Source organism: Argopecten irradians, chromosome 8 (assembly GCF_041381155.1).
Source record: "Argopecten irradians isolate NY chromosome 8, Ai_NY, whole genome shotgun sequence".
Lineage (NCBI taxonomy): Eukaryota > Metazoa > Mollusca > Bivalvia > Pectinida > Pectinidae > Argopecten > Argopecten irradians.
This window is the reverse complement of record NC_091141.1, coordinates 17,722,461-17,794,549: the sequence shown is the minus strand read 5'-3', so window position 1 is coordinate 17,794,549 and position 72,089 is coordinate 17,722,461. Positions and strand designations below refer to the sequence as shown.

The following is a 72,089-nucleotide window of genomic DNA, read 5'->3' as shown; positions in this document are numbered from 1 at the left end:
CGACTCTTCTTTTAATTATGTTATATCATATCACGCTTCTTTGGTTTCTATGGCATTATACATTATTTATTTGTTATTTAACTTAAGTTAATAAAAATGATTGATCAAAATACTGTATTATCTATCTTTGATACCTGACATGACAGTCAAACTTGTCTATATTGATATTAAGTAAATTAAGTATTTGATGCCAAATGGTCTTTATACACAGGTTTGATTGTCACAGGGGGCATTGACATTGTCACTAGGAGTCTGGGGTACATTGACATTGTCACTAGGAGTCTGGGGTACATTGACATTGTCACTAGGAGTCTGGGGTACATTGACATTGTCACTAGGAGTCTGGGGTACATTGACATTGTCACTAGGAGTCTGGGGTACATTGACATTGTCACTAGGAGTCTGGGGTACATTGACATTGTCACTAGGAGTCTGGGGTACATTGACATTGTCACTAGGATTCTGGGGTACATTGACATTGTCACTAGGAGTCTGGGGTACATTGACATTGTCACTAGGAGTCTGGGGTACATTGACATTGTCACTAGGAGTCTGGGGTACATTGACATTGTCACTAGGAATCTGGAGTACATTGACCTTGTAACTAGGAGTCAGGGGTACATTGACCTTGTCACTAGGAGTCTGGGGTACATTGACATTGTCACTAGGAATCTGGGGTACATTGACATTGTCACTAGGAGTCTGGGGTACATTGACATTGTAACTAGGAGTCTGGGGTACATTGACCTTGTAACTAGGAGTCAGGGGTACATTGACCTTGTCACTAGGAGTCTGGGGTACATTGACATTGTCACTAGGAGTCAGGGGTACATTGACATTGTCACTAGGAGTCTGGGGTACATTGATATGGTCACTAGGAATCTGGGGTACATTGACCTTGTAACTAGGAGTCTGGGGTACATTGACCTTGTCATTGGGAGTCAGTTGTATATTGACCTTGTCATTGGGAGACAGGGGTACATTGACCTTGTAACTGGGAGTCAGTGGTACTTTGAACTTGTAACTGGGAGTCATTGGTATATTGACCTTGTCATTGGGAGTCAGGGGTACATTAACATTGTCACTAGGAGTTTGAGGTACATTGACCTTGTCACTGGGAGTCAGTGGTACATTGACCTTGTCACTGAGAGTCAGTGGTACATTGACCTTGTCACTGAGAGTCAGCGGTACATTGACCTTGTCACTGGTAGTCAGGGGTACATTGACCTTGTCACTGGTAGTCAGGGGTACATTGACCTTGTCACTGGGAGTTAAGGGTACATTGACTTTGTCACTGGGAGTCAGGGGTACATTGACCTTGTCACTGAGAGTCAGTGGTACATTGACCTTGTCACTGGGAGTCAGGGGTACTTTGACCTTGTAACTGGGAGTCAGTGGTACATTGACCTAGTCACTGGGAGTTAAGGGTACATTGACCTTGTCACTGAGAGTCAGTGGTACATTGACCTTGTCACTGGGAGTCAGTGGTACATTGACTTTGTCACTGGGAGTTAGGGGTACATTGACCTTGTCACTGGAAGTCAGGGGTACATTGACTTTGTCACTGGGAGTCAGTGGTACATTGACTTTGTCACTGAGAGTCAGTGGTACATTGACTTTGTCACTGGGAGTCAGGGGTACATTGACTTTGTCACTGAGAGTCAGTGGTACATTGACTTTGTCACTGGGAGTCAGTGGTACATTGACCTTGTAACAAGGAGTCAGGGGTACATTGACCTTGTAACTAGCAGTCTGGGGTACATTGACCTTGTCACTGAGAGTCAGTGGTACATTGACTTTGTCACTGGGAGTCAGGGGTACATTGACCTTGTAACAAGGAGTCAGGGGTACATTGACCTTGTAACTAGGAGTCTGGGGTACATTGACCTTGTCACTGAGAGTCAGTGGTACATTGACCTTGTAACTAGGAGTAAGGGGTACATTGACCTTGTCACTGAGAGTCAGTGGTACATTGACCTTGTTACTGGGAGTTAAGGGTACATTGACCTTGTCACTGGGAGTTAAGGGTACATTGACTTTGTCACTGGGAGTCAGGGGTACATTGACTTTTTCACTAGGAGTCAGTAGTACATTGACCTTGTCATTGAGAGTCAGTGGTACATTGACCTTGTCACTGGGAGTCAAGGGTACATTGACTTTGTCACTGGGAGTCAGGGGTACATTGACTTTGTCACTGGGAGTCAGGGGTACATTGACCTTGTCACTGGGAGTCAGGGGTACATTGACCTTGTCACTGGGAGTCAGGGGTACATTGACCTTGTAACTGAGAGTCAGGGGTACATTGACCTTGTAACAAGGAGTCAGGGGTACATTGACCTTGTAACTAGGAGTCAGGGGTACATTGACCTTGTCACTGAGAGTCAGTGGTACATTGACTTTGTCACTGGGAGTCAGGGGTACATTGATCTTGTCACTGGGAATCAGGGGTACATTGACCTTGTCACTGGTAGTAAGGGGTACATTGACCTTGTCACTGGGAATCAGGGGTACATTGACCTTGTCACTGGTAGTCAGGGGTACATTTACCTTGTCACTGGGAATCAGGGCGACATTGACCTTGTAACTGGTAGTCAGGGGGACATTGGCCTTGTCACTGGGAGTCAGTGGTACATTGACTTTGTAACTTGGAGTTAAGGGTACATTGACCTTGTCACTGAGATTCAGTGGTACATTGACCTTGTAACTAGGAGTAAGGGGTACATTGACCTTGTCACTGAGAGTCAGTGGTACATTGACCTTGTTACTGGGAGTTAAGGGTACATTGACCTTGTCACTGGGAGTTAAGGGTACATTGACTTTGTCACTGGGAGTCAGGGGTACATTGACCTTGTCACTGGGAGTCAGGGGTACATTGACCTTGTCACTGAGAGTCAGTGGTACATTGACCTTGTCACTGGGAGTCAAGGGTACATTGACCTTGTCACTGGGAGTCAGGGGTACATTGACCTTGTCACTGGGAGTCAGGGGTACATTGACCTTGTCACTGGGAGTCAGGGGTACATTGACCTTGTCACTGGGAGTCAGGGGTACATTGACCTTGTAACTGAGAGTCAGGGGTACATTGACCTTGTAACAGGGAGTCAGGGGTACATTGACCTTGTAACTAGGAGTCAGGGGTACATTGACTTTGTCACTGAGAGTCAGTGGTACATTGACCTTGTCACTGGGAGTCAGGGGTACATTGACCTTGTCACTGGGAGTCAGGGGTACATTGACCTTGTCACTGGGAGTCAGGGGTACATTGACCTTGTCACTGGGAATCAGGGGTACATTGACCTTGTCACTGGTAGTCAGGGGTACATTGACCTTGTCACTGGGAATCAGGGCGACATTGACCTTGTAACTGGTAGTCAGGGGGACATTGGCCTTGTCACTGGGAGTCAGTGGTACATTGACTTTGTAACTTGGAGTTAAGGGTACATTGACCTTGTCACTGAGATTCAGTGGTACTTTGACCTTGTCAATAAGAGCTAGGAGTACATTGACCTTGTCACTGGGAGTCAGGGGTACATTGACCTTGTCAATAAGAGTCAGTGGTACATTGACTTTGTCACTGGGAGTCAGAGGTACATTGACCTTGTCACTGGGAGTGAGGGTTATTTTGACCTTGTAACTGGGAGTCAAGGGTACATTGACCTTGTCACTGAGAGTCTGGGGTACATTGACCTTGTCACTGGGAGTCAGTGGTATATTGGCATTGTAACTGGGAGTCAATGGTACATTGACTTTGTCAATGGGAGTCAGTGGTACATTGACCTTGTCACTGGGAGTTAAGGGTACATTGACTTTGTCACTAGGAGTCAGTAGTACATTGGCCTTGTCACCGGGAGTCAGTGGTACATTAACCTTGTCACTGGGAGTCAGTGGTACATTGACTTTGTCACTGGGAGTTAGAGTTATATTGACCTTGTAACTGGGAGTGAGGGTTATATTGACCTTGTAACTGGGAGTCAGTGGTACATTGACTTTGTCAATGGGAGTCAATGGTACATTGACCTTGTCACTGGGAGTTAAGGGTACATTGACTTTGTCACTATGAGTCAGTAGTACATTGGCCTTGTCACTGGGAGTCAGTGGTACATTAACCTTGTCACTGGGAGTCAGTGGTACTTTGACTTTGTCACTGGGAGTTAGAGTTATATTGACCTTGTAACTGGGAGTGAGGGTTATATTGACCTTATAACTGGGAGTTAGAGTTATATTGACCTTGTCACTGGGAGTCAGTAGTACGTTGACCTTGTTACTGGGAGTCAGTGGTACATTGACTTTGTCAATGGAAGTTAAGGGTACATTGACCTTGTCACTGAGAGTCAGTGGTACATTAACCTTGTCACTGGGAGTTAAGGGTACATTGACTTTGTCACTGGGAGTCAGGGGTACATTGACCTTGTCACTTGGAGTCAGGGGTACATTGACTTTGTCACTGGGAGTTAGAGTTATATTGACCTTGTAACTGGGAGTGAGGATTATATTGACCTTGTAACTGGGAGTTAGAGTTATATTGACCTTGTAACTGGGAGTCAGTGGTACATTGACTTTGTCAATGGAAGTTAAGGGTACATTGACCTTGTCACTGAGAGTCAGTGGTACATTAACCTTGTCACTGGGAGTTAAGGGTACATTGACTTTGTCACTGGGAGTCAGGGGTACATTGACCTTGTCACTTGGAGTCAGGGGTACAGTGAAACTATGAATGGTCATATAGTAGGTATAGTATTGTATATTGTATAACTTGGTCATGCATAATAAATGGTCATGTAAAATGGCCATGTATGTTGACACTAGCTGTTCGAATGTATAAATCTACTGGTACATGTTGACACATTCATTTATTTATTTAGACTTATTTAGATCGTTGCCTAACTTTTCCATCGCCACTGAAAGTATTTGTATTGCACGTATCAGAAAAAAAATCAACCAAAATATAAAGCAAGATGCAGTCTGAAAAATATACTGTAGCTTTGGGATATCAACATTAGCATACAATGTATAAAAATCATATTATATGATGCCGGCAAATTATTGATAAACTTTACATCATTCGGTTCAATATGGTACAGTAGCTGGTAAAGTTCTAACATAAAAAACTGGTATTTTTTTTATATTTTTTCATAATTTAATAGAAAAAAAATAACAATAACGTTGAAAATTTTAAGACTCTGAGTTTTGAAAAAAAAAATTATCTCTGGAAATATTTTGATATTTTATAACTAATCACAGTACCGTACTGTTACCAGCATCCGGATCGGTCTGAAATTCCGGAGTTTTATTCCGTTTATTCGATCCGTATACTATACACGCCACTGTTGACATCATGGCTGACACGTTGGGTGACCGACGGAACCAGGTTCGTATCGTACAGTAGTAACTTTCCCCTAACTATTGAAACCTCTCTGGCATTTCATATTTGTATTTACTTCTTAAAAATAAATTAGAAATGAAGAGACGTAAGCATATCCCAGTTAGAAAACAAAACTGCCCAGTAAATAAGTGCGACGTGTTGTCAACTCTGTCAGAGTCAGGTCACAGAAATCACACATTAAAATCTTGTCTGAAATAAACTTGTTCAGATCTGTGTGGCCTAGTGCAACAACCAAACGGTTTGACAGAGGGATTCTACAAGAAACGTCAAGGTCTAGTATATTTCAACGATCCAGGAAACATTAAAAATTCAAAATAGAAAAAAAAACTTTTTTTACAGTAGGCCTACTCAGTGCACGAGTTAAAGTGTACACGGAACGGAAAATGATATTTAGATATGTTATTCTCGTTGATCTCCTGACAAGAATGTTGAAAACCGCATCAAAATCGGCCGCTTTAGTACCAAGATACCGCCCTCCGAAGTTCTCGATTTTTGGAACGGAGTGGAGGCAGGGTATGATTATTCGTTCTATATCGACTGCTAATCAGGGAATCGGCCGCTCACGCTGATTTGGGGAATAACAGGATGTGACGTCACGGGGACAACGGCAGTGAGGTGTTTGGTAGTGGGGTTATAGCACAAAGGTGGACATATATGTATTCCTGAAATGGGGTTGCGAGAATTTTACAAATATATATACAGTATACAGTTGACGTTTTAATTATATATGAAATAGGAAATATTGCAACTGAAATCAGGCTAAATACATAAGTAGATTAGCAGAAACATGTGTAAGTTATAGGCCTATATATTTCTGGTATAGAGATTTACGCAGTACGACATTGGCAATTCAGAAGTATTTTGATTTTGATACTAGATATTCGGATTAGACATAGACATCTTCAGTCTCATTTTTTTCGTCTGCATGACCTGTGCATGATTTATTTTTCAATTAAAGACACTAATGACTGAACTTGAGCAAAATATCAACAAGTCGTCGGATGTGCTGTATTATATGAAAGCTGAATGTATTTCGTCAAAAAACAAATGGATCGATTTCAGTTATAACACAGTTAAAAGATGCATTTACATATATGCAAAAAATCTGTTTGAATCATACCTTAATTTGTATTGACAGGCCTAGGTTATATGAAAAAGTCAGAAATTTATAAAGCGAGTTTGACCAGTAGACATTCAATGACACGAGACGGGTTTTGGATAACATAATCAAGAATCCTTGGTATAATAATGATGTATATGTGGTTTCTACAACGTACATGGATTATTATGTACATTTTATTGTGTATAATTATGCATTAATCGCGCAGAGATGTTCATTTATCTACGAGAGGTACATCAATATATGCATGGTATAAATCCCTATTTTCAAGCGTATTCCAAACTCATATCTGTGATTGAGGATAATATTAATTAGGTATCGGACATGTACACTGGTATTTGTGTCTTTAAAATCAATATTTACCAACAGATAGTTTTTATTAGATGGCAGACACCGAAAATCGCCACTCTATCTTATGCGAGTAGAGTAGGGCTCATTGTCCTGGTGACATCACAGGTCAGGGGTCCCGAATCGGGGTCAATGGCTTGGGGCTTCAGGTGTGTTCTAGAGAATAGTCGTATTATCTCCAATACCTCTATGAAGCTGACACTTTTTCCATTCTAAATTTGATCCAATAACGTATTTATCAAGCCCTATATACCAAACCATTCCGTGTACACTTTAAGAATCAAAATCATCGCTGTCACTGATAACAGACTGGGGTATAAGGCCTACATTAATATAACCTCTATTTCAAGGGATATTTTAGAGGACAAGTACAGGCTATTAGAAAAACTACCAAATATCCAAAGTAACTTAAAATCAGTGCATTTAAAAATGAGAAAGCTATGCATGCTCTTATAATTTTCAACCTTTCCAACTTAAATGGCAAAAGAAGATACCAGTAATAAAGAAACTTTTGATTTGGCAGGGGGCTGCCTCTCAGTCAGCTGTGATAGATCTGGATGATGTGGAGGAGATGCATGACAAGGATGACTCCTCAGACTACGACAGCTTTTCAGGTATAAAATCATGTGGTATGACAGCTTTTCAGGTATAATGTCATGTGATACAATAACTTTACATGTATAATGTCATGTGATATGACAGCTTTTCAGGTAATAAGTCTTGTGGTATGACAGCTTTTCAAGTATAATGTCATGTGGTATGACAGTATTTCATGTATGATGTCATGTGACACGACAGCTTTACAGGTATAATGTCATGATATACAACAGCTTTTCAGGTATAATGTCATGTGATATGACAGCTTTTCAGGTATAATGTCATGTGATACAAGAGCTTTTCATATATAAAGTCATGTGACACGACAGCTTTTCATGTAGAAATTCATGTGATACGACAGCTTTCATGAATAAAGTCATGTGATAGGACTGCGTTTCAGGTGTAATGTTATGTGGCACGACGGCTTTCCAGGTATGATGTAATAAAGAATCAGAGGGATTCTAAGTTTATGTCATGCTCCTACTTCCATCTGTTTGTGCCCCTGGCCTTACGTCCTTCTGCCCATGCCTGTCTCTTCCCCATATATATTATAAGACACTTGGCTTTCCTACTTTACTTGCTATAAATAAAGGGTTCACTTAAGTTAGGTGTTCACAGTGTGTTACATACCAAAACAAGGACCTTAGATCTGCTCTGGAAAAAAACCTTGTTTGTACTCTTCTATCAAACAAAACTAAAGTGTCTAGATCTTTGGTTTTAATAGTTTAACTTCCCACCACCAGCCAAAGTTTTCATTTATGGACGTACCAGGAGAAAAACCACCAATCAGCGGCTAGTACATGGCAACTGCCCCACATGGGATTTGTACTCATGACCCAGAGGAGGAGGGCTTGTGGTTATATGAGGGGACATCTTAACCACTCGGCCTGCCCGACCCCTGTGTGTATTTAGAACACTATCATGAACATATCCATTCTTTGTTCTATTATCAGTAATAAGGTTAGCAATGTAAATTCATTGCACCTGCAGAAGAATTGCAGGACAGGTCGTCAGTCTTCTAATTTTTCCTATTTATATAATTAACGTGAGACAGCCTTATAGGTGTAATTATTAGTCTTTTGTTTACCAATCAGTCATTACAAAACATTATCATCCATATATATAGAGGGTTTGTTTGCCAAAGCATAGTGTTTTCTACGATCTGTTATAATTATAATTGTATTCTTGTTCGGATGTCAACATGAAATCATCGTATATTGGCCAAGATAAAGTCTAGATTACAAAAACAAATATTTTATAAAACGAAATACTTGCACACCAAATAGATAATTTACTCTTTCAAAATTCAAATTTTTTCCAATTTGTCATTAATTAAGTGCTTGATTTAGAAAAAATAAATCGGAAGGAGTTACTAGTCCATATTTATAGTTTAATTTTATGGTAAATTTTGAAAAATATTACGTGTGGAGGAATTTTTCGCGATTGAGCAAACTTGTGTAATTAGCATAAATTTCTCTTTTGCATAAATTTTCATGTTTACAGTAAAGTACATACATTTGTATCTATGTATCATTTAATTTTGTAGACATTTGTATCTATGTATCATTTAATTTTGTAGACATTTGTATCTATGTATCATTTAATTTTGTAGACATTTGTACTTATGTATCATTTAATTTTGTAGACATTTGTATCTATGTATCATTTAATTTTGTAGACATTTGTATCTATGTATCATTTAATTTTGTAGACATTTGTATCTATGTATCATTTAATTTTGTAGACATTTGTATCTATGTATCATTTAATTTTGTAGACATTTGTATCTATGTATCATTTAATTTTGTAGACATTTGTATCTATGTATCATTTAATTTTGTAGACATTTGTATCTATGTATCATTTAATTTTGTAGACATTTGTATCTATGTATCATTTAATTTTGTAGACATTTGTATCTATGTATCATTTAATTTTGTAGACATTTGTATCTATGTATCATTTAATTTTGTAGACATTTGTATCTATGTATCATTTAATTTTGTAGACATTTGTATCTATGTATCATTCAATTTTGTAGACATTTGTATCTATGTATCATTCAATTTTGTAGACATTTGTATCTATGTATCATTTAATTTTGTAGACATTTGTATCTATGTATCATTTAATTTTGTAGACACCGATAGAGGAAACAGACAGAAAGGGATGGGAGACGACATCCGACAGAGACTGGGTGAAAATGTTGCTGCAATGGTAAAGTCTTAGTAGTAACCTAATCTTATCATGGTTTTCTCTAGAAAAAGGAAGTGATTTTCTGTTTGCTTTCTACATATAATATGATATTTATTTCTTAATCCGACATACCAAGAATATGGGATGAATATATATATTTTTGGTGAGGAATAATTCCATGATTGAACAATATATATATCAGAGACTTATTTTTTTGGTACTCAACAAATTTGATAACAAAACAAAGCTAATTACTGTTACAGAAGTAAAAGAGTCATACAAAGGAACCTAACACCAATCCACTGAGAATGCCATTGGATCTAAACCTCATATCTTACAATAAGTTGATACAACTTATTTAGTGTGTGATTAAATTGCATGTATTTTGCATGACATAAGAATTCCAAAAATAGATTGCCATGAAAATGTTTCCATTGAGCAAAGTAAATTCTCATAAAAAGTTATTAGTAATGAAAACACAAAATTAGGTCACTGTAAAAATCAGTGGTTTACAAAAAATACAAAACAAATCTTAGAATATGTTTGAATGCAAAAAAATTAAAATAAAAAATCTGTAGCAAAACAGAAGAATCCATGCAGATTCACACAGTTTTAGGGGAGTACAAAAAGATGAAGAATATTTTATGTTTGGAAACCATCTGTGGTTGTAAAAGTACATTCATGAAATGTTTCGCTTCAGTTTTGACCACATGTTTACTGCTAGTAGAATTCTGAACAGCAATAAAAGGCTAAACTGCTGATTTACAACTAAAATTTCAATGTAAAGATATATTTTTATCAGGAAATTTCCACTAGCCCACTGGCTAGTAATGATCGTGAAGCCACTAGCCCTGACCTGAAATTCACTAGCCCCAGAGATCGGGCTAGTGGAATTGTACACCCCTGCAGTGAGTCTGCAAACAAAATTTCTTTCATACCCAAATGAAGTTAAACAAATATTGCCATCAATGCTTAAATGTACATTTTTTTAGTAGTATTTACCGTATACACATATTTAAATACAAAGTTTTATTTTGACAGATGTGGCAGTCAGGTAAACAGCAAGCCAGCAAGGCCTGGAATCTGTACGGTAATATAGACATACTCCGACCCTACTTCAATGTGGAACCTCACGAGGTCAGATCAAGGTACTCTTCATTTAAACCAGTCATATTTATGTTACAGTGGCTACAGTTACTTCATTCATGTGTTTTCTGATTTTCAATGTAAAAAGATTGTATGCCATTTTTAGTTTATATTTAAAAGTGCAGCACATGTCTGCTCAAATAATATGACAAAAAGTGGATGATTATTTGTTCCATTTAACCTTAAAATTATATACCAAAACAGATTGTTTTTAGCCTTTTAAGTTGTGATGGCATTATATGTACTCTCCAAAGCTTAAAAAGAAATACATATGATTGATAATGCTGTCACCAGCCTGTTCCTACCATATTTAATTTACTACAGATTGATGTGGTCGTTTATCCCGCAGAAACCTACAGCCCAAAAACAGGTAAATAACTAATGATAGTGACAAAATTCTGATGTTGGTTATTACTGTATTACATTATATTGATTAGCAGTTTAAATCAGCAGTTTAAATCTTTTCTGGTGTTTGTTACTTATTAAAAAACACTCATTTCATGTTTCAAGCATGCTTTGAAGTGATTCATGGACATTTTAGTAAATGAAAATACTTCTTCAATCCAAATGATTACTGTTTGTATATACAGCTCAGACTTTTATATCTTAAGGATGTACTCCTCTGAGAAGTCAAAATTTTCTTGTATTAAACTTTTTTTCTCATATAGATTTTTGGAAAGAAGAGTTCGTACCGTGAAAGAAAATGAAAGAAAAAACATATGTCCGTGTGCTCATTTTTGAGCTACTGTCACTCAAAGATACCTAGTTGACAAAATATTTTCAGAAAAACAGGCAGAAAAATGGGGGGTCCATGTGCTTACTTTTTTGCCCCACTTGAATATTTGTTATTTTTCAGTATTTTAGAGTAAAAAATGAAAGTGCTCAAATTACCATTAAATGTAAAAATAAAGTGAAAAAAGTGAATCATTTCATACATTAATGCTCAATATTTTAATTATCACGAGCCAAGTAAAAATTTACAGCAAAAATTAGCTCGATACAGCTAAAAATGCTGGTGTAGTGATGATTTAAGTAAAAACAATTTCAGTAAAAAATGGTAAAACTCTGGCTCTACTCAAAGCGAAAAAAGACACAATTTCAAAATGGCCCCAAAATGGGCCATTTCTTAAAATCCCTGTATAAAAAAAATCTGCTGAAGTTAGAAATGTTATTTTTTGACAAAATTTGTAACGGGCAACTTGCTACAGATATTGATAAATTGTATTTGAAAATCTCATAACTTCTTTGATCTTTGTCGAAACGAGACTTCAACGGGACTGAAACCTCAGAAGAATACATCCTTAAGTGTTTACTGAGATCTGATTTTATAGACCTGGCTTTGTATACACTATGTTAACTCATGTTAATTTTATATTATTCCCAGAAAGTGTCTCTGGAGCTATCTGAATACACAATGTAACTCAGAATTATATTTTATTTCCAGAGAGTGTCTCGGGAGCTGTATGGACCTCTGATGGTTATATTTACAATGATTGCCTTATTATTGTTTCAAATGAAGACAGCAGACCATAGAGTGGTAGGTATACTGATGGAGTACTGATCTCGGTATAAAGATGTAAAATTGTTATCATAACTTACAAGTAGAATAAGATACCTTCATTTATATGCATGCATACATCAAATAAGAAAATTTGCGTCGATGACCATATAAACTTAGAGTCTTTGTCTACCAAGTAACATTTTTTCACTTCTTAAGTGAATTTTTGTCTTATAGAACATCTTTATAATGTGGCCTTGGAAGGTTACATACACTGTGTTTGAACATAAATACTTAGATACAGCACTGTCAGTGATAGTTCATATAGGGCTGACATATAACTACTAAAGTATTGAATGAACTAATGGAAATAATAGGACTCAGTTCATTTAGCGCTCACATATAACTACTACAGACTTTAATTAAGAACCTGAAGTGTTCCTGTAGTGACATCTGCTGTTTTGTTTTCCAGGAAGAGGGCACTCTGATGGGGACGGCATTTGGAGTTTGTTTTACCTACTGGATTGGGGCGTCAGGATTTATCTGGTTCCTGTCCTTTGTCTGTAATACTCGTCTTAGTATGTTACAAATCATGTCCATGTTGGTAAGCATCCTCATTATCCTCCCTCTACAATCAATATTATACAGATTGTTGTAGCATAAAACATATGTCCTCTGTATACTACACTCCAAATACATACTGCAGTAGGCCATCCATGACTAGATTTTAAATTGCCCACTCATAGCATGGATGATATAAAAACACATTTAGAGAAACATCTACCTTAAGTGTTTAATCATATTTTATCATATGTGTTGATAACAATCAATATGATATTTTTAACTTCCTTTATTTACGACATATTTGATATTTAACCTTGAACTTCAACGTGTGATCTTGACCTTTTTGTAACTTTTACTCAACATGTTATATTCTAACTAAGATGTTTATTTGACCTTGATATTTGACCTCACTTGTTTTGTTATGTTAACCAGGTAGTTTGATGTCTTGACCTTTACTTAGATATTTGACCTGGATCGGTGATGCACATGAGACTTTTACCCTTCATATACCTTAATCTTAAATTTGGAAATATGACCTTTGACATGATTTTGACCTTTACAGGGCTATGGACTATTTGGTCACTGTATTGTCATTTTCTTGGGTACCATCATCCACACATCACATGACCATGTCTTTTTCTACCTTTTATGGGCAATATTTGGAGGAGCGACAACACTTAAAATGGTAGGTGATATCACAGGATTATAGGCTGTAAATGGCTGTTACTTTATAGGCATAAGTATGTTTATCAACCAGGTAAGTCACAGGACTATAGGTAGTAAATGTCTGGTACTTTATAGACATATGTATGTTTATGGACCAGGTAAGTCACAGGACTATAGGTAGTAAATGTCTGGTACTTTATAGACATATGTATGTTTATGGACCAGGTAAGTCACAGGACTATAGGTAGTAAATGTCTGGTACTTTATAGACATAAGTATGTTTATGGACCAGGTAAGTCACAGGACTATAGGTAGTAAATGTCTGGTACTTTATAGACATAAGTATGTTTATCAACCAGGTAAGTCACAGGACTATAGGTAGTAAATGTCTGGTACATTATAGACATATGTATGTTTATCAACCAGGTAAGTCACAGGACTATAGGTAGTAAATGTCTGGTACATTATAGGCATAAGTATGTTTATGAACCAGGTAAGTCACAGGACTATAGGTAGTAAATGCCTGGTACTTTATAGACATATGTATGTTTATGGACCAGGTAAGTCACAGGACTATAGGTAGTAAATGTCTGGTACTTTATAGACATAAGTATGTTTATGAACCAGGTAAGTCACAGGACTATAGGTAGTAAATGTCTGGTACATTATAGACATAAGTATGTTTATGAACCAGGTAAGTCACAGGACTATACGTAGTAAATGTCTGGTACTTTATAGGCATATGTATGTTTATGGACCAGGTAAGTCACAGGACTATAGGTAGTAAATGTCTGGTATATTATAGACATAAGTATGTTTATGAACCAGGTAAGTCACAGGACTATACGTAGTAAATGTCTGGTACTTTATAGGCATATGTATGTTTATGGACCAGGTAAGTCACAGGACTATAGGTAGTTTATAGGCATATGTATGTTTATGGACCAGGTAAGTCACAGGACTATAGGTAGTAAATGTCTGGTACGTTTATTACTTGATATAATAGGTTCAATGTCTTGTTGGCCTACTTCTACCTTTAGGTTTTCTTCATTATGATTTGTATGTCCGACATACTCTTGGTAGTTCCTCTATCGCTGCTTGAGTGAGATCGGGTATATCCTTCAAGAGATTTACGACTGAACTTGCCGTTGCTTCTGCAAAACTTTCAATTTCTTCTGAGTCCATATTAAGTAAAAGTTCTTCATCGCTAGCAGTTAGGTCTGCTAAGAGATCTGCTGATAAATTGATGTGAAAATTGCCCACGGGTAGCTGATTTTCCTTCTCGAACTCCGAGTCACTTGAAGACATGTCCATTTTGAGCAGACGACAAATTCCACTTACAAATTTATTAATAATATTTAGCTTATCATTTTATTTTGAAGATTTCATAAATATATTTAAGGTTTTAATAATTGTTTTTAAAAAAATATTTTGGAATTTTTAGAGGCCGTTTTTACTTGTTGTCAAGGTCTCTCACAGCCAAGGAGAAGTCTGCAGGACTACGGCGGCCATATTGTTTGTTTACATTTTGTATACAATGTAACATTTAGTCTGTACAATGTATTACTACGCCAAATCTGGACTGCATTCTATGCGTTGATAGATGCAGCCAAGATTAACATGGGGGTAATGGGAAACTGCAGTGCCAAATGTAAATATTACTTGATATAATAAACATATGTATATTATGTTATGAAGATAAACTTCATGTCTGTTCAATGAATAAAATGATTAAAAGCAATCATACCATATTAGACCTAACAAGCTTCCAGTGCACTTAAAAAATGAAAATTGAAGTCTGAAGCTGCGTAATAGACCCAAATTTGGACTAGTCTTTTATAGATTATTGCACAAAGTAAGTCGTATATCAACTTAAAAAGAAATAAAATAATTTTTTTTTAAAAACCTACATGTTTTTCATAGTTTCAGTCTGCATTTAATTCAAGGTCCGTACTGTTCTGTCTCAAGAAATGGGAGGGTGGTGCTTTTTGGGTCTATTAAGTTTATCTACAAGATGTTGCGTTTTCCAATTTTATAAATTAACAATTCTAAGTAGCTTTGTTGATGATGTAATTGATGTTGTACTTGTAGGTTGGTATAGTAGTAACGAGAACAAGTGGACAGACACAAAGAATCATTGTGTGTGCTGCTGTGGCAGCCCTCCACCTACTCTTTCTTCTGTATCTACACTTCGCTTATCATCAAATCGTGGAAGGTAAGTTATAGTTATCATATACAGGTGAGAGTTTCATAGGAAGTAATCCATCATCAACTTCATATACAATAGATAAGCATCACAATGAAATATTGGCTATATGTAGTGCCACTTCTTCAGTTTTATTTGCAGAAAGTCTGGCTCTGAGATATAACAAAAATAACCCTACATTAGGCAATAAGACCCCTTCCCTTAATATCCCATTATTTATTTCTTTGGTAGTGGGGCTTATTGCTGTTAGAATACAGTAATGTACAGTCAAACCTTCTTAATATGAAGTCAGTTTGACCATTGGAACACTTTGAGTCATCCAATCATTCAAGCTTAGTTTATTTACTTATAAAAATGGTAAAAAGCGTTGTAGGGGGATCAACAGATCACTTAACTCATTCACCCCTGAAAATTCATAATGAACTGTTCCTGTCTTAGAATTAGAAGAGTCCAAATGTGTCTACAGGGGTGGATGAGTTAAACATAGTATTCAAGTTATATGTTATTGAGTGTTTGGAGTTAATGAGGTTCAGCTGTATACATTTTATTGACACATCACAAAAAAGGGTAAGCATAGTTTTAGACAGGGCCTATGTCTGGGTAATAACAAAATGGTCATTGTAGTGCTGTCTGGACCAGTATGGAAAAGTTGTTACAGTCAAGAAAGCAGACCAGTCCATTTATCAGTGTGAAGTGAAATAACTATAAACTTATGTAGTGTTGTAACAATTTTAAATAACTGAGGATATTCCAGTCTGTGTCTAAGATTTAACGTCAGTTAAACTATTGTGAAAGTGATCATTAGACATTTATTTTTATTCACAGATTTATCATATTGTGTAAGGGATCATCTGATATTAATTTTTATTCACAGATTTATCACAGGCGTTTGGTAGTGGTGGAGTACAGGCCGCCATGAAGGAGGTACCAACTGTTATAAAGCCAGGAATGCACGCTGCAGACAAAGTTGTGAAAGGTAAACATCAATTATTAAGATCATTTTTGGCTTGATGGCTAGAGTTTTACCTGCATGTATGATTGTGTCTTAATTATTAATCGTTTATTTTATTTTCATTGCATATTAACATGTGTATTTTTTAACCTATAATGCATTGTGAATATATCACCAATTTGTTTGACAAAATTAAAAACAATTGCAGTGAAAGGCAAAGCTTCAGACATTAGCATACATAATATGTATTATTTATATAGATTAATATTTTTGCTCATCTATGACTGTCTTTCTACAAAGCTTCCTTAATTTTTTCCTCAATTATCAGAGACATGGATTGACTTTATTTTCCTTGAAAATTATTCCATTAAAGTGACATTGATTGTTTGGGAAACAATATTTAACAAAGTAACCATTCATCAATTTTTAATTGTCACAGATATCTGGTATTAAGGTCAGGAACTCTGCCTTTCACCTTTACTTTGCATTAAATTAAACAGCTTAATATTTCTATATATGTGTGAAGATTTACTGCTAGATCTGCATTGAAATTTCTACAACTTTGGTCTTTTTTGTCTCTATGTAACTTCAGCAAGAGATGCTAAAATTAATTACCCTTTCTTCTGCATTAAGATCTGTTCAGCATTTTCTGTTTTTTAGCCCACCATCATCAGATGGTGGGCTATTCAAATCACCTTTCATCCATGGTCCGTCGTCCGTCCATCCGTTAACCATTCTTGTTACCGCTATTTCTCAGAAAGTTCTAAAGGGATCTTTTTCAAATTTCATATGTAGGTTGCACTAGGGCCCTAGTTATGTATATAGCATTTTGGGATCAATCAGTCAACAAGATGGCCACCAGGCAGCCATCTTGGATTTTGATAGTTAACGTTTATTACCGCTATTTATCAGAAAGTACTGAAGGGATCAATCTCAAATGTTATATGAAGGTTCCCCTATGATCCTAGTTGTGCATATTGCATTTTGTGACCGATCGGTCAACAAGATGGCTGCCAGGCAGCCATCTTGGATTTTGATAGTTAAAGTTTGTTATCGCTATTTCTCAAAAAGTTCTGAGTGGATCTGTCTCAAATTTTATATGTAGGTTCCCCTAGGGCCCTAGTTGTGCATAATGCCTTTTGGGATTGATCTGTCAACGATATGGCCAACCTGCCACTATCTTGGATTTCATTGTTGAAGTTTGTTACAGCTATTTCTTAGAAAGTACTTAAGCGATCTGTCTGAAATTTTATATGTAGTTTGAAAAAGTTTTAAAAGCAGGGAAAAGATCCCTCGTTCCATTGTCAAACATAGATTATTCTTTGGTGGGCACCATGATCCTTCTGGGATCTCTTGCTAAATGTACTATACACTGTCCCAAGTTATTATTAGGCCCCAGGATGAATGTACTTATATCTATACTTCAAAATAAACAGTTATGAACAATAATCTTATTTAACTTATTTAAACTTTAAAATCATGTCTGTAAAAGTTTAAAAGTCTAATAAATAATGTTTGTATTACCCGGGTACTTGAGCAAAGTGTCAAGGTAGAATATATACATATGTATACAGTTCTATAGATAGTATCACTGTCACATGTTAAAATCAAACCACAGTGGAAAAACAACTCTACTTAAGTATCAGTTATCATATTTTTGACATGGATTGACTTGCTATGGCAATGTAAAGTTATGTAAATAATGTGAATGTTTGGTGTTGTTGAAGTCCTTACCTGGTGTCTTACTAACCATTCAAGCATGATGACAATGTAACATTGTAAAAATAGATATGATCATGTCAGTACACACAATTATAAAAATACATGCATACTAAATAGAAAGTTTCCTCTGGCAATTCAAGAAACGTTTTTCTTGCTCAATGTTTTTGTTCAAAATTGATTAGTATAATTTGTTTTTGTTTCTTTTTTAAATGGTATATAAATATAAAAAGACAAATAATAAATGATAAACATGGGTTATTATTTCAATATATGCACATATGCACATGCAACACACCTGGATGAATGAATTACACCCATATTTTAGTGGGTAGGAAGTTGTTTCAGCATGACAAAACTATAACTGGGTATCACATTGCAGATGTCACAAGGGCAGGTTTGGGCATGCCCAGTGTGACTAAACAACTGATCAAAGCAGCTGGTCAAGTGGTTGGTCAGCCACCCAACTTAATAAAACACGCCGCCAATCTTACTGGAAAAGCAATCAAAGGTTTGAGCTTATCACTGCTTTTATGTGTGGGGTCATCAATGGAATTTAACCTTGAATTGTTTATCATCTGAAACCTACTTTATGGGAACTTTGAAGGTTGCTTTATGTACTATATATTACAATGGATGCATTTGGAGTCATAGAAAGTTTGGAATCTGGAGTTGAAGTCGATATATACTTACTATTGTATTGTTTCACTTTCACTTTGATTTCAAATACAAAATATAGTTGGGCTGGTACTACCAGTGGTAGTAACTTTGAGATTGATTTACAGATGTTTATCGTGCATGAATCCTCAGAAGCTTTCATTACAATTCTTTATTTTTTACATTTAAAGACAGAGCACCTTGTTTGTGATCCCTTATTTTACAATGTATACTGCATTCATTATTGTCCCATCATCCCACCTTCCGGTATTAATCTTTCCTGAGAAGTTTGAATTCTATGCCAGGGGTCATGCTGAGGTGGTGCTGGGGGTTGTTAAATCTTGTATTGGAGTGTAACTTAGAGCATCAGTAAGGGAGAGGAATTGCAGGGCTAATTTTAATTTGATTGAATATAGCAATTACTTTTACTGAACAACCATGCTGAAGGTCGGGGAATACTACAAAGTAGTATGTTAATGCCTAAGGAATAAAATCACAGGGTTAGCTATGCAGGCCCATTGGGCTCTTCTTTATCTGTCCCTCATGTGTCTTTAGAGATTTAGTTGTCTGTACCCTTGGTTAGGCCCCGGAGACTATACAGCCAGGGTATTGTGTTTACTGTTCTTTAGATAAACAATATACTTCTGTAAAGAATGTTGTACATGAGATAACAGCATTTCTAATGCTTTTGCTGTGAAATAGGGAAGAAGGTTAAAGTACTATTACCCAAGTGTGTCCCATCCTCTTGTCTCCATCCAGATGAGAAGGAACATTTTGTCTTACAGACATACCAGTGGTGTACATCTAAAAAGTTTAGATCTAGTAATTGATGTGTTTTCTCTTAAAACTGCACTAAAGATATAATATTTTTTTGTTCATCTGAATGCTAAGTTTTGCGATTGCATGTATCTTGTAGTAGATATTGTTGACCTGTACCCTTCTCATTGGCTTTATAGCTAGATCTAGTCATTGCATTAGATAATACTGATAGGTTTATTTATGATCATGCTTTTGTCTTGTTCAATGTTAGATAAACATATTTGTTTACAGAGGAATATAATGAGGAGAGAACTTACATAGGCATTGCCTGTTGTCCAATCATACTTATACAATTTCAGTTTCTTTTGAAATGAAATTTTGTCGAAATTGAAATAAAGTGAGGTCGTTTTGCAGCTGCATATACCCTTTAGTCCTAGATTAGCTATCATTAACACTAGTACATGACTTATATGGGCATGCTTCCTTTCCTTCCTTCCCTTATCATTCTACTATACTAACCCTTTGTATGATACATGTATAGGTACAATGAATTTGATCACTTATTATTTAGTAAGTTGTTCCTTGCCTTTGATAACACATATTTTCTGTAGAATTTAAGCTTTGAAACTTTTTGACTGTACATATGTAATTTATACGAGTGGTAAAACAGCTCTAGTTTTATATTGATTTATCAAAATGATATTTTCCCCTTAATTTCAATCAAATATTTTTTGAAATTGTAACTTATTTAATAGATTACTTTACAAAAAAACACAAGCTGCAAATGTTGAAAACAATAATATAAAAAAAATGATATATCTTAAGTCTCAAGTACCATTTACTTTTGTTTCAGCCTCCATTTAAAGACAAGTGGTTCACCGTTACTGTGATTGTTGATGTATCTCCAAATCTACAAAAGCTCACCATAGATACTGGAACCAGGAGGTCAAAACTTTGTTCATAAAGGATTTAGGCCAACAAGTCCGAAACTCCAAACTCAACACTGGTCTCAAACTTAATCATAAGTGCTCAGCTTTGTCACAAGAACTCTAAAGGGTTCCAGACTGTCATCATGTTTTACTTGTGGACCATGTTATGTGGGTATCTATGCAATTAGCTAATATTCAAATGATCCTGCTCGTTTGAAGTTCAGACTTTTAGGTAATGACATGGTGAAACAAACGTTGGTTTGTAATTAATGCTGTTTACAATGTATGATGTCTGTCAAACCTTTCTTACGACTGTACATATATTTATTTGATATGATAATCAAATCAATTACTGTGCTTAGATGACTTATATGCTTACTAAAGATTGCGCCGTTATCAATGGCATGCTTATGAAAACAGATTTTCTTTAGTTGCCATGATATAATTATGAAGATAAAGATTAGTACTGTATTTGCCATAATTAGCGCCACGGACACTTAACAAGTTACAGTATAAGAAAAGAGACGCTTATTAGGAACATTGTTAAAAAGATAGGGGAACTTATTTTAACTTCAACTCCTTCTCCAGAAGAAGAGATGGGCGCTCATTACAGCAAATATGTTATTATAATATTCAAGTTACTATATTACTCTAATATATATATTAAATGTGATATTAGGTATTGATTGTCAGTCGTTTACAGATCTCAAGGTCATTATGATATGGTTAACTTCATAGGACATATTAAGACATCCCAAACCTTTATAGGTTTGAAAAAAAAAAAGATAATTAGAATCTACCAGAAAAAAATACATTGTAGTGTATTAGTAAGTGAAAGAAATCAAATCACAAAGGAGTTTTATGTTGTATTTTAAAAACATTTTACTTATTAGTTATGGTAGTTTTCAATTCAAATCTTCATAAAAATCTTAATTGCTATATTTCTTTATTTGCAAAATGAAGATTTATATATATTATATTTATTTATTTCCATGAATAATTTCTGATACTAATGTAACTTCACAAAACAGGTTACTTTTAGGACATTCATGTATATTGTTTTATCATTACTTTGTGTAACTTTCTGGTCTTTGTTGATGATGAAATTACCAAATAGTTGCAATAATTTTTCATATAAAACTCCATTACATCCATCTAATTATTTCTCATCCATTGTAAGGCCATTTCTGCAGCACATGAAATGTTGCTGTTACTGAGGGAATTGTATATAAGGTGATTGTAAAAAAATGAATCATATATATATAATTATATCGAAAAGTGTAATGAATTAAACATACATGTAAATAAAAACATGTGAGTCTATTGACTAATTCATTGTTCTTTAAAGATCCTCCACCGCCGACAGAGCATAAATAATACCCATCATTTGAACAATAATTGGTGTTTAATCGTGTATATATATATGTCTAATTAACACAAAAAGTAATTTAAAATAATTTATTTTGCTTTCGGTACATGCGCAATCAGTACTGCATTCCATATAGGATATAGTGCCACAGAATTTTTTCGGGATGCAATTCATTATTTTTGATATTTTTGTCTTGAAGTAAAATAGGAAGCTCGAACTTTTCAGTGGTGGTAATGGTGTAAAATAAGTACTCAAGAAAAATACTGAATCGTGTGCTCCAGTTTCTGATAGAGAAAAATAACCATTTGTCAGCGGTGGAGCATCTTTAATAAAATTCAAGAGTTTGACGGAAACTTGAAGCGTTGCCTGCAACACCAAGTTTGATTTTAGTGACTTAACGTTGACTTTGGACGTCCATTCTGCTGTGGACACCAACACATAGTGAAATTTCAGGCAACACAAAAATGTATTCATTAGTGCATTGTACCACCTGCGTTTGGAACAATATTGGCTCATTAAGGCGTGACAAACTTCACATCTATCAGAAGTGTCATTCTATTCGAAAGGGGGATTACTAAACAAAAACCTTCCCCTTTAAACTAAAGTGTGTCGTATCTCAAATTCGACACAGGTATTGCTAGACACGTGAAGCAGTCCTATTTAAGGCATATATATGCGCATAGAGCTATTGGATCTAAAGCATTCTGAGTATGAAGTGAATGCTCTTCACCGCTATTATATCAAGGTAAAAACAACATATCATTAAACAAGATATCCAGCTCCCGATTTTAGCCCCTAAGACATTCTGGAAGGAATGACTACACAATTTAAATAATTTTTAAATCACGTGAAAGTTCAAATGAATAGCATTGGCTTTCATTCATGATCTCCAGTATTGTCAAGCTATACTTCTATCTTTACCTGCTATATCTCACCAGATCTGGCGACTTGATATTTGACCTGTAGCGTCACATCTGAGAACCAGTTGTTCTCAATGAGTTTGATTTCCATGATTGTCATTTTCTGTCTTCCTCGTCAGGTGTGATAAAATCTTTAAATGCATATTTTACGAAGAAGCCCAGAGACCTGATATCAGATGTAAAGCACATTCCTTTCAATTTGGACATATTACTAACATCCACATATTGGCAGTCTGAGTCAGCAGCGGACTGGAAGGTCATTTTTTAAAGATTTATATGATCTTCAGTGTCCATGAGTTAATGCTTGCAGATATGTTAAGAAAACTTTCCAAACAAACAAACAATAAGAGACTTCAATCACCGTTCAAGATTTGTCGACGAATTGCGTATTGTAGCAGGAAGTTAGTCAAGATATGGCACAGACAAACACATGAAGTCAGGTTCAAGTAAGCAAAATAAGCCTTTCGTGGATGAAAATCGATTACTATCTCCAGCGAATTAATGGCACGTGACACCATTATTACCTTGTGGCTCCGATCTCTGTGGATAGTCACTCAATTTCTTGGCGTTTTCCTCGGAAGATGCTTCATATCAATTCGACTGAGTGTCACGTATCAACCTCTTGAAAAGGCAGAAGCTATGCAGAAAGTGGATACATTCACACACACACAGTGGCAAATTAGTCAGCGGCAAAGCCTATAGAGGGAAATTTAATTAGTACAAGACTTGAATGAAATCCACAAGGCAAGAAAGTTACACAAAAGGTCGTCTAGGAGAAACAAACAGGTGCAACTATAGACTCTTTCAACTTGAATTGGAAACAGCCAGGATTCAAGGTATGGCAAGAAAAGAGACGAAAAGACGATCAAGTGACTCGTATTCAACTAGGATTAAAGAAGATAAGTTGAGTATTTCAAAACATATTCTTCATGTTGGTTTTGTTTGTTTGTTTGATTAATTAACTTCCTATTAACAGCTATGGTAATGCAAGAACGGCCTCCCATGTATGCAGTGTGCTGCGTGTAAGTGCGTGTTTTGGGAGACATGTATAGACGTTGGTCTATAGATTACAATGGTCTCTATCAGACATTGATAATCATGCGAAAGATCATAAAGATTTTCCTACAATTTTGATCTAAAAGGACAAAGAGTGCGTGTCGTTTGACACGGTTTTGCTTTTTATATATGCATCTATTAGTAAAGCACTGCAGATCACGTGGATACTTCGATAACATCTCACAATCTGACTTCAGAACATCAACCTCCAGTAATGGAATACCGTAAAACCCCAGTAATAATGACCTAAATCTCATCTTCCATGCTATCTTCGGTACTGGCACTGGCAGTGTATTATCTTCTTCTGATGTAAACTTGTCCATAGAGCATTTAGAGGAGAAGTCACACATAGCCACTGTTGACTCAGTAAAATCAAAGTGTATTGTACTGAAGATATAAGCAGATGACAGCTTCAAAGTATTAAAGAATGTATTCCAAAAGTATCTTAACAGACTATGCATGTGCATTACCACTACAAACAGTATCAAATTTACGTGCGTGCGAGGAGGAAAAATATGTGTTAGTATGCTCTTCCTTGTCGTTTTTGATATATGGATGTAATCAGAGTTGAGGTTGAACGTAAGAAAACACAAAACCAGATCAACTTCTTTCCCCGCCATGCATCCTTTAAATTGGAATCTCGGTGTTGTATGTACATGTAGTGCATTTTAAACAGAAATGATTCTGTCCGAATGACCAGCAAAGAAAGTTGCAAAATAAAGCATACACTTCTCTGTGGACCAAGTGGATATCCCGACCGGGTACTTGATATGATAAACAACTGAAAGATAAGACGGGATTTGTATATAAAGTAGTATAGTGCGTCATGGAATTACCAAAGACATGGAAACTAAAGAAAGTTCTGGCCCCAAGATCATGAAACGGTCTTAAGCCTAAAACAACCTTAAGTTTAGACGTGACCAGCCAAGTTAAAAACATACATTTGAAATTTAAAAAAAATATTTAACGATATATTTTTTTCAAAAATTGTTTCTGAGACATCCCCTAGTTATGACAGTGTGGTATCTAAGGAAGTGGCAGCCATTTTTCTTTTGCTCTGCTTAGTAACCTTCACTGGCCAACCCCCTATATAAAAGCACGGGACACTTGACACAAGTGTGTCATTCTAAACATGTCTTGTCTCTATGGTGGCTGATTACGGCCATCTCGTGTTGTTGTGTTGTCGCCTTGTCGTGTTGTCGCCTTGTCGAGTTGTCGCGGTCTCAAACTGCGACAACCCGAGATTTAACAGTTAAAATGTCGACTTGTCGCGTTTTTGAACCGCGACAAGTCGACAACACGACAACACGACAAGTCGACAACACGACAAGTCGACATTTCAAACACGCTAATTAGCGCGTACAGAATCTCGTGTTGTCGCGGTAAAATGTCGACTTGTCGTGTTGTCGAGTTGTCGACTTGTCGTGTTGTCGCCTTGTCGTGTTGTCGACTTGTCGTGTTGTCGAGTTGTCGACTTGTCGCCTTCCTGTTACACATGCGCAAATCATATGAAATAGCCACTATCTTTGAATATAGAAAACTGAAGTCAATGCTTGTGTATGGTGGCATATGTCTGCCATCGATTTGCCGACTTACGACTAAATAATGTCGACATCGTTATAAGGCATTAAGTCGACATCATATCGGAAGATGTCGACATAAACAGAAGAATATGTCGACTTACCACATGTACATGCCCACATAATGATTCCAAGATATTTATGTAGACAGTCGGTAACTCGGCGATTAATGTGTTTATGCTCGGGTGTGACACCGACTTGTCAGTTATTGATGTCGACATCTAAACTAAAAGATGTCGACATCTGGTCTTGAAAGTGGAAATCAAAGGCCACCCTTTCATAGAGCACTGTGTATATGCAGCAAAAGCTATACAACAGAGATCGACGTTGATTTTGTTAATTAAAGTTTTTATTTATTTGATTTCAAAATAAAAAAAATTGTGATCCTGCACATCCCGGCCATGAAACTGTAGCCTGCGTGTACGTAGCTGTTAGCCCGAGCTAAGGAAGTGTACAACGAATTATTAATATATATAACCGTGGGTTGAAAATTCGTTTCAAAGCTGTGTGTGTTTTGTTGATTGGCATTCGTACCAAGTCCATGTAGTACATACCGTACTATACTATATTAAAAGAATGAATGAAAAAAAAAATAAAAAAAAAAAGATTTTTTTTTATGTTGTATTTTCTTGTGAATCCCGAAAAATACCAGTTACCTAATTTAAAAGCCATAAAGGTCACAGTATAGGTACACAATACACATTGGGAAACCAGCTTTACTTGTTAGCTTGGCCTGTCCATATATATATACATAAATATTTACATCCCTCGATACACTTATATAAAGGAATTTTTGTTACGGTCTTAATGGTCAGATTCAACCTTTGGGCTAAAAATCCTCCAGGAAGGCGGTTTTAAACTCCCAACTCGCGATACATCTGCATCTATTTTTCGTAGTAAAAACATGCGTTCTTTGTAGTCAAACGTAGTAAAAAAAAAAGTCACGTGCTTATACCTCATTCATGCCATTGGCCGGAATATACAATTGTGTTATGGGTAACTAGTGATCACGTGATTTTGTGTTTACTTCCGAATATGGTGATAGTTTGCTTGCCATTTCTTCGGAGAAATTGATTTATTTGAAAATATTTAGACTCCAAAATGTTATTAATATTGCATGCATATCATTTTGACTTGCACATATGCACTGTTTTACTATAAATAATGAACTGAAATGAGTTGTAAAACTGCCATTTTCACGTTTTGTAAATAAATGATATAATACGAATTGACCAATTCAATAGGTCTAACCGTCTAATCTAAAATCAGCGAAGATCGGCTACTCCCGGCTAAATTCGTAGAATTCTAAATTTATATTTATATATATTATTACCTGCTTTAGGGTTCGGAACATATACATATATATCACAGAGAAAATAAGGCCAAATTATGTGTAAATACCAGGTCAGAGAAATCACTCTATTTGGAAGTAAACACACACTCATGTGATCACTAGTTACCCACTAATACAATTCCATATTTATTTCGGCCAATGGCATGAATGAGGTATAATCACGTGACTTGTTTTACTACGTTTTACTACAAAGAACGCGTGCTTTGTACCATTATAGGGGAAATCCTCCGCGGATCGTGGTTTCATTTCCACCATTTGAAATTGTTAGCAATACTATCATATCATAGTTTATTTTCCATATTATTTCCAAACAAATAGTTATAAGTTTCCGCATAGCCCACTTAGCTTTTTGGGAATCTAATACATACATGTACATGTATGTACACATATACTAAGAAACACGGGCTTATGTGCTTACATGGCTGCTTCCCGCCTGGTAAATTGGGACCTAGGACCTAACTCATTATGCTTCGGTAGGTTCCGTACGAAAATGTATCATTTTGTTTCTCCATAGATTGAAAGGTCTCAAGGCCCTCTACCAATATTGTGAATTTCATGGCCCTGGGGTCTCGGGAATTTTCCCCAGGAGATAGGGTCTTTACCATAGTTTAAATAGGGAAACACATTTATGAGCATTATTTGCTCAATTTTCAAAGGAAACATATGTAATGGAATCAAATACTCTTCATATATTAAAAGGTTAAATGGATATCGTCACTGGCTGATTTCATGGGCCTGATAGGCCAATATATGGTGCTTATATACAGTGTATGTATTTGTTTCATTCTGTATCCGAACTCGGGTGACCAATCAGAAAAAACCATGCATGGTTGACAGGTGGCTATGTGTTTTGTAATTCCTGCTATATAGACTTCATTTTTAGTTTTCCCATGTTATAAAACATTTCCAAGAGGAAAGAAAAAGGTAAACAAAAATACAGAAATAGAGAAAAGATCCATCTTTTATTGGCATGATTTACATCAGTCAGTAGTGGGTACCAAGTTCATCAAACTTTTTAAATGTGCAACTGCAGGGGCGTAGGAAGAAAAGGGTCCTCCTGCACATTTTTCGTACTTCATTTCAGAAAATTTTGCCGCTTTGCGGCGCATTTCCTAAAAGTTCAAGCACGTAATGTCCAAACCTTTAATAATAAAAATTCAATACACGTGAACTAAACTAAAAATGTCCATCAAGGGATTCTACTATTTCAAAATGCTTCTTAAAATATTAAATTGTTTATATGTCTAAGCAACACATTTAAATCAATTCATTATTTTTTTAGTTAAACAACAATGTGCTGATGGTGTGAAGACGTATGTTCAGATCGAGCAGGGTTGCATAATGGTATGACGACATTCACAATTATAATTTCTAAATGCAGGTAAATGTAAATCGAAAAATTACCACGTTAAGAACGCATTAAAATCCTCAAAATACACCGTAAAACTCATCTTGGCCATTCCAAATCGTAATATTTTTCGCGGGGGAGACCCCCGGACCCCCAGAACACCAAAGTCTCGCGCATTCGGCGCTCGCAACATCATCAAAATCATATTTTTTTCCGGGGGAGATCCCCGGACCCCCAAAACACCAAAATCTCGACCCTTCAACGCTCGCACGCCATTTTGCATATTCATTAATTTCCTGTTAGCGTCGCCATTGATGTGGATGTGTACAAGGATTATATGTAATGATTTATGAGAAAAAGTATATAAAGTATATATGATTGTGTGTTGAATTAAACTCCTCCTGTGTGACCTATTGCAATTGTCTTTTGGCTGGCATCATCCAGTGTCTGTTGTAAACAATTTACAATCTTCTTAATAACCAAGAACCTCATACATGGACATGTTATTTGGCCATAGCATGCTGGGATGAAGGGATACAGAGTTTGTTCAAATCAATGATCTTGACCTATGTGCCAAGTCACAGGGCTGAGACATATTTATTTGTTTGTTTAAAAGCAAAACATTATTTATAACTGTGCATATCGGAATTCAGGTGACTGTTAGACATAAATGTATATATCCTTATTGCCTTCTGCTCATTCTCAAATCTCATCCATTTGTAAACAATTCAAATTTTAACAAACTTCTTCTCCACAACACGGTTTTTCTCATTTTACAGCAAGTACAAAAACAACAACAATCAAATAACGATCATGAATATTTTGTATTGATATTATTTTTTTGCAAATTTCCAGCAAAACAAACATGTTTCAAATTAAATTAATACACATATTTGATTAATATTTGAAAAGGATTTTTTTTTATATCATAGCAAAGGTACATGGGTTGTCATTTTAATCAAGGGAGATAAATCCGTTTTGAAGGATTTTCCACAAAGTGGAAAAGTTAAGATTAATTCACCTCCCATGCATTATTCAACCAAATTTAGCCTGGTGCATTTCCTGGTCAACATCAATTATAATTTCAACACAAATTAATTAGATGATGTTTCAAGTAATTGTCGAGTATGTATACATGAACTTTGACATCTGCCATGGCACAACATGTAATCTTCAATTTATCAATGTTTCACAATCAACGTCTACTCTAAGCCTTCTGTTTCAAATGGTGGAAATGAAATCACGATCCGTGGGGGATTTTCCCAATAATGGTACAAAACACGCGTTCTATGTAGTCAAACGTAGTAAAACAAGTCACGTGATTTTACCTCATTCATGCCATTGGCCGAAATAAATATGGAATTGTATTATGGGTAACTAGTGATCACATGAGTGTGTGTTTACTTCCAAATAGAGTGATTTCTCTGACCTGGTATTTATACAAAATTAGGCCTTTTGAAGAAGATCTTACTTTCTCTGTGTTATATGTATATGTTCTGAACCCTAAAGCAGGTAATGATATATATAAATATAAATTTCGAATTCTCGGATTTAGCCGGGAGTAGCCGATCTTCGCTGATCTTAGATTAGACGGTTAGACCTATTGAAATGGTCAATTCGTATTATATCATTTATTTACAAAACGTGGAAATGACAGTTTTACAACTCAGTTCAGTTCATTATTTATAGTAAAATATTACATATGTGCAAGTCAAAATGATATGCATGCAATATTAATAACAGTTTTGAAGTCTAAATATTTTTCAAATAAATCAATTTCTCCGAAGAAATGGCAAGCAAACTATCACCATATTTGGAAGTAAACACACAATCACGTGATCACTAGTTACCCATAATGCAATTGTATATTCCGGCCAATGGCATGAATGAGGTATAAGCACGTGATTTTTTTACTACGTTTTTACTACAAAAAATAGATGCAGATATATCCCGAGTTTGGAGCTAAAACCGCGTCCCGCGGGAGGATTTTTAGCCCAAAGGTTGAATCTGGCCATTAAGACCGTAACAAAAAAATCGTTGTGCCTTTATTTAAGTGTATCGAGGGATGTAAATATTTATGTATATATATGGACAGGGCAAACTAACAAGTAAAGCTGGTTTCCAAATGGGTATTTTGTATCTGTACTGTGACGTTTATGGCTTTTAAATTACGTAACTGGTATTTTTCGTGATTCGCAAAAAATGAAATCTTGAAAAAATCATTGTAATATAGTATAGTACGGTATGTACCACATGGACTTGGTACGAATGCTAATCCACAAAGCACACACACAGCTTTTAAACGATTTTTCAACCCACGGTTATATATATTAATAAATGATTATGGCCAAGAGGATGGAAATTCGTTGTACAAAGCAGAGTCCTTTTGCACTCTAACTTCCTCAGCTCGGACTAACAGCAACAATGTGTACGTACACGCAGGCTACATCTGCATGGCCGGGATGTGCAGGATCACAATTTTTAATTTTGAAATCAAATAAATAAAAACTTTTTCTGAATAAACAAAATCAACGTCGAACTCTGCTGTATGGTGCCTTGCTGCATATACACAGTGCCCTATGAAAGGGTGGCCTTTGAATTCCACTTTCAAGACCATGGCCAGATGTCGACATCTTTTAGTTTAGATGTCGACATCGATAACTGACAAGTCGGTGTCACACCCGAGCATAAACACGATTAATCGCCGAGTTACCGACTTTCTACATAATTATCTTGGAATCATTATGTGGGCAGGGTCATGTGGTAAGTCGACATATTCTTCTGTTTATGTCGACATCTTCCGATATGATGTCGGCAACTCGATGGCAGAAAACTGCCACCATACTTGTGAATATTTGGTGTGTTTGTAATATATTCGATGTACAAAATTGTTTAAAAATCATATTTTCCCCATTGTTAACTCTTTTGAAAAGTATTATACTTAACGGAAATTATAATATTAAATTAAATAAATATTAACAAAACAAAGGATGTTGTCAGAACACAGAACAAAAATGTTTGTATAATGAACAGTGACAGAGACGACAAATGTATATCAACTTAATATTGTAAAATATCCTTTTAAAATATTGTGTTATCAATCGGTTAAGACTTATTATTCAATTTGAAGAATTGAAGAGAACACGGCTGATAAGACGAAATATTATCTATTATTACTAATTACTGTACTAGGTTATGTGTGTAGTACATCAAACAATAACCTTGATTTAAAGGGTTTGTGACACAAAAAGTGATAAGTTGTCTATAGATTGGCTAATAAAGAATTTGATGTAAAACGATTAGAAAAAAAAATCATAAAAACTTTCATTTAGTCCAAAGCGTTATAGAACAGATAAGGTGTTGTGCCCCATCTTTCTGGTAATTAGTTCATGTATTTTGATCATCAGCATGCATTACAATGTACATAATGTAAGTATTTTTTATAGAATTTATATATTGTACAGTTAAACAGTAAGATTTACCCTGGAAAGTTTGAATGTGTAACTCGACTGCAGTAATTCATACAATAGTATACAATTGCTGGAGCATAGATACTTCCAGGGGATATCAATTTAATGGAACTCTGCATGCAAAAGAAAAATACACAATTAGTATTTCTGGGTCTAGAAATTCCTAATACACAAAACATGTGTTCATTTTACGAAGTGAATATCATAATTATATAATAATCTTTCTCAAAGCGATCAATTTGTGGTTAAGAGAGGCTTGGCTAATTATGATACATTCAAGTGTAATTGACCTGTGTTAATATGGTCCGAATATGCTAAGTCAATAACAGCAACTCAAGTTACATTACGCAAACATTGCGTTCTTCAGGGCGGTGTCCTATGGTCATAGGGATAACATGGCTGCATGAATGGATGAGATATATCACCCATTCTAACCTCCATACATGTATGAAATATGTATTTAGCGACTTATTTTTGTGTTTCCTTCTTCTCCCTTTTACTTGTTTATTCTCCCCTTTTTCAATGATGAAAATGGTTCGCATAATGGTAATTTCTGGGAAACTAATAGCCAGGATTGCAGTGTACATATACACTCTTTCATATCGGATACGTTTACATACATGTATTGCAAGATTATGTTTTTTTTCACAATTGTTAAAATTAGTCACATTTCGCTTTTTGTCGATGACCCTACGCTACATTTGTGATAAATGTAGCGTAGAGTAGTGCCATCATCCGTGGGTCACTGAAGATGGTGTCAATCTAGAGTTACACATATCTTAGCAAGTTTATTACTGAGTCCTGTACATTTATATCGGTTATCGGACTATCAGACGTTCGGACTAATGGGCCTTAGGACTAACGGTCGTTCGGACTAACGGTCGTTCGGACTAACGGACGTTCAGATTAACGGGCCTTCGGACTATTAAGCCTTAAGGACAAGGTGGTCACCCAGGCAGGTGACCTATCGACATCATTTTCATTTGTCTTCTATCACCATAAACATAACAATTCCATAATCTTCTCAACTGGTCCGAATTCAACTAAACCTGTTAGGAAACATGTTTAGGATAAGGTAAAGTGTAAAAATCAAGCGGCTGATCTCAACAGGGTAGCAGATCTACATATATATGTAGATATTTGAAAAATCTTATAATGTTGCCACGCCTAGGAATCAAAGTTCAATATACGCTATTCGGATAATATATACATGTACCTATATCATAGATGTTGTATGGCGGCTGGGAACATTTTGTTTTTATTAATTACCCGATTTTATTTATTGATTGGTTAAGCTATATGTGCCGTAACTGGGCATGTATTTTTTTTTTACAGGAAACTATTGAAAACCATCAGGTTGTTTTAAGGTGTGATAATCATTCAAATGGTCAGAAAAACCATGTACGATGCATTGTAAAACATTATTTACAAGTCAGAATTTATGCCTTATGTATGTTAATATGAATGCATACCTGCAGTAATCATTTTTTTATTTTCTTATTATTTTATAAAAATTTTAAATGAAATTGTCGACCACATCTTGGCTTCATAGCCTGACCGCATACGTAATGTCAAAATCATTTTCATTTTCAAAAGGTTGATGGTGAATAAAATATCAAAAAGCTCTTGATTCGTGAGTATGAAAATTACGGCACATACATGTATATAATGCTTTAAAGACCCACTACATGTACCTTTCCGAAACGAAAAATTCAATTAGCATTTGCTTCTTAATTGTTTTCATTTTCATAATATGAATTAACAAAATAGTAGCACATCTAAAATTAAAACAAAATCATTTTTTTCTTATACTGATTATCCAATGTAGACACAGGATTAATTGTCTACATGTAGATGGCGATTCAATAATTTGGACCCATCGGAGTGTCATGTATAGACCATTTTAGACGTTTTATGAGTTTAAATACAAAAATCGGTATAATCGTAATCTACGTGAGAAGGAATGGATAGATCCCGAGACAAACGGAAATTAGTCCATCTACATGTAGTTTTAACGGTTAAAATCATATTCCTAGTAAGTCTTCACAAAAAAGGTTACTACCGTTGGTAAGAGCAATAATTTTCTTTTCAAAATCCTACACAACTATACAAAGTGCTGTCACTAAGACGAAAGCAGCCGAAAAAATTATGCATATATTATAAGCCGGCTTTGATCTTCATCATATAAATGTTTGCACATTATATAAAGAAGGTTGCACATCATATAAAGAAGTGTGTCCAAAATTAAAAGAAATTGTACCGAATATAAAGTTTAATTTTAGCTACATATTATAAAGGAAAATGCATCGAATATCTCGATATAATGACGGAGAATAATGGTAAATGTATCGAAAATAACAACGGAATTTCTGAATATAAAGATAAAAGCAATGCAGATAATAAGATATACATGTACAGTGTATAAGGCTGTATATATGTTATTATCCCGCCCTGGTAGAATAAATAATAACCCAGGCCGTACGTAGCCCGAGGTCATTATTTTAAATTATACCAGGGCGGTATAACACCATATGAACCGAAACTGAGGTCCTTATTTTTTGTACTAGATATGTATCTATGTGCATGTTAGTTACAAGAAAAAGCATTGACCATAGGACACCACCCTGAAGAACGCAATGTTTGCGTAATGTAACTTGAGTTGCTGTTATTGACTTAGCATATTCGGACCATATTAACACAGGTCAATTACACTTGAATGTATCATAATTAGCCAAGCCTCTCTTAACCACAAATTGATCGCTTTGAGAAAGATTATTATATAATTATGATATTCACTTCGTAAAATGAACACATGTTTTGTGTATTAGGAATTTCTAGACCCAGAAATACTAATTGTGTATTTTTCTTTTGCATGCAGATTTCCATTAAATTGATATCCCCTGGAAGTATCTATGCTCCAGCATTTGTATACTATTGTATGAATTACTGCAGTCGAGTTACACATTCAAACTTTCCAGGGTAAATCTTACTGTTTAACTGTACAATATATAAATTCTATAAAAAATACTTACATTATGTACATTGTAATGCATGCTGATGATCAAAATACATGAACTAATTACAAGAAAGATGGGGCACAACACCTTATCTGTTCTATAACGCTTTGGACTAAATGAAAGTTTTTATGATTTTTTTTCTAATCGTTTTACATCAAATTCTTTATTAGATCTTAATCAAGGTTATTGTTTGATGTACTACACACATAACCTATTACAGTAATTAGTAATAATAGATAATATTTCGTCTTATCAGCCGTGTTCTCTTCAATTCTTCAAATTGAATAATAAGTCTTAACCGATTGATAACACAATATTTTAAAAGGATATTTTACAATATTAAGTTGATATACATTTGTCGTCTCTGTCACTGTTCATTATACAAACATTTTTGTTCTGTGTTCTGACAACATCCTTTGTTTTGTTAATATTTATTTAATTTAATATTATAATTTCCGTTAAGTATAATACTTTTCAAAAGAGTTAACAATGGGGAAAATATGATTTTTAAACAATTTTGTACATCGAATATATTACAAACACACCAAATATTCACAAGCACTGACTTCAGTTTTCTATATTCAAAGATAGTGGCTATTTCATATGATTTGCGCATGTGTAACAGGAAGGCGACAAGTCGACAACTCGACAACACGACAAGTCGACAACTCGACAACACGACAAGTCGACATTTTACCGCGACAACACGAGATTCTGTACGCGCTAATTAGCGTGTTTGAAATGTCGACTTGTCGTGTTGTCGTGTTGTCGTGTTGTCGACTTGTCGCGGTTCAAAAACGCGACAAGTCGACATTTTAACTGTTAAATCTCGGGTTGTCGCAGTTTGAGACCGCGACAACTCGACAAGGCGACAACACGACAAGGCGACAACACAACAACACGAGATGGCCGTAATCAGCCACCATATGTCTCAGATACATATGCCCCGATATAGGAAATAACAATGTCAAATTGAAAATAAACATTGCACTCACCTGGCAATAGTTCATTGAAGTAATAGATGAATGTGTTGTCAGCTATATCCCAACATATGTCCAACACGAACTAATAAAACACTTCAATATACACTAAGTTTTACACGTACATGTTCATCGACACGTGTGTGTCCTTGATAGTTGTCGCTCGTTCGGGTCAGGTACGTAGTCACGTGTATACGGTCAGTTGAGTGCATCGAGTACGATGATATACGTGGAGATATGTGGACGGATTATTGTTTGGATTTCTATTCACTTGCGTTAAAATGTTATTTTGAGAAACATCTAAATGACAACTTAGAGGAGTTGACATGTTTTCTTGCTAAAAAATGTCCCATATAGTTTTACAGGTAGGGTTTTGTTTACCTATTTGTAAGTGATATATATATACTGTGGACAGCTAGGTGTATAGGTACATGAATGAGCGCACGTGTGTCGATTCACGCGCTTTATATAGGGGTCGGTGAGTCGTCGGAATGCAAAACAAAAATGGATGTCCTCAACCGGGGAATGTCTCATAAACGATTCTTGAACAACGAGTATACTTATTTCTAAAAAAAAATCATTTTAATAATTTTAACTTGCATTGTCAGCTTTAACCTTAAGTTTAGACGTGACCAGCCTTAAGTTTAGACTTAGCCAGTCTTAAGTTTAGACTTAGCCAGCCTTACGTTTAGACTTGGCCAGCCTAAAGTTTAGACTTGGCCAGCCTTAAGTTTAGACTTGGCCAGCGTTAAGGTATAGGCTTGACCAGCCTTAAGTTTAGAATTGGCCAGCCTTAAGTTTCGACTTAGCCAGCCTTAAGTTTAGACTTAGCCAGCCTTAAGTTTAGACTTAGCCAGCCTTAAATTTATACTTAGCCAGCATTAAATTTAGACTTAGCCAGCCTTAAATTTAGACTTAGCCAGCTATAAGTTTTGACTTGGCCAGCCTTAAGTTTAGAGTTGGCGAGCCTTAAGTTTAGACATAGCCAGCCTTAGGTTTAGACTTAGCCAGCCTGAAGTTTAGACTTGGCCAGCCTTAAGTTTAGACTTAGCCAGCCTGAAGTTTTGAATTGGACTGATCATATTCATAGATCCTAAGCGATGGCTTGTCTTTCCAGTGCTTCATTTTACGCTGTATTTTCACGCATTTTAAACAATTTTTCATCGACTTCTTTTTGGTACATTTTTCAATAATAAAATATATAGTATCGCAGTACTGATACCAGTTGCTTTTTCAACAACATCTTCACTACTGTTCGTCTTTTGTCATTGGAAAAATAATACATTACCTTATACTAAACGGGAAAGTGACAGTGCTATTGTTTGGAAAGAAGAATATTACGTCTTAAAATGTATATATAACAGAATATAAATCATCAACGAGGGAAATGCACAAATTATCATTAGAAGATTTGCTTTTTCATCAAAATTGACGATAAAGCAAAGAAAAGTTGTTGAAATGTTTAGCTAAAAGCATATGACACATTTAGCAAAACGAAGAGACCGCTGGAAATCGTTGACCCGTAAATCTGCAAAATGTAAATCGATTCATATTATGTTGTATCTAACGGAGAAACGGACAAACTTTTATAAAAAAAAATGTGTCTGTTTGCTATCACAACATGACTGTCCTTCCATTTTTTTCATTAAAAGAATCTCGATTTCATGATCCTATTAAATTTCATGAAGCTTGTCTCCTTTGATTTAATATTTTGCTTTAACGTTTTACACTAATGAAAATATCTTGGACTCTTTTTTCATAAAGTCTTATACGACTGCCTTGAAAATGACCTCGTTTAATCTTCCTGGTATCACGGATCTGTACAGATTGAGTTCTCTCCCCTACTGACATTGTCCTTACACCAAGTATTGAATCATGAGTAGGAGAAATAAGCGCTGAAAACGTAAGTAAACCGTTTAAAATTATGACGAGACTTTAGAACAGTAATAAGGATTTTAAGGTTATTTTCAATAACAACGGGGAACTTCTTGGGTGTAATTTGTTTTGCTTTCTTTGGAACAATAGTATGCATATGAAACAATTTATCGTACAGGAAGTTAATTACTTTTTGTCTTATTACTTATTTTTCAGCGGAGAATTGAGATTTGTTTTATACTATTAAATCAAAAATTTGATCACTCATCATCAAAATCTTTTAATTCAGTTTTATTAGAATGTATGAAAGTCAGAAGTTTGATTTTTGTTTTCTATATGATTTGGAAGACGTCAAACATTAAGTTCGTGGAAATTTTATAACCAGATACTTTATCAGGAGTTGAAATGTTATTTGGTAATTAATCATAGTGCTTCAGAAATCTAGACATGTACGTATTTCAAAACCTATGCGATAATAGGACGGGTACCCATAAGTTTATAGGCTTTATATCTTTAGCGGTGATATGTTTGGGATTTCGTGGTATTTACCGATCAGGTTTCAAAACAAGCATGAATATACTATAGATCTTAACGTATCCTAGATTTTTAATTACAGTAACTACAACATATATTGTCTTTCTGTATATAACCTTATATTATTAGGTTTGTTTTCCTAATACATACTGTTAGACAAAACAGCCTAATAAACATGTATAGCAGTTTTATCGGATCATATGACGTTAAGCATTAAACAATGCATTATGACAATAACGATGTATACAGAGTATTGTTTGCTTTAAATGGTTGACTGAACCAAACTAGCTGAAATGTATCATAACATAATCTTACATATTTAAAAGACAATTTACACTCAGCTGGTTTTTTTTAATTCGGTCAAGCAGCAAGCTTTTAAATCATAACTGAGTACACAACATATATCATAAGATAAATTAGTTACAAACAAAAAATAGCTTTATAAAAAGAAATTCACAATAAAAAAATCAACAATACACATTCCACCTATGCGAAATAAAACCTCTCAGGATTTTTGTCTACCAAGTCTAGAGATTGTGCGGATGGCGAGTTAGTGGTAAGAACACCTCCTTCACAAATGTTAAAGATGCTCCACCGCTGACAAATGGTATTTTTTTCACTATCAAAAACAGCAGCAGACGATTTAATATTTTTCTTCAGTTACAAAAGTTACTTACTTTATACCATTACTATCTTTGAAAAGTTTGAGCTTCTAATTTTTACTTCAAGTTTAAAATATCGAAAATAATTAATTGCATCCCGAAAAAAATCCGTTGAACTATATCCTATATGGAATGATATACATGTACTGATTGCGCATGCACCAAAGGCAAAATAAATTATTTAATATTATATTTTGTGTTAACTAGACATATATACACACGATTAAACACCAAATATTGTTCAAATTATGAATATCATTTATGCTCTGTCGGCGGTGGAGCATCTTTAAGGTATAACCTGTATTTACGATTCGATAGGGATTTTTAACTGCTATGTACAATGGAATTTGGTACACATTTCTAAACATATTCGGGATCATTACAGTGTTGGCAATAATAGTCAACAGTAATCATTTTGGTTTGGTTTCTTAGGTCGCCCTATCTGATTTAATCTTGCAAACATACCTGGATGTGGTTGCTAGAGATATAATAGATTAACTAACATTAGCTTCTGGGCTGGTGAGAAGCAATGGCATTAAGATTAATCTAGACAACATTATAAAATATACAAAACTTATATATATTAAGATAAGTGCATTGCAATTTAGTGTTAACATTTGTACAACTTCCTACGCCACTGTGTCTCCTTGTGATAGTGGAACTATTTCCCTACTTGTAGTGCTACTCACTGAAACATGCCGCCGCAGACACCGAACAAGCACACCTCAGCCGGTTACATTAACTAACAAAGGACAAATCAGTCGTCCCACTCCTTTTATACTGACCGCTTAACAGAAACTACCATAGTAATATACTATGGTGTGTCTCGGCCAGGAGCATAACCCAGAACCTTCCTCGCAGGGGCGGGCGCTCAACTCGAGACCAAAATAAAGCGGTGTAAAGGGGAAACGATAGGAAGAACAGAACAAAGTCAGTTAGAAAGACAATATTTTCCTTTTCTAACGTCCTACCTGCAGGGTAAACTAGGTGTTACATAATGTGATGTTAATGAGTTATCGCGTTTTGAAATTTCTCCATATCTTACAGGTATATTTGTAACAATCAAAATTAAAATTTACAGGGCATCAGAAATAGAAGAAACCTTTTTCATTTTACTATCAAGGTTTTGATCATGTATATACTACATACTAGCTTTATACCGTTTTTACCTCATTACTTTTTCATTTTACTTATAACATACATTGATATTATCAAATAAAGATGTAAAGGCATATCTGAAACAATAAAAAATGTAACTATACTACTATAGAAATAAAAAAAAGATATTAAAAGATATTAAATGAATTTAATATCACAACTGATCAAATCCTTTCTAGTTGATTTGATACAAAATGTTATATATAAGGATATATTGATATAGTTTGTCCCTGTAAGGAAGGTTCAGGCTACTATCCTCTGGTCGAGACAAACCATAATCTGTCAAAGTGGTAGTTTCTGTTCCTGGTTAACCCTCAGTGTGACGACTGGTTCGCCTGTTGTCTGTATAAAGTGACCGTGTGAGGTGTAGTAATATCGTGCCATAAGGAGACAGGACACATACCACAGCCTCCCAAAACACTCAGACATTCCCACACAACAAGTGCATACAGCGGAGGCTGTCCTTAATTACCCTATCTGTTAATAGGACGTTTAGACAAATAGACCAAGCCAATTATAGATAGTATACAATATTCTAAAAGACAAAAAGTCATAATTTATAAACATCTTGCCACTTTTACTTATATAACGTTAGATAGTTGAGCACGATTATAACATATTGGGGTGTATGTTGTGGCTGATTTTTAAAATGTATAATTAGCATTAAATACACGTCTTAATTCATATTTGGGGGGATTTGCTTATTTAGTATGATGTTCATTTATTGCAAATATGTTTTATTTTATGAATGTCCGAGAAGTTGTATTGCAATTTCATCTGTTATGAAAGTTTTTGTTTAGCTGTTTACTTTGTTTTAATGCTTTATATCAATTTATAGCAGTAAGAATTTAGAGGTTTGACGACTATTTTGTCGGTGTTCAGTATAATATGACGCTGTGGCAGTTTTTGTTTTTTTTTTACTTTTCTTACCGAGATAAACTCTTAACCCTAATAAGTATAATATGTATCTTTTCTTTCTTTAGGAAGGACAAGAGAAAGAAACGAAGACACGCCACAATTATCTTACCGAGGACATCCGGTTGCAATCAAGGCAACATTCACGTCCGGGGATCGTTGATCTGCCCCCGTCAGGAAATGGCGTATGACCCCACACTCATCAAAGAGAAACTCAAAAACAGATTGCGAAAATACGCCAAAAGTATAGCAAATCTGGAATCCGACAAAGAAGACTTGGTCAATCTAGTTAAGGATGAACGGATATCCGCACTTGAAAAAGACGTTAACTCTCAGCGCGAGAAATTCCTTAGCGCCATAAATAACATTGCTGATTCACTTTGAGCTTCGTATAGAAACAAGTTAGACAACAATCTCCAGAGGATGCAACGTCACATTGACAATGCACGCCGGAAAAAAGATGAAATAAAGGCCATTCTAAAAAAGGATGATGATAAATTAGTTGAAATGACAGACATCATCTTAGATGACGACGACGATGAAGACGACGACGTGGTAGAAGTCTCGCCTGTAACATTCATTCCAAGAATGATTGACGTTCCACAATTAGAGCAATTGTTCGGTTGTTTAACATCACAGCCAACTGGACATACCGGGAAACGACACGATGGCACAACAGGACACAACGGGAAACGACCCGATGGTACGACTGTGGTATACCCACTATCGGTTAGTTCTGTCGATAGAGGCTCTGACTGTGTAGCCCCTTTACGCCACAACACAGTGGCACAAGCCTCGGAGAGAAATCAGGAAAGTACATCTGGGACGCTACACCAAACTGGATTACGATGTGCTAAACTAATACGGTCTTTCTCATGCTCTTCAAATACATTTGTAAAATCATATGCCCACGAAATATTACCGTTCAAAAAGAGATCGTGTTGGATTAATCTCGTTGACAAAAAGAAACTCAAAGAAATGAATATAAACGGCGAGATCAAAGAAACATTCAAACACTACCTGAATGTCTGTGGTGCATGTGTTTCACCTGGGGAACCAGATTCAATGTTGCTTTGTTGTCAAGAGGACATGAGTATCAAACAGCTAACATCGGTCAGAGGACAGACAGGATTTGAGCGTCGGATGATTGATTTCTTGTCAACCAAACCTCTTTATCCTCGATGTGCGTGTCGATATACGGATGAAATTTACGTGACTCTCGTTGATGATACAGATTTGAAGCCAACTAGGAATAGTATCAGGTGTGTGGTAACATACAAGAACAAAACCGAGACAAACCGTGTCGAAAAAGATGCCTTTGGAGACGCCATATTCGTCAAACCTAGTCGTGTGAAAATAAACAAGAAAGGCGACACGTTGGCCGTGATAAATCGTACCGATAAAGACAACACTCACCTGGTTCTCTTAAACAAGAACCTGACCGTGAAACTACGTTACCTTGGCGATAAACTACGGATACTACACAATGAACGCTTCAATAGCTTGATGTACACACCAGAATCGCCATACGCAATCACCGATGTAGAATTCTTTGATGAGGATTGTCTCATCGTATCTGAGCAGTATAGCCGATGTATTGAGCTTCTCTCAGGTGACTACCAGCGCTTGTTGACTATAGTCCCGCAAGAAGCAGCCATGCCTTATTCAATCGCTTTGTATGCAGGAACCTTATGGGTCGGATACTTCGATGCTCAAGTGAAAGTGTACGAAATCAAAGTTGAAGATTGAGTTCTAGAAGTGCATTGGATGTTCTCATCAATTAACAAAATATTCCATCATTTATTCTAAGATGGATTTAATGAATGCAAAATTCAAACTACATGTACATATTTTGAAATAGGTTGTTGTTAGATATATGATGTCAAATAGGGTTATTGTGATGAATTATATTATCAATATACATTCGTGAACATATGGTCATGACAACAGCAGACGACTTGTGAAGTTATGACGCTAGGGCAACACGTACCAGGCGCGCTGACATATTTCCATGGATACAGTTGATGTCTCTTTCAGTCTTTTCTCAAAGATGTCTTAGAAGGTCATTATATACTGTCTTCCAGTTTTGAATAACTTCTTTTGGAATTGTCAATCAAACGTTACGTTTTTTACATCACAAAAACCTGCGGCCACAACCCTCTCGTATAACCTTTCCACCCTAATCTAAGCCCTTTTTCGGTGATTGGGATTCAATGTTTTAGTCATGGGATCTTCGTGATGAACCACTGATTCTTCAACAGTTGCAAGTCTTCGGATGTCTAGCTATGAATGATGATAGATTGTCATTGAATAATCCTTGGACCAATTCGGGTCATCACACTTGTCCTTTTTTCGTTCCTCCATAAAAAAAAATATTTTTACGTCGCAAGTACTGAACAATTTTTTTTCCGTATAATTTTCACTTTCAGTGTCTCTTTGGCCTATTAGTGCATGCGGACCTTACACTTTGACGATTGAAAATATTAGAGGATCTTTCTGAAATGTGATATGGAAGTTCCTCTTGTAATTTTCAAACAGTCTTAAGTGTGTACCGCTATTTCCCAGAAAGTTCTGATATATCTTTATATATACATATATATATATATATATAAGATATGTCTCAAATTTCATATGAAGACTCCATCCACATGTGCTCTTACTTTGCATATTGCATTTTGGAACCTAAGAAGTGTTAAAGGCATCTCTTTGAAATTTCATTTGTGGGTTTCTCTTTTGTCCCTATTGATTGCTAACTGCATATTTGTACATGAAAAGGAAACAACATGACAGATGATTAAATAATCTGACATCTTGGTTTCGTCAGTTTCTCAAAAAAAAAAATACTGAAGAGGTCTAGATTCCTCCAATTAAACTTGTAGGGTCTCCAGCATTTCCATCTTGGAACCAATCCAAGCACGGCATGACAGACAGTGACCATTAAATTTGACAATTGAAGTGATTCTTTTTAGCAACTTAATATGTACATTATATTTGAACGATAAAAAAATCAGAGAAATGATCCCTCTTTCCATTGTCAGACATTTGGGAAGAGCCAAGATCCATTTGGGATCTCTTGTTTAATTTCATAGGGATATGCAAACAAATTTGTTTGTAAAGTGTGAATCCACATGATGGTTGGATGCAAACACGTTGAAACATACAAAGATTAAACTGCCATATAAACAACTAATTTATTGATGAAAAACATTCAGCATTGACCTATAGTAAAGGACATATAGAATGATCAGCTGAGAACATAAACTTACATTAGATTGTCAGTAAGAGTCCTAGATCACATGTAAATGTATTTGAAATATGTTGAGAATGACAAGATCAGAAATATTGTATACATTAAATTACACCAGTTTACAGTATTACGCATGTATTTTGGCAATATTATGCAAAAATTATCGATTTCGGTTTAAACAAGTCCACGGGTTTATATACGAAACCTCGATGTTTTGTGAATGTAGCATATTTATTGTATCTAGTTGTGTGAATTTATTTCGACTTGCAATTATATATATAAACAAAAAAAATAAAACTGTATGATATCATAATATGTATATACATGGAATATATGTATAAATTGATGATAATTGATGAATATATTACCTTAAATGAATCTGAGCCGTGGAAAATCTTTGATCCGTAAATCCGTAACAGTATTAAATGTAAGTTGATTCCTTTTAGGTTATGTCTAACGTGTCTTATGTGTAACATTGGCGGACAGAATTTTGTTTAATCTAAATTAAAATAATTCTATTCTGAAACAGTCCATTCGGCATTCAGAAAGCTTTGATGAAGGAAGCTAGGGACTTTTGGATGTTTGAAACTGTTTGTCTTTGTTGAAATCCAGGGGACATAAATAGTTAACACTTGTGCACACTTGTGCAGGCCTCTTTGTTCATAACATTTATGAACACTCTATTTATCTTCCTGGTGTCAAGGATCGGTACATATTGAGTTCTTTCCCCTACTTACATTGTCCTCAAACAAAGTGGCCGTCGTATATTGAAAACATGAGTAGGAAGCTTAAGAATAGGACTTCGGAACGTAAGTAAACGGTTTAAAATTATGACGAGACGTTAGGTCAGTGATCAGGATTTTAAGGTTACTTTCAATATCAATGGGTGTTATTTATTCTTACATAATTCCATTTGTAAACAATCCGTCGTATAGAAAGCTATTTACTTTACAATAGAGAAGTGAGGTATATCTCATACCATTACATTAAAACATTTGGATCACGTGCATAAAAATGAATTAATTCGCTTTTATCATAATGTTAAGAGTCAAAGTTTGATAATTGTTTTGTATATATTATTTGGGAAAGGGCCAAACAATTACTTTTTTCGTGGAAATTTTATCATCATATATTGTAAAATCACATTGTTTCAGAAATCTAAGCTGGTTTAGACTTGTACGCATTTTAAAACCTATCCGTGCTTTTCATTTGTAGGTTCGTACCAGTTGTACCGGTACGGATCTGCTGTATCTCTAATGGAACGCCTTGTACCTGTTGAATATGAAGTAGTACTTGATTCATTTGTATTCATACAATTATTTGAAATAGTTTTAATCTGAAGGTCAAAGTATCTTTTGCCCTTAAGGTCAAAAAACTTTCTAGCCATTACGTCAAAACACTTTTTAACTTTAAGGTTCAACATTCTTTTGCGTTTAAGTTCAAAACATTGTTTGCCTTTAATGGGACCGTTTTTATGTGCTTTTAATAGACTAATGATAAATTGTACTGTTCCCTTCAAAGTTTAACAAACATTACAAGATACAAAATAACCATGTAAAATATTGTAGAAAATACCTTTATATCTCAAAATGACCCCCCCCCCACACACACACACCAAATGGGATAAATACTAAATAAAACTTAACAACAAACAATGGAACGATTCCATTTCAAAACAAGTGGTATATCAACAAGTATGTCGATGTGTTAAAGTGGCCACAGTCGACCAAAATAATTTCATGATTATTCTATCAAACTTCAGCAATATTCCATACTATGAAAAATATTCCATCTTTGCATATTACAGAGTTAGCTTCCTTGCGGGTAGGTATCGATTGTTACGTCATAATTTTGTGAGCACAATTCACGTCATTTTCTCCGAAAAGTATGACGTTACGCTCGAAAACACATGACGTTACAATAAATACCTTACCGCAAGGACAGATAACTCTGTAATATGCAAATAGGGAATAGGCTGACCGAAGCTTTCCTCATCACACACATCAGAAAACAAAACATTTCATTTACTGTGTGCCGAATCAATTCAATGCAACGGGTACGAATGCACGGTATGCGATAGGAGGACGGGTTTCCCATTAGTTTGCAGGCTTTATCTTCAGCGATGGGAATGGGATGCTTTCGAATATGTGGTAATTACCAATCATGTCGCAGAATAATTATGAATTTAGTACAAATCTTTAAACTAAATACGACTTGCATTGTGTTTGTTGTGTATATTTCATTTTGAGAGCGATCGATCAACACGATAACCAACCAGCCGCCATCTTTGACTTTTATAATTGAAATCTATTTCTCAGAACGTACTGAAGGGGTCTGTCTCATATTTCATATGTATATTTCCCTAGGGCCCTTGTGCATATTTTAATGATAGATCAACAAGATGATCAATAGGTCGCCATCTTGGTTTTTGATAACTGAAGTTTATTATTGCTGTTTATCAGAAAGTGCTGAAGCTTTGCATAATGCATTTTAGGACTGATCGAATAACAGGATGGCCATCATGGATATTGATAGTTGAAGTTTGAAAATCAAAAGACTAAGAAGAGAGTAGAAAGCAATGCCCGCCCCCGGAGTTGGCACAGTAGGATGCATCCGTATCTAGTACGTATGTATCTAGGTATCTTCTTGGTATGGATAGGCTAAAACCAGAGATCGAAACAAAGCCAATTTCAGCTTAAGGAACGCATCCTGGTGTGCTCTGGTCCAGACTCCAGTGAGCTCGTGTAACGGAGCAGCAATGCCTGCAAAATCCCACACATGCTCCCTACGGTAGTTGGTAAAGGCCAAGAAAGAGTTGACTTCCTTCTTGGTGGTTAGCACGGGCCAATCCTCCAATGTCTTGAGGTTGCTTATTTAAGGCCACTCTCGCTTAGTTGAAAACCTTTCCCAGTATCCCATCACGGAACAAACCACATTTCTTCGGTTTAAGTTTTAGTTAAAATTGCTAAAATCGTGAAAAGACCTCAGTCAGTTTATCTAGGTAAGCATGTAACGTCATGCCAAGGACGATAATATCATTCCGATTCGCTAAACTTTCATTCCAATGGAGACCACAAAGGGCAGGTTGGACGACACGGCTAAATGTGGCAGGACTGTTAAATAGTCCGAATGGTTGCCGACGATGTTCATATATGCCGTATTTGGTATTAACGTTAACCTCGATTTACCAGTGCCAGGTTTTCGATGTCTTTGGCGACTTGTACCAGTAATATAGCGATATAAACAAAATAAATTATTATAAGGAGACACGACACCTAACATTTGAAATACTGCATACATTGAAGGCTGTCCTCAATTATCCTAGCTGTTCATAGGACGTAAGGCCAAATAAATCAAACCAATTATTGATAGGATACCATGTTCTAGAAAACAGAAAGTCGTAATTAACATATTGTCACTATTAACGTTACATAGTTAGGTAGATATGATAAGGAAATATTGAGGTGTATGTTGTGTCTTATTTCTAAAATGTGTGATTAGAATTTAATACACGTCCTAATTCATATCTTGGGGAATTTTATTATTTAATATGAAGTGTATATTGCAATAAAAGTGTCTGTACTACAAAGGTAATTTGAAAATATTTTTCATTTGATCCTTATCCGAGAAGTTGTATTTCCATTGTATCTGTTGTGAAAGTTTCGATCTAGCCGTTTGCTTTCTATCAGTTTATGGCGGTCACAATTAAGGGGTTGTCTGGTTATTATGTCCGTGTTCAGTATAGTGTAACGTCGTTGCAGGTGTTCTTACCTAGATAAGCACTGAACTCAAGACCAAACGTTTAATGAAGTATCATCTGTATTTTCTATCTTTTTTAGGAAAGACAATAGAAAGAGACGAAGACACAACACATTTATCTAACCGAGAACATCCGACTACAGTAAAATCAACAATCGAGTCCAAGAAGCTTCGATCTGCCCAGGTCATGACACTGGCGTATGACCCCACGGTCAGCAAACGGAAATTGCGAGCATACGTCGAACGTATAGCTAATCTGGAATCCGACAGAGAAGATTTGGTCAATCTGAAGGTCAGGAATGAACGGACATTCGCACTTGAGCTAGTCGAAAAAGACATCAACTTTCAGCGCGAGAAATTCCTAAGCGCCATAAATAATATTGCTGATTCATTTTTAGTTTCGTATAGAAAAAATGTGGACGCTACGCGGAACGCCTTTGACAACAATCTCCAGAGGATGCAATGTCACATCGACAGTGCACGTCGAAGAAAAGATAAAATAAAGGCCACTCTAAAACAGTTCGGTAACAAATCAGTACTTGACATGGCAGACATCATCTTAGACGACGACGACGGCGACGAGGAAGATGATGACGACGGTGACGTGGTAGAAGTCCCGCCTGTAACATTCATTCCAGGAATGATTGATGTTCTACAACTGGAGGAGTTGTTTGGTTGTTTAACCTCACAGACAACAGGACACACCGGGAAACGACCCGATGATACGCCTGTGGTAAACAGAGAATCGGTTAGTTCTGTCGAGGTGAGTTCGGACTGTTTGGACTCTTTACATCACAAGAAAATGCCACGTTCTATAGAACAAGACTCGGATATTCACCAAGGAAGTGCATCTGTAACGCTTCACCAAACTGAATCGTGTGCTAAACTGATATCATCTTTCTCGTGCTCTGCACATGCATTTGCAAAATCATATGCCCACGAAATATTACCGATCAAAAAGAGATCGTGTTGGATTAATCTTATTGACAAAAAGAAACTCAAAGAAATTGATATAAACGGCGAAATCAAAGAAACATTTAGACACGACCTGAATGTTTGTGGTGCGTGTGTTACACCTGGGGAACCAGATTCAATGCTGCTTTGTTGTCAAGATGACATGAGTATCAAACAGCTAACATCGGTCAGAGGAAAGACAGGATTTGAGCGTCGGATGATTGATTTCTTGTCAACCAAACCTCTTTATCCGCGATGTGCGTGTCGATATAAGGATGAGGTCCACGTCACTCTCGTTGATGATACAGATTTGAAGCCAACTAGGAATAGTATCAGGTGTGTGGTAACATACAAGAACAAAACCGAGACAAACCGTGTCGAAAAAGATGCCTTTGGAGACGCCATATTCGTCCAACCCAGTCGTGTGAAAATAAACAAGAAAGGCGACACGTTGGCCGTGATAAATCGTACCGATAAAGGCAACAGTCACCTGGTTCTCTTAAACAAGAACCTGACCGTGAAACTACGTTACCTTGGTGATAAACTACAGATACGACACAATGAACGCTTCAATAGCTTGATGTACACACCAGCATCGCCTTACGCAATCACCGATGTAGAATACTTCGATGAGGATTGTCTCATCGTATCTGAGCAGTATAGCCGATGTGTTGAGCTTCTCTCAGATGACTGCCAGCGCTTGTTGACTATAGTCCCGCAAGAAGCAGCAATGCCTTACTCGATCGCTTTGTATGCAGGAACCTTATGGGTCGGATACTTCGATGCACAAGTGAAAGTGTACGAAATCAAAGTTGAAGATTGAGTTCTAGAAGTACATTGGATGTTCCCATCAAAACGTTTCATCTCGTATTCTATGTTGGATGTGACGAATGCTACATTCAAACTGGTACATTTAAAAAAATAGACAGTAGTTAGATATATGTCAAATATTGGTTTTTGTGATACATTATCATCTAAATGCAATATGAATTCGTGAATATATAGTCATCACAACAGCAGGCGACCTGGGAAGTGATGGCGTACTTGTTCTTGGGTAATACGTACCGCGCGAGCTCATATATTTCCATTGATACAGTTACTAATGTGTCTTTCAGTTTTTTCTCAAAGCTGCCTCAGAAGGTCATAACACTACTAAAAAAGTATCTTCCAGTGTTTCGGAGTTGTCACTCACACGTTACATTGTACGTCTTTTACATCACAAAAACCAGCAGCTCCTATTAAACTAAATATCCTAGCCTAAGCCTTTTTTGGTGATTGGGATTCAGTGTTGTTTAGTTCTGGGCTCGATTTGATGAACCACTGTTTCTCACAAGTCTTCGGATGCCTAGTTATGAATGACGACAAGATTGTCGTTGAACAATGTGAACCGAACTCGTTTGTTATCGAGACCAAGACGTCCTGGGACCAATGTACGGAAGCCCATTGGTGCAAAATTAGATATGAAAAACAAATAAAGGTATTGTAAATAAACGCAATACTTGTGTGTATAAACGCAATAGTTTTCTGAATTAACACAATACTATTGCAAATAAACGCAGTTCTTTTGTGAATAAACGCAATACTTTTGTGAATAAACGCACAACTAAGACCGGACCCGTATCAAATTTCATACGAATACTCATGTGCCCTTATTATGTAGTTTGCTTTTTTTAACCTAAAAAGTGCTAAATGGTCCTCTCTGAAATTTCATATTATTATCATCCGCGAAACGTGTTTGCGGGGGATATTGTTTTGGGATCCGTCCGTCTGTCCGACTTTCTGTATACATCAGACTAGTGCCCTAGTTGTTTGGGTTTTTTGGTGTGTGTGTGTGTGTTTTTTTTTTTTTTTTTAATTGCGGACATTCCATACTTTTTTTTAAAATTTTTTACTGTTACATGTGTCACGCGGTTTATGACCGATTCCTATTCGGACATTTGTGATGTTATTTATTTGTTTTAATCTACTCGAACATACTTAATATTCTATGTTTAGAAGTAAAATACAAAATTTCATTTTGAATATAATAGCCGTTTCTTTATTGTGATATATTGCTTTAACGTATTTACCTGTTCCTTCTTAGCAGTTCTCAATACCAGTAACACTTGCGTCAGTTAATTAGCGGCTATTGTATATCACGTTTAGACTAAGTGCTGTTTACACGTTTGTTCCTGTATATTTTGTATATTATTTCATTTTGTATTACTTGTTTATTCACTTTAGGCCTAGGTTTGGAAGAGTAGAGTTGGATATTTCTCCGTTCCGCACCCGACTGTAATAAATCAGTATTTATAGAAAATTCTATCTTTTTGATCATCCTTTTTCACAGACTACATAAGAGCTTTTTCCCCAATACACTAGCAGTAGCTCTGTGAAACATGGAAACATAGTCAAAAATAACAAATTTGACTACTGTTTCTTTTTGTTTCTGGGCTATAACTCCAAAACTGTTCAATGCAGCTCCTTGAAACTTTCTTATACATCAGACAAGTGCCCTAGTTGAGTCTTTTGCTAATGCGGACCTTTCATTTTCTGATGATTTTTTTCCGTTACCATGGAAACTTAGTCAAAAAAACAAATTACTGTTTCTTTTCGTGTCCGCGCTATAACTCCAAAACTGTTCAATGCAGCTCCTTGAAACTTTCTGTATACATCATACAAGTGCCTTCGTTGTGCCTTTTGCTATTGCAGACCTCCGATTTTTATTTTTTTTCCGTTACCATAGCAACTTAGTCAAAAACCCCTAATTACTGTTTCCGGCTGTTTCCGGACTATAACTCCAAAACCGTGCAAAGCAGCCCCATGAAACTTTCTGTATATATGAGATTACCGTTTCTTTGTGTTATTTTTTTTTCTCATTTTTACAATACTTTCGAATATTTAAAGTAATATTTGAATAATTGTTACTTTGACATTGATGTATTTGGGTTTTAATACAAACTGCGGGGCGCGGGGGATAATGCCACGCTTTGTGGCTTTAAGCAGTTTTCCTTGTTCCTATAAATTGTCAGTTGTATTTTGTACATGACAAGGAAACAACATAACAGATATGCAGCCATTTTGGTTTTTGTCTCAGACAGTACTGAGGAGGTCCAACTTCCACAAAGTAAACTTGTATGGTCGTCCACATTTATATTTTGGAACAAATCCAAATTTGTTTGCAAAGTTTGAATCCACATAATGGACGGATAAAAACATGCAAAGATCAAACTGTCATAGAAGCAACTGATTTATTGATGAATTAACATTAACCAAGTGTTAAGGACATACAGAATGATCAACATAAACTTACATTAAATTGTCAGTAAGAGTCCTAGATCGCATGTATTTGCGAATATGTTAAAAATAACAAAATCAGAAATATTGTATACATCAAATTACATCAGTTTACAGGATTACACGAGTGTAATTCTATATTTGAATATTAGAGAAGTAAGTTCTTAGTGGTAGGTATTGATTGTGATGTCATGTGTCTGAAAATTGATGTGAATTTCGCCACTGGCGTCTGCATCTGGTTTTGGAAAAATACAATGTCCAACCCTTCATATAGTAGGGGTAGGTTATTATAGTTTTATTAAACCAGAAGCAGTCGCCTGTGGTTTCGCTCACACAACAAAGACGTCACAATGGTATACCTACCCGCAGGGGTGGGAACTCTGTAATATGCAAAGACTCTGTAATATACAAAGTCCATCCCTAGTACAAGGTATAATAAAACGGTTACAGAAAGATAATACAGGAGAGAAGGATATTGTAAAAGTATATAGACATTTCAATCAGTCAACATAATTGTTTAATTAAACAGATTGATACATTACTCAAAATCAGCTGATTCCATCCATCTTTAATTGGCATTATGTGGAATACAAAAATAATATGTAACATCTGATATGACAACTAAAGATATATGTTGTAGCAATTGTATCTTACCAATAATGAGTTACCCAACAAGCATAGTTATCTAGATACTATATAACTGTTATTTTTGTGAGGGGGTAAAATTTCAAAGTGAAAGTGTGATTCATGTGACAGAATGTGATATGTAACATCTTTAGTTGTTCTTTTCTAAAATTGTGATTTATTGGATTTCACAAATTTTAGTGAATTCAAAAATTTAGTAAAATTAAAAAAAAAAACAAATATAAGCAATTATACAGTATACTATACGACCAATAGAATTTTCATTTGTTGACATTTCATGTCTTTGCACATCACTGATATTCACAAAATCCTGCATCATTTATACATGACTAATAATAGCATAATATCCAACAAGAGGTCCAGAAGGCCTGTATCGCTCACCTGGTTTGTAATGCCAAGTTATGTTTTGAATACAGATTCATTGTTTCTTTTCTATAGGAATTTAAATATTTACCTATATTCCCCCATTAAGCCCCACACCTCCTGCCCCCAAGGGGGTCAGAGCAAAAATTTGTACAAACTCTGTTCCCCTCCCTTCAAGGATGTTTCTGGCCAAATTTGGTTACAATCCATGCAGAATTATATGTCTAGTAGCGATTTAAAGATTAACCTCTATTTCCCATATTGGGCCCCGCTCCTCCTGCCACCAGGGGGTCGGAGACGAAATTTATCCAAGCTCTGTTCCCCTTCCCCCACTGATGTTTCTGGCTAAATTTGGTTGCAATCCAGTTAGAACTATGGGACTAGTAGTGATTTAAAGGATTTACCTCTATTTCCCCTATTTCCCCTATTGGGCCCCACCCCTCCTGCCCCCGGGGGTCAGGGTCAAAATTTATACCAGCTCTGTTCCCCTTCCTCCCAGGATGTTTCTGGCCAAATTTGGTCAGAATCCATGGAGAACTCTATGACTAGTAGCTATTTAAAGGAAATGTTGACGGACAGACGACAGATGCGGCGCCATGACATAAGCTCACCGGCCCTTCGGGCCAGGTGAGCTAAAAACGACTAAATTATGAGTAAAGCTTTACAGATACTGAATAAGATTGAGGACAAAAAAAATATCATTTTAATTTACTTATCTGTATATGATTAACATACATGTGCGTATATTGTAAAATCGTAATATAACCCTAATATTTTCAGGACTATATATAAACTAAGATATAAAATAAACCCTTTTAAAGCTTATGAACCCAGGACATCTATTAAAACAAATTAAAGCATGTCCATCCAACATTTCCCAAGTTTAGTAATCAAGTCTTTCACCATAAGTTTAGGTCAAGAAAACATCACAATATAGCTATATTTATATGCAAACACTGTATAGTTTTAATTTTTTGCAATCTGACTTTAAGGATATTTATAAGTCAACTATTTATCAATGTTTTGCAGATGAAATTTTCGCTATCATAGTGATGACCCCGGGAAATCCCAAAAAATAACCCGAGATTTGGTTCATAACAACAACGATATCTAACCATCACAGATAATAAGTCATTAAAAAAGAAATCTGCATAATAAAGGCACAACTAAATCTTAAAAGATTTAGATTTTCTTAACATCATTATTATATTTATTTTGTATTTCTGCCTAAAACAGGATATTCAGCTCATTAAAAAAAAACCTGAAAATAACTAAGAGTGTTTGTGATAATTAAACCAAACAATTAACCTAGAGATCGACCAGGTTTCTATCCTGTGTTATAAATGAGAGGATCAAGCCTTAACCCATCATCTCCACAGGCCATCAATGGTTCTTTGTGGACTTTGATTTTACAGGTATTCAGGATATTTCTGTCCATTTAACACCTTTAAACATTCAGTCATTGCAGATTTAAGAAAAATGAAAACAGTACAAGTTTGGTAAAGGAGTAAGATTTGGTTTGATTTGTGTACAAGATCTCTTTATTCTGGTGGGCAGCTATCACATCAGAACAAAACATGTACATATATTGAAATTGACTTATTTTTGTGATAATTTAATATTGTGCTTTAAAGTCTAGCACATTATTCAAAGCAATTAAAATTTCACAATTAACATTTTCAAAGATCATTTTCGTATTTTCTTTTGTTGTTGGTGTGAACTCTGACATCTAAAGCACCACATACAACATATGTATTTATGGCCTGATAAGCAATATCATGTAGGGTTGTGTACCAGTTTTAGGCGATTGCACTTTCCCACTACAGTTTGTAATTCACATACCTTATGTACATGCATATACCAGACACAACTTTTAATAGGGAATCAATTGCAACTATACTGTCACTTACTTAACAAAAGCACACCTCATAGTGGTTACACACTGGTACATGTACTGTCAGCCATATCTATCTGGAGACATTAGAGTTTACTGTTAAAAATAATATAATCAGATACAAATATACAAAACTTTTGAATATTTTCTAACAAAATGGGAACAAATGTACATCACATACACAATCAATTATAAACCATTAAAATATTCTACAAAAATGAGCTATTAAAATAACCATACTTTCTAACATAGTTTATTTCTGCTTGGTTTAGTTTGATCAGGCGACATATACAGGTACATACAGGTATTGTATAAACACAAATTGTCAATGAAATTTAAACCCCATGTCTCTGCTTTTTCTTCAATAGTTGTGTTCTCATTTTCTTGATTGAAAAGAACGAAATCAGGTTTTATCTAGTGGAGGACTAATATTTTATGCTTGGATAGCCTTATGTTTGTATTCTGATAGCTATTTAAATATGTAGCTACGTTAGAAAATAATGGAAAAAGAAAACAGGAGTTAGTGTAAAACTAGAAAAGATTGTGTAACATGAGTATGACTGTACATGAATTAGATTTAAATGTATATATTTCTGTTGTTCATATTGTGAATGGGTAGAAATAGATTTGTGCTATTTTGTCTATAGAGAAAATGTTTAACATATCGTTGCGTAGGTTTGCAAATTGTCTGATACCAACGTCTTATCTTGCTACGTTACGCAACACTTGATAAATGTAGGGTAGTGCAATCAACGTGGGTCTCCGACAATGAGTATAATGTATACTTAAAAATTATACATTGTCATATAGCACTACGATAATATAGATAAATTGTAACTTTCACAGAAAATACAATAAAATAAAACCAATCATTTTTTATATCAAATTATACTATAATTCTTAATTTCTATTGAATTTAAATAACTACATGGTACTGTATACATTTTGTAAATAAAAGAATATTTTACCACAACTTGTTTGGTATTATTTATAAAGGGCAATAACTCTAAATAAGAATAAATTTTATAAATAAACTTGTTCAGTGAGACAGCTGTAGATCTAGATCTTTTTTAAATATGCTATTTATTCTAAATTGCCAATCTTACATATGATTTGAAAATTTTGGCAACTATTGTACAGCTTTATAAATATTATAGCAATATAAGTATTACCGGGTAATATTATAAAGTAAACAAATGTGGGTGAACCTAATTATGAAATAAATGTATACCACACAAAATAAAGAGAATTTGAGAATGACAATATGTTATTTCTTCTTTTTCATTCTTATTTGTTCAAGTTTCTATTTGATCATAGAAATCAGGAGTATCTAATCCCCTGTACTAGCTAGTGTAATAAAAGTCCTTTGTTATATCAAGATTTCCTTAAAACGGTCTAAATATTACACCTATCATATACCGCAATAAACATACACACATAGCAAACACATAACATACACACATACCATAACATGTGTTTATATAGACAAATACCATACATATACACATTCAGTTCCTGAATTCTCATTTGCTAAAAGATACACACCATAAACATCTCTGCATGAATAAATGGATCTGATTCTTACATATTTGTGACAAAAATCGTTAAAATTCAACTATGAAATAATCAATGAATTGTAAAAATCATGCATTTTTAAAAACACTTATCAAGCTTTGAAACAAGATAATTGATTATCACAGACATGAACACCTTTATAGTACACACTTTGAGGGCATTTCACCAACAACCATGTTAAATGGGAACTTCATATTTGTCTCCCCTTGACACAAAATTACTATTTGTTTTTCTTTGAATACATATGAATACAAAATTTTGTAAACATATCAATCCTATATGTGAATTTTAAATATAAGTACTATTTTGATATATTTTGTTTTCAGGTGGGCTTCATTTTAAATAATATATGTGTATAACATGTCTTGTACAAGGGCAATATGTACAAATGTATACGCTTACCAAAATTTACTACTCTGTCATGATCCAGACTGTTTCAGTAATTCAAAATTAAGGTGGGGAGATGTTTGTATAATGTAACAATCAGACATGTACACACCTATAAAAACAAGTAAATTATTCCAGTATTCTTACATAAAATAATGACAAGAACACAGAGTTTGTTCATTGAGGCCTTGACAATAGCTACAAACTACATTTTTCTATTGGACAAAAAAATCTAAATGTATATAAATTAAAATACATTGTTCATAATAAACACTAGTAAAAAAGGAAAATCTTTTACAGCATTTTTTATACATCTAAAACAACACTAGTTCCTAGCACAAATTTCTAACCAATAGTTGTATATACATATACTGTTGGTTAGAAATTTGTGCTAGGTCCCTGTGGTTATTAACCATGTATAAACACTACCCTGGGCCTCATTGTCAAAAACCCGCTCTCTCAATGGTCATCCGAGTTTTAAAATATACCTTGACCTATCTAATAGGGAAACGTAAACAGAAGGTCTAGACTCTGGCATGGACTACATACAAACACTCTAATTTTGATATATTGGCAGTTATGTGATATGTTCAGTTCATAGTCATACAATAAATAAGTTTAAACCCATTCACCTCTAAACCTGTATTTGAACTTTTCAAAATCTTTGACGTGAGTAGCTTATAACATTAATTCAGGGATGAATGAGTTAAAAATCGCTATTTTAGCATTTATGAAGTACAATACTATGTATAATAAAATTGTACTGCAAATATAAATTTCACAGAATTTAAAAATTTTGCTCAAATTAAAATTGGAAAAGGTTACAGGAAAAAATATCTTAAGAGTAGGATTGAATAAATCTTGAACAGGGCCTAGTTGTTCAAAAGATGATTAGTTTAATTCAATCACATGATTGATTATAGAAATATTCATTTCTCATTTGTTGCAAAACCATCTTTACCAAATCAGCAATCAGGTGAGGAAAAGAATTGATAAAATTTAGTAAAATCAATAGAACCAGAAATGATTTGATCTCAATTTGAAAATTATTGTTAAACTGTGATTAGCCAATTTAGCCTAATCACCTTCTGAACAAATGGGTCCAGAACAAGATATGACATTGAAATTTTTATCATCAAGCAAAACTATAGACATGTAACTATATACATGTAGTGCTTAAATTCTGCAGGTGACGTATTTTCGCTAAACATGCACATGAATTTGCATTTTCCCTGAAACCATTAATTTTAACAAGAGATCCCAGAGGGATCTTGGCGCCCACCAGAAAGAATGATCTATGTCTGACAATGGAAAGAGGGATCTTTTCTCTGCTTTTCAAACTTTTGCAAACATACTACATACAAAATTTGAGACAGATCGCTTCAGTGCTTTCTGAGAAATAGCAGCAACAAACTTCAACTATCAAAATCCAAGATGGCTCCTTGGCGGCCATCTTGTTGATCGATCGGTCCCAAATCGCAATATGCACAACTATGGCCCTAGGGGAACCTATATATGAAATTTGAGACAGATTCATTCAATACTTTCTGAGAAATAGCGATAACAAACTTTAACTATCAAAATCCAAGATGGCAGTCTGGCGGCCATTTTGTTGACCGATCGATCCAAAAACGCATTATACACAACTAGAGCCCTAGGGAACATACATATGAAATTTGAGAAAAATCCTTCAGTACTTTGTGAGAAATAGCAATAACAATCTTTAACTATCAAAATCCAAGATTGCTGCCTGGTGGCCATCTTGTTGACCGATTGGTCCCAAAACGCAATATGCACAACAAGGGCCCTAGGGGAACCTACATATGAAATTTGAGAAAAATCCCTTCAGTACTTTCTGAGAAATAGCGATAACAAACTTTAACTATCAAAATCCAAGATGGCTGCCTGGCGGCCATCTTGTTGACAGATTGGTCCCAACATGCACTATGCACAACTAGGGCCATAGGGGAACCTACATATGAAATGTGAGACAGATCCCTTCACTACTTTCTGAGAAATAGCGATAACAAGAATTGTAAACAGACGGACGGACGGATGGAAAGACGGACGATGGACCACGGACAAAAAGCGATTTGAATAGCCCACCATCTAATGATGGTGGGCTAAAAATCAAGGCAATATTTAGACGACCATTATTGTGTACCTAAGAACAATATTATATATAAAATCACATATTACAGTTATCAGTGAATTTAGCCTAATATTCAGTAAAGGATTTCTGGAAACCAGAAAATTGAACCTGCAACTTTAATGAGGAAGAACTACGTGGTATACTACTATTAAAACTACAGGGACCTGGCACGAATTTATAACCAACAGTATATATATACATATATTATTTATATTACAGTATTGTCCCTTTAGTTTATCTGTGTATTCTATATGTGTTTTTTGTTTATGTTTTTGTGTACGTCCGTGACCGTCCTTAACATGTAATTTTATTTGTTTTTCTTGTGTCTTGACAAAGTGGCAGATCGCCTCGAAAATTCAACAATCTTTTGTCCACACTGTTAGAATTACTTCTTTGCCCTATATTTACTACTTTAAGTAATTCGTATCCTACAGACATATGTCTATAAGGATCCAGTGTTATATGGAAAAAAACTGTTGATATTACTTCATTGACCCATTTATATTATAGTATCTATAGTAGATATACAATGTATATAATACTGTTGGTTAGAAATTTGTGCAAGGTCGCTGTGATTAAAACATGTGACACACTGGATTTCAATTCTGATACCATACAGTGTCACATGTTGAGTGGGTTACAGTACATGATAGATACAAGAAAACATAAACAACAATTTTCAATTATAAACAAATTCAAATCAAAACAAATACCGAAAAGACTGAGTATTTAAGGTGGAATCACATGAAACTAATAAAATTTGCATTATTTACAAGTTCTCTTTACTTCTCTGACTACAGTATTAAATACCTTGAAAATCTTCGATAGTAATACTGTACCTGCAGTAAAACTTTTAATCTAATTCAAAATCACCATCTTGTGGTAGTTGGTCATACTCAACATCGTTGTAAGCTGGTAGGAGTCTCCTCCTTGTGGAATCCTCCGTGGTACCGTACGACATGCCGTCCATCTCGATACTATCCTCACTACGTAAAGGCATGAATCCGTTCTGTGAGACAGACACCTTGCTACATTTGGATGCTAACAACTGCATCAGTATGAATAGCACAGTACAGAACACACTGAGAATCAACACTACATACATCAGGTACATCTTGTTTACCTTGTCAATTGTGTATCCCGTAGCAACAGGAATGATCATCTGTCCGAGAGCAGAGCCAGTCACTAGAACTGCAGTGGACTTGCCTGTCATTCGGAAATATTGTTCTGTCCAGGCTAGGCCAGTGGGGAAAATGGATGACATCCCCAATCCTAGGAATAACGTCCCTAGCCAGAGAATAAAACTGTATTTATTTACAACAAAGCTCAACATTGTAGCCCCTCCTATTACCATTAGGAGGTCTATTATCAACATGCAGTGGGGTTTACAACACCCAGCAATGAAGATAGAGAAGCCGCGTCCAGCAGCCAGGGAACCCCAGAAGATAGCAGTCACAATGGCTCCCTGGTTCTTATTCCAATCCATATACTCCACAGTGAAGGTCATAATCAGTCCACCGTACGTCGTCTCCATGCCAATATAGGACAGGAAGAACAGAAACATGACGAGGAGTATGGTAAGTCGTACACATGAGTTCTGGACATAGTTCTCCTTCTCCCTCTGGGCCATAAGGTCAAGATCTCCCTTGCCCTTGTCATGACAGAAGAGGACCAAAAATATGATTGCATTCACAAGCAATAATGCTGCTATGATGGTATACGAAAACTGAATCTTGGACATGTTTTTGACTGATTGCACAACAGAATTAAACATGTCACCTACTGTCTGAGGTTTAATGGCTGTACTTGTCTCCGTGGCGAGTGTAGTTGTGTCGGACACATTAGATGTATTGACACTGGTTGTAATTTCTCCATCTATATGAAGATTACTTCCATTGACTCCAATACAAGCAAAGCAATCCAAATCAATTGTTGTTGTTGTTGGTTTTGGAGTTGTTTGTTTTGGAGTTGTTGGCTTTTGTGTTGTTGGTTTTGGAGTTGTTGTTTTAGGAGTTGTTTGTTTTGGAGTGGTTGGCTTTTGTGTTGTTGGTTTCGGAGTTGTTGGATTTGGAGTTGTTGGATTTGGAGTTGTTGGTTTCGGAGTTGTTGGCTTTTGTGTTGTTGGCTTTTGTGTTGTTGGTTCTGGAGTTGTAGTTGGCTTTGGAGTTATGGTAGGTTTAGGTGTAGGATTTGGAATATTGGATGACAAATTTGGGATAGCTGTTAGTTTATTTGTTGTGCTCTCAGGCGGAGTTATGTTGGTAACATTACCATTCTCATCATTTTCAAGACCTTGACTCGTTGAAGTCATAGTTACATTAACATTTGACTTCTCGGTCTTTGGTGGTGGTGGTGTTGAAGGAGCAGGAGTATTATTCTTTTCAGCCTCTGTATCTGCTGAATCATCACCATTTTTATTTGTACATGCACCATCTGCACAATGTATATCTAGATGTTTGTCACTTGCATTTGGCTTCACCGCTTTCACTGTTGTGGTAGTAGGGCCTATAGTTGTTGTCATGGTACCATTAATCTCTGTCAATGACGTGTTTGGTTTCAGAGATGTCATAAAACTTGTCAATGACGTGTTTGGTTTCAGAGATGTCATAAAACTTGAAGATTCATTCAATGATTGGGTCAAATTTTGAATGTCTTTGGAATCCTCACGTTTGATTCGTAAAGAAGAGTTGTTGTTGATCATCAGTCTCCATAGTTGACTGCCATCTGTGATAGGATGTGTGGTGTTGGCCAGGGAAACCTCGTGGAGAAAAGGCTGTGATAGTAGTGGTGCAATGAATGCTCCTATACCAAAGGCAAAGTGCATGGCCTGTATGTATGGTGAACTCCTCTTGCCCCAGATTCTCACACAAAGAGCATTCCCACCTGTGGATAATAAAGTATCTTATATTAACTACCATATTCGAAAGGCAAAAAAAAAACTTCTTTGTAAATCACGGGCCTCTTTTCTTTTCATCTAATCTTCTGGGACGAAGGTCCATTGTGTCAGTTATTGAGTTATCTCCCCATTTTCCCAATCTGCAAAGTTGTTCTTAAAGTCATATATTTTATGGGAGTTTATCTAATTTCCAATTAAATATCACTCAAATAATTGATGATTTCATTTCTATTCATGATTACAATGAATTTTAGGTTTGTAAAATTGTGTGGAATATATGCTCAATTTTAATCTTTATCTATTTTACATCGATTGAGAAACAAGTTATACAACTTATGTAGATCACCCTCGATGACCCGGATGTGAGCGCACGAAGGGTCTTAGTGTTGGAGGAAACAGGAGTGTTCCGAGAGAACCCATGTGATCTGACAGGTGACCCCTAACCTTTTCACATCCGTTCCAGGGATCAAACCCCGGCTGGCTAGGTGAAAGGCGAGTGGTTTAACCATAACACCACCCCATCACCCAATATGCTCAGTTAAAGAGGAGCTAAGAAGAATCTAAGAGGATCACAAATATAAACAAAATTATAACTACACCTACCTGTATCGAGTACCCCCATGGCGATGCCTTGAAGAGAGAACATTACAGCCAGTACGACAAGAGTTAGTGCCCATGGGATCACACAGGTAGCCAACGAGGCGAGGAACAGTGTCACACACAGCAGTAGTTGTTTGTCGAATATATCAAACAGGAATCCTCCGACAAGGGCCCCGAACAGGTAACCCACTGAACGGGCAGTAAACACAAGGGCCATGTGTGAGGTGTCAGTCTGAACACGCTCTCCAAGGTCTATCAGGGTAGGGCCAGGGATGGCAATACATAGCCCCTGTCATAACACAAAGTATTGTCAATAGCAGGTTCAATAAGTAATATGTCATGTAACTTACTGTTTGCATTTTATTTGTTGTTTATTTTCACAAATCACCATTGTTGTCATCCATCATTTGCTTGATATGATGTGATATATAAAACTAGGATTTTTTTAATAATTTCGCGAGGTTTTCAATTTTAAATTTCACGAGTTTGGGTTATTCCGCTTTAGTGAAATAAAAAAACAAAATATTAGCAACTATACAATAGATCTCCTGAGCCCTCAACTGTTATAGAAAAGTATGCAGTTTATTTTAGATATGGATAAAGCTTTAATTACCATAATATAAAGTATGCAGTTTATATTTTAGATATGGATAAAGCTTAAAACCATAATCAAACAAATGTAAGAAAAGTGACCTGTAAATATGATATTGTCCAATCAGAGGTCATGGTAGTCACTTTTTAAGTTTTTGACTTTAAAATTAAGCTCTAGTTGCAAAACTGGAGACAATTAGAAAACAAAGTAAAGATATTTTCATATTGATTAGTCTCAACATAATGCTGTGCATTTAGTTGCCTTAATGATGGTAACATTTCTGAAATACCAGATATTTTACCATCATCACCAATACCTGTATAGTTCCATCATCTCTTATATCAATCAGTGTCTACTTTCAGTTCTTCAATACACTACTAATAATGCTTTTATAACAAAAGGACAGGTAAAACCGTAAAATGGAAAATTGAATTCACAACAAACTTACCAGGCTGAAGAAAGCCAATGAGAGACAGAGTATCTTGATGATACCTTGACACCAGACTGATGACCTTGGCCTCTTCTGCTTGTTGTCAAGGAGACCAGCCTCGTCAAATGTGACCTCCTCTTCCTCCATATCTTGCATCATGATTACTTAGCTTTGTTTTCTTCCTTTTAACTACCAGTTCAGTTTTTACCACCAGAAAAAAATTTATTGATGTGATTTCATCTGAAAATTTTAAATGATCAATGAATCAATGTATAGACACAGCTACTGCTGTAACAATTACATCGCCATTGATTTGTGTAAATAGCACTCTCAGAAACTTAAATTTAGCTTTACAGATATCAAGAATCTGATTTTAACATCTGGAATGATAATGTTCAGCAAAAACACATTTAATTATGACAGATAGATTGTACATGCTGCGTTGTCACTGGTATTTCATGGCTAGACTCACAGACCTTACTTTCTTACATATGTTTAACTATAGGGTCTTGAGATTTGTTGAAAAAGTGAAAGTCTCAATGTTTGAGTTTTATTAATAAGCTAGAAAGTATATTTCCCAGCAATATTAATCGGGAAGATCCTCGGGGAGCCTAGGTGTTGGATAAATCAAATGAAATTGGATAAGTACTCTAAACAAAATGAAGGCATATAACATCAACTTTATGTACGTACATATCAAGCATGTATTATGCTACAAAATCTGTACTGTAATTAAACAGTACTGTACAAGAGCTGTACGTTTTTGTAAGTTGCTGATCCTACGGGTGTGGAGTACTGTGTGTGCTTGCGGGGGTCCATTAAAAATCTGAGATGAAAAAAAACTATTCGGCTCAAATTGAAGCGAACAAAGTCACACACTTCACACAGCAACAACCTGCACACAACTTATAGCTTATATCAGTGTATCGCGATCGTTCACATTCAGGAGTAACTACTCAATCTGGAGTTCACATACAAACAGGGCGGAAAGGTCATATTTTTCCATATCTATTTCTATATTACATCTTTTACGCTAATATATAGTTTGTTTACCTTTCAAATGTTAAATCCAGAGCTTGTTGGTTGTTGACTGCATCAACTGACAGCTCACCGTGTGTCATATAAGATCATGGTCAGTGAAAAGCTTCATTGTGTTAGAGACTGTACATTGAGCATTCAACAATTTGCAAGCGTCCTAAAAACATCGATGAATCCTTAGATCATTGCAAATTACATCGAATTGCTAATTAATGATTTCAGCGTGCATGCTGGTTCTTTATCCATACAAATTACAAGTTTTATGCAAGGATCACTTTTACACATGTTGCAGATACACGAACTTAGAATGCATAATACAATTCAAAATGGAGCGAAATTAGTTTGGTATGCCTTCTATTACGATGGTGTAAGCGTTCTAAACGGCACATTCTATAATCGCTTCTTAATTCGAATGGGCACCAAAATAATTTTACACGTAAAATCAAGAATGTAGTTTAGATGATATCAATCCTTTCTCAAAACTGATTGTTTTATGTTGTATACACATTGGCAATTAAACAAAAAACATTTTGTATAAATTTTGGAAATTCATTAAATATTGTCACTATCATAAACAACAAAAGACCATTTAGTATTTTTCTTCAGTTACACAAGATACTCACTTTACACCATTACCACCATTGAAAAGTTCGAGCTTCTAATTTTGCTTTAAGTTAAAACTATGAAAAATGATTAATTGCATCCCGAAAAAATTCGATGGCACTATATGCTATATGGAATGAAGTACTGACTGCTCATGCACCAAAGCAAGGATTTATAAGTCTCATTTACGTCCTTGACCAAAGGCAAGACAAATTAGTTTATATAATTTTTTGTGTTAATTAGACATAATTTACACGATTACTTAATCTTATAATGGCTATTATTATGTCACAATGTAAAACACATTGTAAGTTTTAATTCAAGTACATTGAAATAAAACAAAATAAAGTTAAGATAAATTTGTACATGAGTTTAAGTTCGAATTTTTGTATATTGTTCAGAGTGAAAAATCTGTTAGGAAATTGGATTAACTTCAGAGTCGCGTTATTTAGAAAGGTTTAGAAATTAGAATATAAAGTGCACTGTACCTACAATCAGGTGCGCTTTAAAATCTAGTTTTTAAATAACGCGGCTCTGAAGTTAATCTAATTTCTTAACAGATTTTTCACTCTGAACAATAAACAAAAATTCGAAATTAAACCCTATGTACAAGACTCTGAAGTTAATCCAATTTCTTAACTATGGTGGCTATGGTGGCATATGTCTGCCATCGATTTGCCGACTTACGACATAATAATGTCGACATCGTTAAGGCATTAAGTCGACATCATATCGATAGATGTCGACATTAACAGAAGAATATGTCGACTTACCACATGTACATGCCCACATAATGATTCCAAGATATTTATGTAGACAGTCGGTAACTCGGCGATTAATGTGTTTATGCTCGGGTGTGACACCGACTTGTCAGTTATTGATGTCGACATCTAAACTAAAAGATGTCGACATCTGGTCTTGAAAGTGGAAATCAAAGGCCACCCTTTCATAAAGCACTGTGTATATGCAGCAAAAGCCATACAGCAGAGATCGACGTTGATTGTTAATTAAAGTTTTTATTTATTTGATTTAAAAAAAAAAATGTGATCCTGCACATCCCGGCCATGAAACTGTAGCCTGCGTGTACGTAGCTGTTAGCCCGAGCTAAGGAAGTGTACAACGAATTATTAATATATATAACCGTGTGTTGAAAATTTGTTTCAAAGCTGTGTGTGTGTTTTGTTGATTGCCATTCGTACCAAGTCCATGTAGTACATACCGTACTATACTATATTAAAAGAATGAATGAAAAAAAAAAATATTTTTTTATGTTGTATTTTCTTGTGAATCCCCAAAAATACCAGTTACGTAATTTAAAAGCCATAAAGGTCACAGTACAGGTACATATATGTACACAATACACATTGGGAAACCAGCTTTACTTGTTAGCTTGGCCTGTCCATATATATATAATATACATAAATATTTACATCCGTCGATACACTTATATAAAGGCACAACGAATTTTTGTTACGGTCTCAATGGTCAGATACAACCTTTGGGCTAAAAATCCTCCAGGGACGCGGTTTTAAACTCCCAACTCGCGAAACATCTGCATCTATTTTAGTAAAAACATGCATTCTTTGTAGTCAAACGTAGTAAAAAAAAAGTCACATGCTTGTACCTCATTCATGCCATTGGCCGGAATATACAATTGTATTATGGGTAACTAGTGATCACGTGATTTTGTGTTTACTTCCAAATATGGTGATAGTTTGCTTGCCATTTCTTCGGGGAAATTGATTTATTTGAAAATATTTAGACTCCAAATTGCTATTAATATTGCATGCATATCATTTTGACTTGCACATATGCACTGTTTTACTATAAATAATGAACTGAAATGAGTTGTAAAACTGTCATTTTCCCGTTTTGTAAATAAATGATACAATACGAATTGACCAATTCAATAGGTCTAACCGTCTAATCTAAAATCAGCGAAGATCGGCTACTCCCGGCTAAATTCGTAGAATTCTAAATTTATATTTATATATATTATTACCTGCTTTAGGATTCAGAACATATACATATAACACAGAGAAAATAAGATCTTCTTCAAAAGGCCTAATTATGTATAAATACCAGGTCAGAGAAATCACTCTATTTGGAAGTAAACACACACTCATGTGATCACTAGTTACCCACTAATATAATTCCATATTTATTTCGGCCAATGGCATGAATGAGGTATAATCACGTGATTTGTTTTACTACGTTTTACTACAAAGAACGCGTGTTTTGTACCATTATAGGGGAAATCCTCCGCGGATCGTGGTTTCATTTCCACCATTTGAAATTGTTAGCAATACTATCATATCATAGTTTATTTTCCATATTATTTCCAAACAAATAGTATAAGCTTCCGCATAGCCCACTTAGCTTTTTGGGAATCTAATACATACATGTATGTACACATATACTAAGAAACACGGGTTTATGTGCTTACATGGCAGCTTCCCGCCTGGTAAATTGGGACTTAGGACCTAACTCATTATGCTTCGGTAGGTTTCGTACGAAAATGTATCATTTTGTTTGTCAGAATAACTCTTCATAGATTGAAAGGTCTCAAGGCCCTCTACCAATATTGTGAATTTCATGGCCCTGGGGTCTCGGAATTTTCCCCAGGGGATAGGGTCTGTACCATAGTTTAATTTGCTCAATTTTCATAGGAAACAGATGCAATTGAATCAAATACTCTTCATATATTAAAAGGTTAAATGGATATCATCACTGGCTGATTTCATGGGCCTGATAGGCCAAATATATGGTGCTTATATACAGTGTATGTATTTGTTTCATTCTTTATCCGAACTCGGGTGACCAATCAGAAAAAAAAAAAAAACATGCATGGCTGACAGGTGGCTATGTGTTTTGTTATTCCTGCTATATAGACTTCATTTTTAGTTTTCCCGTGTTATAAAACATTTCCAAGAGGAAAGAAAAAGGTAAAGAATAACAGAAATAGAGATCCATCTTTTATTGGCATGATTTACATCAGTCAGTAGTGGGTACCAAGTTCATTAAACTGTTTAAATGTGCAACTGCAGGGGCGTAGGAAGGAAAGGGTCCTCCTGTACATTTTTCGTACTTCATTTTAGAAAATTTTGCCGCTTTGCGGCGCATTTCCTAAAAGTTCAAGCACGTAATGTTCAAACCTTTAATAATAAAAATTAAATACACATGAACTAGACTAAAAATGTCCATCAAGGGATTCTACTATTTCAAAAATGTTTCTTAAAATATTATATTGTTTATATGTCTAAGCAAGACAATTAAATCAATTCATTATTTTTTTTAGTTAAACAACAATGTGCTGATGGTGTGAAGTCGTATGTTCAGATCGAGCAGGGTTGCATAATGATATGACGACATTCACAATTATAATTTCTAAATGCAGGTAAATGTAAATAGAAAAATTACCACGTTAAGAACGCATTAAAATCCTCAAAATACACCGTAAAACTCATCTTGGCCATTCCAAATCGTAATATTTTTCGCGGGGGAGACCCCCGGACCCCCAGAACACCAAAGTCTCGCGCATTCGGCGCTCGCAAAATCATCAAAATCGTAATTTTTTCCGGGGGAGATCCCCAGACCCCCAAAACACCAAAATCTCGCGCATTCGGCGTTCGCAAAATCATCAAAATACATCGTAAAAATTATCTCAGCCATTCTAAATCGTAATATTTTTTTCCAGGAGAGACCCCCGGACCTCCAAACACCAAAATCTCGACCCTTCGACGCTCGCACGCCATTTTGCATATTCATTAATTTCCTGTTAGCGTCGCCATTGATATGGATGTGTACAAGGATTATATGTAATGATTTATGAGAAAAAGTATATAAAGTATATATGGTTGTGTGTTGAATTAATCTCCCCCTGTGTGACCGATTGCAATTGTCTTTTGGCCGGCAACATCCAGTGTCTGTTGTAAACAATTTACAATCTTCTTAATAACCAAGAACCTCATACATGGACATGTTATTGGGCCATAGCATGCTGGGATGAAGGAATACAAAGTTTGTTCAAATCAATGATCTTGACCTATGTGCCAAGTCACAGGGCTGAGACATATTTATTTGTTTGTTTAAAAGCAAAACATTATTTATAACTGTGCATATCGGAATTCAGGTGACTGTTAGACATATATATCCTTATTGCCTTCTGCTCATTCTCAACTCTCATCCATTTGTAAACAATTCAAATTTTAACAAACTTCTTCTCCACAACACGGTTTTTCTCATTTTACAGCAAGTACAAAAACAACAACAATCAAATTACAATCATGAATATTTTGTATTGATATTAATTTTTTTTTGCAAATTTTCAGCAAAACAAACATGTTTCAAATTAAATTAATACACATATTTGATTAATATATTTGATCTGCATTCATTATTGAATCTAAAAAAAAATGAAAAAATTCAAGTTTTAATCAAGGGAGATAAATCCGTTTTGAAGAATTTTCCACAAAGTGGAAAAGTTAAGATTAATCAGAGATTTACTATTTAAATCTCTGGATTAATTCACTTCCCATGCATTATTCAACCAAAATTTAGCCTGGTACATTAACACAAATTTATTAGATGAAGTAATTGTCGAGTATATATACATGAACTTTGACATCTGCCATGGCACAACATGTAATCTTCAATTTATCAATGTTTCACAATCAAAGTCTACTCTAAGCCTTCTGTTTCAAATGGTGGAAATGAAACCACGATCCGCGGAGGATTTCCCCCATAATGGTACAAAACACGCGTTCTTTGTAGTAAAACGTAGTAAAACAAGTCACGTGATTATACCTCATTCATGCCATTGGCCGAAATAAATATGGAATTGTATTAGTGGGTAACTAGTGATCACATGAGTGTGTGTTTACTTCCAAATAGAGTGATTTCTCTGACCTGGTATTTATACATAATTAGGCCTTTTGAAGAAGATCTTATTTTCTCTGTGTTATATGTATATGTTCTGAACCCTAAAGCAGGTAATAATACATATAAATATAAATTTAGAATTCTACGAATTTAGCCGGGAGTAGCCGATCTTCGCTGATCCTAGATTAGACGGTTAGACCTATTGAATTGGTCAATTCGCATTATATCATTTATTTACAAAACGTGGAAATGACAGTTTTATAACTCATTTCAGTTCATTATTTATAGTAAAATAATACATATGTGCAAGTCAAAATGATATGCATGCAATATTAATAATATTTTGGAGTCTAAATATTTTCAAATAAATCAATTTCTCCGAAGAAATGGCAAGCAAACTATCACCATATTTGGAAGTAAACACAAAATCACGTGATCACTAGTTACCCATAATACAATTGTATATTCCGGCCAATGGCATGAATGAGGTATAAGCACGTGACCTTTTTACTACGTTTTTACTACAAAAAATAGATGTAGATACAATGTATATCCCGAGTTTGGAGCTAAAACCGCGTCCCGGGGGGATTTTTAGCCCAAAGGTTGAATCTGGCCATTAAGACCGTAACAAAAATTCGTTGTGCCTTTATTTAAGTGTATCGAGGGATGTAAATATTTATGTATACATGTATATATGGACAGGGCAAGCTAACAAGTAAAACTGGCTTCCAAATGGGTATTGTGTATCTGTACTGTGACCTTTTTGGCTTTTAAATTACGTAACTGGTATTTTTCGTGATTCGCAAAAAAATGAAATCTTGAAAAAATCATTGTAATATAGTATAGTACGGTATGTACCACATGGACTTCGTACGAATACTAATCCACAAAGCACAAACACAGCTTTTAAACGAATTTTCAACCCACGGTTATATATATTAATAAATGATTATGGCCAAGAAGATGGAAATTCGTTGTACAAAGCAGAGTCCTTTTGCACTCTGACTTCCTCAGCTCGGACTAACAGTTACAATGTGTACATATACGCAGGCTATGGTGGCATATTTCTGCCATCGAGTTGCCGACTTACGACTTAATGATTTCGACATAATTAAGGCATTAAGTCGACATCATATCGGAAGATGTCGACATAAACAGAAGAATATGTCGACTGACACCGACTTGTCAGTTATTGATGTCGACATCTAAACTAAAAGATGTCGACATCTGGTCTTGAAAGTGGAATTCAAAGGCCACCCTTTCATAGGGCACTGTGTATATGCAGCAAGGCACCATACAGCAGTGTGCGACGTTGATTTTGTAAATTCAGAAAAGTTTTTATTTATTTGATTTCAAAATTAAAAAATGTGATCCTGCACATCCCTGCCATGCAGCTGTAGCCTGCTATGGTGGCATATTTCTGCCATCGAGTTGCCGACGTACGACTTAATGATGTCGACATAATTAAGGTATTATGTCGACATCTTATAGGAAGATGTCGACGTAAACAGAAGAATATGTCGACTTACCACATGTACCTGCCCACATAATGATTCCAAGATATTTATGTAGAATGTCGGTAACTCGGCGATTAATCGTGTTTATGCTCGGGTGTGACACCGACTTGTCAGTTATTGATGTCGACATCTAAACTAAAAGATGTCGACATCTGGTCTTGAAAGTGGAAATCAAAGGCCACTTTTCATGACGCACTGTGTATATGCAGCAAGGTACCATACAGCAGAGATCGACGTTGATTTTGTTAATTCAGATTTTTATTTATTTGATTTCAAAACTAAAAATTGTGATCCTGCACATC

The 72,089-nt window shown here is 35.5% G+C and overlaps 4 protein-coding genes and 1 pseudogene across 7 annotated transcripts; 3 read left to right on the top strand and 2 right to left on the bottom strand.

The window, feature by feature from the left end:
- Window positions 1-201: 201 nt before the first annotated feature.
- LOC138329758 (adhesive plaque matrix protein-like) lies at window positions 202-4,722 on the bottom strand (annotated as a pseudogene).
- A 517-nt stretch (window positions 4,723-5,239) lies between these two features.
- Window positions 5,240-21,490, top strand: LOC138329550 (protein YIPF3-like). Of its 3 annotated transcripts, XM_069276621.1 has the most exons (12): window positions 5,240-5,368; window positions 7,375-7,465; window positions 9,589-9,665; window positions 10,686-10,792; window positions 11,115-11,160; window positions 12,235-12,327; window positions 12,761-12,892; window positions 13,415-13,537; window positions 15,610-15,733; window positions 16,599-16,700; window positions 18,778-18,906; window positions 20,665-21,490. In XM_069276621.1, exons 1-12 carry the CDS (start codon window positions 5,336-5,338, stop codon window positions 20,673-20,675), a joined length of 1,068 nt encoding a protein of 355 aa, XP_069132722.1. In that variant the 5' UTR covers window positions 5,240-5,335; the 3' UTR covers window positions 20,676-21,490. The 3 variants fall into 3 exon arrangements, with proteins under 3 accessions (XP_069132722.1, XP_069132723.1, XP_069132724.1); XM_069276622.1 differs by lacking the exon at window positions 18,778-18,906; XM_069276623.1 differs by lacking the exons at window positions 5,240-5,368; window positions 7,375-7,465 and adding an exon at window positions 7,688-7,721.
- A 16,163-nt stretch (window positions 21,491-37,653) lies between these two features.
- On the top strand, window positions 37,654-54,896 carry LOC138329549 (uncharacterized). 2 transcript variants are annotated; one of them, XM_069276619.1, is made up of 3 exons: window positions 37,654-37,737; window positions 41,047-45,034; window positions 48,065-54,896. In XM_069276619.1, the coding sequence occupies exons 2-3, from the start codon at window positions 45,001-45,003 to the stop codon at window positions 49,759-49,761; spliced, it is 1,731 nt and encodes a 576-aa protein (XP_069132720.1). In that variant the 5' UTR covers window positions 37,654-37,737; window positions 41,047-45,000; the 3' UTR covers window positions 49,762-54,896. The 2 variants fall into 2 exon arrangements, with proteins under 2 accessions (XP_069132720.1, XP_069132721.1); XM_069276620.1 differs by lacking the exons at window positions 37,654-37,737; window positions 41,047-45,034 and adding an exon at window positions 46,235-46,375.
- LOC138329757 (uncharacterized) lies at window positions 41,402-42,727 on the top strand. Its single transcript, XM_069277047.1, has one exon. The coding sequence runs from the start codon at window positions 41,402-41,404 to the stop codon at window positions 42,725-42,727; it is 1,326 nt and encodes a 441-aa protein (XP_069133148.1).
- LOC138329548 (sodium-dependent glucose transporter 1-like) lies at window positions 52,150-64,880 on the bottom strand. Its single transcript, XM_069276617.1, has 4 exons — window positions 64,802-64,880; window positions 63,767-63,988; window positions 62,730-63,015; window positions 52,150-62,113 (listed from the first exon to the last, which is right to left on the bottom strand). Exons 2-4 carry the CDS (start codon window positions 63,905-63,907, stop codon window positions 60,084-60,086), a joined length of 2,457 nt encoding a protein of 818 aa, XP_069132718.1. The 5' UTR covers window positions 63,908-63,988; window positions 64,802-64,880; the 3' UTR covers window positions 52,150-60,083.
- Between the last annotated feature and the right edge of the window lie 7,209 nt (window positions 64,881-72,089).

Coding starts and splice junctions, on each gene's coding strand:
- LOC138329550 (XM_069276621.1), top strand. CDS start 5,336: ATGGCTGACACGTTGGGTGACCGACGGAACCAG. Junction 10,793..11,114: donor CCTCACGAGGTCAGATCAAG/GTACTCTTCATT, acceptor AATTTACTACAG/ATTGATGTGGTCGTTTATCC. Junction 16,701..18,777: donor TGCAGACAAAGTTGTGAAAG/GTAAACATCAAT, acceptor ATCACATTGCAG/ATGTCACAAGGGCAGGTTTG.
- LOC138329549 (XM_069276619.1), top strand. CDS start 45,001: ATGAGTAGGAAGCTTAAGAATAGGACTTCGGAAC. Junction 45,035..48,064: donor TAAGAATAGGACTTCGGAAC/GTAAGTAAACGG, acceptor TATCTTTTTTAG/GAAAGACAATAGAAAGAGAC.
- LOC138329548 (XM_069276617.1), bottom strand. CDS start 63,907: ATGATGCAAGATATGGAGGAAGAGGAGGTCACATTTGACGAGGCTGGT. Junction 63,016..63,766: donor CATTGGCTTTCTTCAGCCTG/GTAAGTTTGTTG, acceptor GTGTTATGACAG/GGGCTATGTATTGCCATCCC. Junction 62,114..62,729: donor CATGGGGGTACTCGATACAG/GTAGGTGTAGTT, acceptor TATTATCCACAG/GTGGGAATGCTCTTTGTGTG.
- LOC138329757 (XM_069277047.1), top strand. CDS start 41,402: ATGCAACGTCACATTGACAATGCACGCCGGAAAAAAGATGAAATAAAG.